The 59,600-nt window shown below is 36.1% G+C and overlaps 1 protein-coding gene across 1 annotated transcript; it reads left to right on the top strand.

Moving 5' to 3' along the window:
• Positions 1–20,656: 20,656 nt before the first annotated feature.
• APOB (apolipoprotein B) lies at positions 20,657–56,988 on the top strand. Its single transcript, XM_010707978.3, has 29 exons — positions 20,657–20,814; positions 22,386–22,424; positions 25,212–25,327; positions 26,163–26,308; positions 27,379–27,532; positions 27,717–27,872; positions 28,822–28,946; positions 29,129–29,214; positions 29,932–30,151; positions 31,128–31,355; positions 31,545–31,662; positions 31,766–31,912; positions 32,874–33,085; positions 33,350–33,587; positions 34,139–34,315; positions 34,604–34,795; positions 35,422–35,589; positions 36,763–36,974; positions 37,525–37,707; positions 37,937–38,058; positions 38,830–39,040; positions 40,332–40,507; positions 40,662–40,849; positions 41,110–41,255; positions 42,288–42,664; positions 43,613–51,193; positions 51,974–52,088; positions 53,685–53,868; positions 54,984–56,988. The coding sequence occupies exons 1-29, from the start codon at positions 20,757–20,759 to the stop codon at positions 56,802–56,804; spliced, it is 13,896 nt and encodes a 4,631-aa protein (XP_010706280.2). The 5' UTR covers positions 20,657–20,756; the 3' UTR covers positions 56,805–56,988.
• Positions 56,989–59,600: the final 2,612 nt, after the last annotated feature.

Genomic DNA, 59,600 nt, shown 5'->3' with positions numbered 1-59,600 from the left:
ATGTGTTCCTAAAGTGGAATTCCCCTCACTCTGCTTTGATTCTCATTGTGAAGATGTCTTGATGTGCACAAACTGGATTCATTTCAAACAGATTGAAATCAGAGATACATCTTAAACTGTTTAATCCCAGCTTGTATTCAGTTTGTGGGACCAGGTTAAGGAAAAAAAAAAAAAAAAAAGGAAAAAAAAAGAAATGTTTAGTTGAAACTTAAAATACATGAGCCACGCATATTTCTGTAATCAAAGTACCCTGTAGCTTAGAAAAATAGAGCTAGAATAATCTCAAACACACAGATCTTTGAACTGTGAATTGTCTGAAAAGGTTACAACATGCAGCTTTAAGCAGCAGTAAATGTGAAGATAGATCATAAGAACCAAATGCTGTTACATTTTGGAAGTCTTTAACCAGTTAGAAAACCAAAATTTTATTAAAATTAAAAGTAAGTATTTGAGCTCAACTTTCAATTCAGACATAAGCTCAACTTACTCTGGTTCAGTATATTCTCAAATAATTAAAGAACTTATTTCATGTCAGCTAAGCTGATGAATTTGTCAGCATATATAAGATGTACTATAAGGAAATGGAACTTAACCTGATGTTAGGTTTCATTTGTTGCAAGCTAAGGGTGAGCACATGGAGAACTACCTCAGTAACTTGGCTGCTTGTCTAAACTTTTGTTCTGTTCCAAGTGAATAGGCATTCAACCATGAGAAAAAAAATATAGCTGCTTACCTTGCAAATTATTATTTCTTCTCTTCGAAGTAATGGGGATTGATATGTTTCATAATTCACTACAGAGCAGTGGGAATAGTTCATGGCTTAAATTATACTGGGCTGCAAAACCCAATGTTTTGAACTGTGAAATCTAGTAACTTATGTAATTTATCTTTAACAAACAGTATTTCCTTGCACTTTGAAGATGAATATTATGACACGTACTGCATTCAGAGAAAGAAATGGTTAATGGTGAGAACAGCAAAACAATCATTGTAGAAACAGTGGCCACCAAATAAATGTTTAACTAAAATAAATTTGCCCTAGATTTCTTTGGTAGAATAACCAGGGCACTGAAATGTACACAGAGATCTTCCCAGCACTTTTTAGATTTTTTTTTTTTTTTAAATAATGGCTCAAAATTAAAGAAAAGGAGCTTGATTCTCTAAACGTTTTGTTTCCTATTAGAATTTGTCCATGATAAATTATTCTTAGATGTGTGGGGAGTTTACTTCTAAAATTTTTGTCTTTTTTAAAGACTAAAGAGCTCACGAAATATGTGATGAATTTTGGTCTCGAAGATCCAATTTCAGTGTTTTTCTTTAATAGTACATCCTTATCTATGAATACTTGGAGCTTCCATGTACTGTTGGAAGGAGTAGAAGTGCAAACACATTAATGGGAAGGTCCATGGTAACATGGCATAAAACTGCTTTTAGCAAGAGAGATCTGGTAGAGCTGTGAGCCCGACAGATCCTGAATTTGGAACAAAACCTTTATATTTCAGTTACCTTTACCTGTGTCTGCCTCTTCTGTGAGTCATTTGAGAGTCTGAGTTCTGTGCACCAGCCCAATTTAGAGATCTATGCGCATGCTGACAATATAAAGCCAGACCAAATCTTTTTTTTTTTTCTTTTCCTTTAGCTTAATCTTTTCCCTTAGCAATTTTTTTTTAATTTATTATTATTTTTTTTAATGGATGAATTCTGAAGGTGAGAAAGATCTTACTCAGTCTGAGGGTGACAAAGCACCGGATCAAGCTACCCAGAGAGGTTGTGGAGTCTCTTTCTCTGGAGCAACTCAGAGCCCGCCCAGATGCTTTCCTGTGCAACCTACTGTAGGAACTTGCTTTAGCAGGGGATTGGACTAGGCGATATCCAGAGATCCTTTCCAGCCAGTATGATTCTGTGATTCTATAATGAAGGCTTGCAGAACAGAAAGATTTTTGAAGAGCTTCAAAATGTGCCTCTGTGAAAATAAAAACTCAAAAGGATGAAATCCTGGTGCTCTTGTAGGAAATGGCAAAACTCCCACTGACTTCAATGAGGATAGGATTTCTTCCAAAATGCACAGTTTTCTCAAGTCCAAATGTAAGCACACTAACTTATTAATAAATGCACGATAATACGGCAAGCCAAAGGCAGTATAAATACTTAAACAGAGCGTGATTCAGTTTAAATGCCAATAGCAGACTTACTTTTGGAGTCTGTGGAGGAACCAGATGCCACAGCTAGGATTTTTCACTTTCAAACATCTGGGTTCACAGATTGCTATTCAAAAGGAAATAATTAATAAAGAAGAAGTGGCAGTGATCCTATACATTTAATAACCCAGGACTATTACATATAACCTGAAGTGATTATGAGCTATTCTTTAATGCATAAGTAAGTGAGAGATAAATTCTTTTTTTACAGTCCTTATTTCACCTTTTTCCAAGACAAAGCAAAAAATAACAACTGGACTTAACATACTGCAGATGAAAGTATCAGGAATTTTCGAAATTATAATTTAAAAACATGAGGGAACATTTAGATTTTAATGAACTTCCTCTCGCTTTTATAGCTCTCTCTAAAAATCAGTAGGCATTTGTGTGTATGTTTAAGTTAGATATGAGTGTCACATAATCAACTGTTTTTTACATAGCAATGAATATGTGTTTTGAGGTTTGATTTAGCATTGAGACATCTTTTCAGTAGGCACCGTAGCTAGCTGTGTGCAGTGGTCTGTTCATTTTGTCTGTAATGTAAAGGAGAACTAATAATTAACTCAATGAAGATGAGAAGATTCTCTTATGTAATAGTTGAGTTTGAGTCCTACTCTTAACTGTCTCTTTCCAGAGGAGTCTAGAAATCGTTCTTCATGCCTGTAAGGGACACAGAAAAGAGACTTCCTATCTCAAAATAGTCAAAGAGGAGAAGAGAGAGAAAGGTCTTTTATGTAAGCAGTTTCTTTTTCTTTTTCTTTTTTTTTTTTTTTTTCCTATCCTATCTTTGGAGGACCGGTGACCCTAACCGGAGGTTGCAGCAACAACCTTATACCAGAGGTCTGATAAGCCTGTGAAGTAATCACCTTTTGTATAATCATTTCCAATGATCGTTTCAGCATGCCTCATGCTGAAAGCTTTTACAAGTTAAGGGGTGAAGTACTCAGTAAAAATATTTATTTAAATTCATTAATATATGACTTTCAGGGCAAGGAAGTTATTTTTCCCAGTTTGTACAATGCTAAAGATGTATCATATATGTAAGATTGCCTCTGCAGAAAAATGCCACTTGAAATTCACGTCTACTCATGACACTGTACTTGGAGTAATGCTCTTTTCTGCAGGATAGATTCAAATACAAGCAAGTGCTGGCATCCTCTCATTCACAGTTTATGTTAAGAGGTGGAAGCTTTACACATAAAATGAATGTTTCTTTCCAGTGAATTCTTTATTATTGATACAAGTGCAATTTCCCTTAAACTGCTTTCTTTAAGGCATGGGTAAAGGATTCTGTTTCAGATTATAAAGGGCAAGTTTTACACGTGTTTGTGTATTATTCAATCTCCTAAGTAGTAAATGTTTTACTATTGGTTTAAAAAGAACTGAATTGTGATATAAACACAGAAAGCATATATAAAAACAACTGAGGTACCTATGGAACAGCACTTTAAACTCATCTTCCTTTCTTACAAGGAAGCAGAGTGATAAAACATGAGAACATTTAACACCTAGATGGTGAAATTCAGCTCAACTTACGTAACCGTAATGACATAATCAGAGGAGTCAATTTTAAATGACTTGTCAAAGTTAGGCAGGGATAGATGCACAAAGTTGGATTCAATAATTTGTAGGTAATTAAGGCATTTATAATCTTGTTTAACTTCACGAAGACTTAAGACTTCTAGAGGACATACTGTAAAAATTCTTAGAGCCTAAAATGAGAAAATAAGCACCTTCAGAGATTTTATAAAATCTTTTTGGAATTGAATTCTTTGGAATTTAGGAACATTCATCTAATAGATATTTAGTTTTTGGCATTAAAATCTGAACCAGCTGTCTAAGCTATCTTTATATTCAGTGAGAAATATCTTGTTTAACCCAACTCACTTCCTCAGCTTTGGATTTATCTGTAGGAGGAGATGAACACATCACAGAATCACAGAATCACAGAATTGTAGGGGTTGGAAGGGACCTCTAGAGATCATCGAGACCAACCCCCCTGCCAAAGCAGGTTCCCTACACCAAGTCGCACAGGTAGGCGTCCAGGCGAGACTTGAATATCTCCAGAGAAGGAGACTCCTCAACCTCCCTGGGCAGCCTGTTCCAGTGCTCCGTCACCCTCACCGTGAAGAAGTTCTTACACACATTCGTGCGAAACTTCCTGTGCTGCAGCTTATGTCCGTTTCCCCTCGTCCTGTCTCCACGTACCACTGAAAAGAGACTGGCCTCACCGCTATGGCCGCCACACCTCAGATATTTATCAACCTGGATCAGGTCCCCTCTCAGTCGTCTTTTCTCAAGGCTAAACAGACCCAGTTCACTTAGCCTTTCTTCACAGGGGAGATGCTCCAGGCCCTTCACCATCTTTGTGGCCCTCCGCTGGACTCTTTCCAAGAGATCCCTGTCTTTTTTGAACTGGGGAGCCCAGAACTGGACACAGTACTCCAGATGAGGCCTTACCAGGGCAGAGTAGAGGGGGAGGATCACCTCGACCTGCTGGGCACGCTCTTCTTAATGCACCCCATCTCCCGGAGATGTGTTTTTCTCCCACTGGGTATTGGAGGAACCCATTATTAGAGATTATTAGAGATGTTTGGTCAACTGAATCTACATAGCCAGTTTAAGATTATAGATACCCAAAGTTATGTAAAATTAATCCCACTTTAAGTCCATAACTGCAGGTGACAGTCATTAAAATGTCGCCTGAGGAGGTAAATCAAGAGAAGAAATTCTTCATTTGCACATTTTGTTTCTATTTGTTCTATTCTGTGTGCTCATCTCAAGGGAGTTAATTGAAAATGGAGATCTTTGTTTTCTTCTGTATAAACTTCTAATAATTCAGCATTTTTGATGGGCATAAGGTGCATAATGGGACTTCTGTGCTAGTAACTGGTTTTTTGTGGTTGAACTCTGACTATATTTGGTACTTTGGGGAGATATATTTTTACTCCAACCAGAAATCTGTGAGGACACACGACATAGGGGAAACTCAAAATGTTAAAACTGAGAGAAGAATTACTTGTAATTAAAAAAAAAAAGAAAAGAAAATTTGATGTAATGTAACTTACAAGTCTTACCCTTATAGAAGAGACTTGCTAAGAAAACCTTCCATGGGATTTACTGAAGTGAATAAGTAAGAATTCTTTGTCTCCTTGCCAAGTTATTTCACTGTGGGCCCAGTGCAGCCCTCTGAGTCACACTTAGTTCTGAAAAAAAGAGTGTAATCTTGAGGGAATTTTTGTTTTGTTTTGTTTTGTTTGTTTGTTTTTGTTTACCTATCTTTGTTTTTCAATATGCAACTATTTGCTCATTCCTCAGCTCTGGAAACAAATCCATATGCTTCCTTCAGCTGGGCTCCCAACCATAGAATCATCATGAAAGCAGCAGTCACATTTGTGGACTTTGTTTTGTCCATGTCCACAGCTTATGCTTTTGTCTAATGACAGCTCTGTAATTCAGAAGGACAACAGTGTCCAGAGATTTAAGTAATTCTTGCAGTGCATGTGTACAGTGACAGAAATGTTTATAAAATGAACCATAATAAGACATTTAATTAACCATTCTTTTTGAGATCACAAAGCATCCTTATCTGCTTTAATGAAAAGCACTGGTCCTGCTGTAAAATGCAGGAGGTAATTGAGTCCGTGATACCTGTAGTAGAGACTGTTGTGATATCACTTGAATTTTTTCCATCAAATCTGGCTCTCTTTTATCTAGTAAAATAGATTCTGTTAAGCACCTTGTTCTGGCAAACTCCCTCATGTCAAAGTATTACTTGGTTTATTCTTTTTTGATACCTTCTTTATCTGTTAGGTTAACAGGTTTATGCTAAGTTTCTTTGCTTTGATCTTTCTTCTTTTTATCCCAGGCACTTTGCTCTTTGACCCCCTTCCTAAGTTGCAATGATTTTAACTTGGCATATATCTATATATTAAGGATTGCAGAGCAACTCTGAACTTGGTAACAGGGATTCTGCTTTCAAGCAGAGCTTTCTGCAGTCTCACTGACCAACTGTTCATCTAGTTTCTTTAGGGGTTTGCTGCTTTCTGTCAGTTTTTTTTCATGACTGTACAAACTAGTTGCCAGCTTCACCTTGTTTATTATTGTATATTGTATCTGTAGGCACAACTTTGAATGGGAATAATTCATCTCATAACAAAGCTAAAATTACCTTTCTTTTTACCTACCATTAAAAAGCAAAATTGGTACAGTTATAAAAAGTTGCTACAAATTTATTATTTTAAGCACTTCACTGATGCAGAAATGATTGATGGAGTATATTTTCTTAATGTCTCTAATTGCAGAAATATATTGTACTAAAATAAATGTATCCTTCAAGACCAAGTATTTATGATGGTACTGATTACTTTCTTGGTATTCCATGGTAGCAGCTACCGTTCTACCCCAGAAACTGTTGTTCTAAGCCTGTGCCTCTCCAGGGTTTCACATGAATTCCCAGTCGTGCTGAAGTCTGCTATGTAGTTGTATCCCAAGTATTACCTTTAAACAACTTCAGATACTTGAATAAATTTTGATAATGTGGCCAAGAACTCTGAGAACTAGTTTACAGAGAAGTTTTTTAAATATAAGAGTGAACACAAATATGAGTGAACGCAAAGCATGTCATTAATGCCTTTAAAAAGGAAAAAAAATATTAAAAGAATAAATGTATCATTGAGTTTATAATTTGGCAGTAAGTTAGTAGTCTAAGAAAGCCAAACGATTTTAAAAATTTAGGCTCCCAAGTTTGTATTTAATATCTGAAACAAGTAGCTTGATTTTATAGCAACTAACTATTTAGTGAACTTCTTAAACATTAATGGAGACTAGTAGATTTTGAAAAAAAAAATTACCTTGATGTTCATTTTAATTGGTTTAATATGCAGTCATAATTAGCATAGTTAGCAACTCCATTTTAATTACCGTCATATTCAAAATTTGACACAGACCTTTCTTTTTCATCATTAACTTTTATTACTTTATATCAAACAACAATAAATATGTAACTAGGAACCTCTCTCATTTAACTGTGTCCATGGCATCACGAGCTTTTCACTTGAATTTATGCTTGTGGTAGGAAACACAAGGTACATATGGTCTATCTGCATCACTTGGAAATCGCTCCTTGCCTGCTATAAGTAGGTAGCTGTAAAACAATGAAAATAAATCTTGAAATTATTTGGAAGAATTGTCATGGCTGTTTATGCAGTTTCCTGGATTCCCCTCACAAATATGAAAACAGTTGATACTTTCTACTAATAAGGAAAATTGGTTTACAAAGTAACAGCTTTATGAAGGTCTTTGCATGGCCATCACTTTGCCAAAGTTGTAACAGTAAATTAAAATTCTAGAAGAGCTTGATGTGTTCTACTCAGTCAGCAGTTTATTGAAATGCTTCCTATTCTTAGTAATTCTTTTCTTGTCACAGAATGGCAAATGTTCTATTAAATGATCTAAAATTTGCATATTTTTAATAAATAGCTCCAAGCATTTGGGGAGAAAAACCTATGCTGTGCAAAGTGAGACCTGACAGGAGGGTGTAGTGTAAATGTGTCTGTCCTTAGTGCTAAATTAAGTTGGAATGATCCACATATGGCTTCTTGTGGTGTTACAGTCTATTTCCATGGAAAAGACAGCCCTTAAAGCCAATCCACCACTCCAGACCTTATTGCATAGTTTAGAGAAATTATTTTAAACTTAATTTCTCTGCATTAGTTAATACTACATGTTTTTTTAATAAAATTCGTGTTTTATGTCGACAGAGTTCTTGGAATCAGGCTGAGTAGCTTCTGTATAAGATAGGCCAGAAGAATAACTTTCACACTGAACTAGCCTCATTGAAAACCAGTGACTTCAACCAGTCATACAGGTAATACTTAATGTTTGATTGCTTATTTCATTATATCTATTTTTCAAATACAGGTTTCTTTGTTTTTTTTTTTATCTGAAGTGCAGCAAGGTCAACTTCTTAATTAGGCCAACATTTGACTCTAAAGACTCACAGGGAAAGACTATCTGAAGGTGGGAAGGCATGAGTCAGCAATGTGCCCACGCCTCTAAGAAGACTATCAGTATTCTTGGCTGCATTAGATCATGGGAGTGCTCTACTCAGCACTGATTTGGCCACACCTGGAGTACTGTGTACAGTATGAGAGAGACATCGACCGTGTCCAATAAAGTGCCATGAAGATGATTAAGGGCCTGGTGCTCCTTTCCTATGAGGAAAGGCTACGACAGCTGGGATTAGGCTTACAGAAGAGATCTCATCAGTGTCTATCAGTGCCTCAAAGGAGGGTGGAAAGAAAACAGAGCCAGGCTCTCTCTATTCAGTATTGCCAAACAGCAGGACTGGAGGCAGTGACACAAACTGGAACACAGTAGTTTTCCTTTGACCATCAGGAAGCACTTCTGTGCTGTGCACATGACAGAGCACTGTCACAGGTGGCCCAGAGAGGTTGTATGGGGTCTCCTTTCCTGCAGATCTTCAAAAATCACACGGAGACAGTCTTTGGCTGCTTGAGCAGAGGAGTGGGTTGGTCCAAATGGCCTCCAGAGGTCCCTTCCTGCTTCAACCATTCTATCATGCAGTGAAGGACACACCTAGTCGTACAGCAGTTGTTCTGGCAGAACTCATAGTTTATTACTATGATTGCATCCAATTTTGAGTATACTGATGAATTTATATATGTTATTAATTACAGAAATTATGGAATAATATCCCTTACACCTAATTTATATTGATGAGCTCTTCTTGGTGCCTTTCAAAAGTCTTGCTTTTGTCTTCCTCTCTGTTTATACATTCTCTGACATATTCACATTTAATAAGAAAACATTAAAAAGTGCAATACTGCACCTGACTATTTTAGTATCATAACATTTTAATAGTCTATATTTTTCTGTGAAGTTGTCAGCCTTTGACACTAGACACAGTTCTTTTCTTATAAAAAACATTCCTGAAATTTTAAGGTGTTTTTTTAGTGGAAGGTTTTGTCTTTGTGCTTTTAAAAAACCCATTAGTGTTTGAGGAAAAATACCATCTGATGTTGCAACGAGGGGCTTCACCTTTCAGGGTAATGTTTAACTTGAGGTGTAAATGTCCACAGTCAGAAAGGTCTTTCTGTAAGAGCTCTGCAGATTTAGGCTACTGATCTTGTCCAAGAAATAACCACTGTATATTTTCATCATTCTCTTAATTCATTTTTGCTTAGTCAATTTCTGCATAGCTGCCCAAACTTCTGGAGCATGAAACTGGAAAGAGCTATTGAAGTCTGTAGGACCACAGTCCTGCCTGCTATCACAAGGAACTGTGTTTTGTTAGCCTAGTCATAAATGTATTAAACTAGGCTCTAAATGTGTTTGCTTTCAGCCGGTAGGATATTACTGTTCCTCTGCAAATGCTTGTATTCTGATACATAATTTCCAGTCTTCAGCCTAGATGTGCCTTTGACAGCTTTGTTTTTGGGCCTATGACAACACCAACCAGCTTAACTGACTCTTCTCTCTTCCAAAAGATTTACACACATCATTCATATCCCTTTCAAATTTATTTGAGATACACCAGTGTATGTCCCAAACTTTGTTACTGGTCGATGTCAATTCAGTTTTAAAACTTAAGTTTAACAATGTCTACCAATTCCTTTCTTTCTAGCTTTTCTTTGTTTTCTTTCTTTTACAGCAGTCATACTTTCCCTCTGCACATCCAACAGTTCTCCTGTAACACATATAAATAAGATCTAAAAGTTTTGCTGATCTACTCTATTCTTTTTTTATTCATCTTTAATGCTCTGCTTATTTTATTAGTATTTTCTGACATGATTATTAATTGAGTTAGGCTTGCAGTTCTCCCTTCCAGTTTTGTTCCACTTGTTTAATATGGAAGTTTCAAAGTGTTATTTCAGTAATAAATTGCATTCTTCCTCCACATACTTGAGATCATTCTCTTCAGTTGATTTTTTTCCCCAAGAGCAGTTCTCTTTTCATAGATTCTTGTCACTAGCTGAATATTTCTCATTTTCCTAGAAATATTAATTAACAATCTATCTACTTTCCTTCCCTTGATAAATATTTATCTTTCTCCTTTGGAGAAAAAAAATCTGAAATTCCTCTATGGAAATAAGTACCTTTTCTTGAATGTTTTCCCCAGGGTGACATAATCTAGACCTGTTCTAATATGAAGCCAGCAGAATTGGTTTCCAAGCATACCTAACAATGAATAGAGTTTTTTTAGAATTCCTCAAGCTGACATCTCATAGCCTTACTTTTGGCAAATATCACATTCTGGTGTTCTCTGGATACAATTTGATGACAAAATGCAATGTCTTTGATGGCTTATGAAGTATTACTTAGTAAGACTCTTACCAGGCATTTAGACCTGATCTCTTCTGGTTTTGAGAAGAATCCCAGAGCTTTTACTTCCTACTTTTCTTCTGTCCTTGGGATATGGCATACCTTGTAATCATGCAGTTCTTTGTTATCTTCATGTCTCCTTGGACTCTACTCTCTGAGGCTACACCTACACTACTAAGCCATAGAAAACCATGGCAATTGGACCTTACATTTTCTTACAGCTAAGAAGCACAGTACATGACCCATTTTTACCCCAGCCACTTTCCCAAGCATTACTTCAGTCAATAGCCATTGCGAATATGTGTATTACATGTGAGTACCTGGTTTGGTGATGGGAGAGTGTTTAATTTAATGGATGTGAACTGTACTATGCCCCTTTGCCTCAAAACCAGAAAGTGTTCTTTTGTCCATTTCATTTTTTTTTATATAAACAAATAAGGTTTTCTCATCACCCCTTTCTCCTGGAGCTAGTTTCCTTCCATTTTTATAAGGGGTATCTTTTGCTCTCTCTTCATGGTGGTTGTTATCTGCAGTTCCGGGCATCTTGTTTAGGTGTGTAAATACTTGAGCAGGCCAATCACTTTCTTAACTTGTCAGTTCCATCCCAATCTCCTCTACACCTTTCCTTTCCTTAGATATATATTTTCCCCTGTACATACATACATACATATATATATATATATATATATATTTTTTTTTTTCAGTTAAGTTATGCCTTCATTCTGGGATCTTCCAAAGACTATGCATTCTAGCTATTTGGACTTACTCTCTTCTAATCATCATCTTCTTCCTCTGGACACTAATCTTAAAGAAATAGGGAAAACATCCTAACCAAAATAGCTAATTTGCAGTCTATTTGACCACTAACTATTTGTTGCTTCAATCTAAATCTATCTCTGTTTCAAACTCTACCACCCATCACCAAGGAACACAAATCCACAAACTGTATCCTTCCTTACTCTGCATTCTACACTTTCACCTGGGTACATCAGAAGTCATTTCACTTAAGATACTGGAAAACAAATGTGTTAATGCTAAAAGTCTAGTGAGGGCAAATGTTATGTGAGAACATAATCGAATCATTGAAGTTCATTTTCTAACTCCAGTACAGTCATGCCTCATCAACTCATATTCAGAAGATGGATAATATAAAGTAGGCACACAGAAACAGCTACAAGCTTTCTCCATCCATGCAAGGTGATTTACTTGAAATGCTATAATCTATCAGAAGGATTCTTAGCTTCTATCCTTTAATATGAAAATTTGGATCATTTCAAAACTATGCTTTAGGTATCTGCACATAATCTGAATGTCTGAGTTCCCATTACAATCAGTGGAGAGCTACATGTTTAATCAGATCTTAATCACAGGCACGTGGTGTGGTTTTCAGTTTCCTTATGCTACTGAAGTAATGACATCAATGCTGCAGTATCTACAAGAAGTTCTTGCCCTCTTGGAGAAGCAGGTGAAGACCAAACAAGCTAGTGTAGATAATGAGAAGAGGGGTGGCCAGCAGGGACAGGGAGGTGATTGTCCCCATCTACTCTGCTCTTGTGAGGCCCTATCTGGAGTACTGTGTCCAGGTCTGGAGCCCCCAGTACAAGAAAGACAAAGAGCTGTTGGAGAGGGTCCAGAGGAGAGCTACAAATATAATCAGGGGACTGGAGCACCTCTCCTATGAAGACAGGCTGAGGGAGCTGGCCTTGTTCAGCCTGGAGAAAAGAAGGCTGTGGAGTGACCTCATTGCAGCCTTTCAGTACCTAAAGGGAGCCTACAAACAGGAGGGAAATCAACTCTTTGAAAGGGTAGATAACTGCAGGACAAGGGGAAATGGTTTTAAGTTGAGGGAAGGAAGATTTAGGTTGGATCTCAGGGGGAAGTTCTTTACAGAGAGGGTGGTGAGGTGCTGGAACAGCTGCCCAGAGAGGCTGTGGATGCCCCGTCCATCCCTGGAGGTGCTCAAGGCCAGGTTGGATGGGGCCCTGGGCAGGCTGGTCTGGTATTAAATGTGGAGGTTGGTGGCCCTGCATGTGGCAGGTGGGTTGGAGCTTCATGATCCTTGAGGTCCCTTCCAACCCTGGCCATTCTGTGATTATGTGATATGAATTAAGATGTCTAATTCATAAATTACATTCTCATACTATTTTATTTGCAATCTTCAGTCTCTCTTGTTTGTATTAAGATCAGCAGATATAAGAAATATTATTGTTTGCAGTTGTAAAACACTACTGTGATATGATCCTAGTACAGCTAGAATATGGTGTGCAGGATGTATGCTAAAGCAGGAGATACATAAATGAACAGACTTAAAACAGAAGTTTTTTTTAATTTATTCATTTTAGGTTTTAAGCAAGATTAAATAGATGTAGATATCTAGTAGGTTGAAAATCTCTTGTAAGATCCTATCTCCAAGCTCCATGCAAATATTCTCGATAGGCTAAAATTAAAATTTGATGGCTTTAGCAACTGATTCCACACATGTGCATGCCTCAAATGTTTTCTTGCACTACAAGAAGAGGACATAGTGCTTTTCCTCTTTCTTTATATTTCTAATTGTTTTGTGTGCCTTTATCTTATCTCTTTTTATCTCTTCTTTAAAGCAAACAATGACAGTCTCCTCAGACTCTCCCGTGTTGGAATATTTTCCAAGGCTCTGACCTGCCTATCTGATCCTTCTCAGTTTCCACTATGTGCTCTTTAAACTGGAACCATAGGAGCTGAATAATAACTGTTTTCTTCTATCATTTTTGTTCCTGTTGAGAACATACCATTGCTTGTATTACTCTAATATTATTACAACATTTGGGCACCATTCTCCACTCTCCTCTTCCATTACATTACAGATTTACTTTTTTATTCACCTCTGTACATTGGCTACAGTCCCAAAGTGTTTACGCCTTCATGGATATTATTTCCCACCCCCAAATCTTTACCATTTCAGTCTAACATACCTCATTCGAACTCACCATCTCAACTCTGCAGTCGTAACTTCTACACTGAATCTCAAAATGATTCTAGAATAGAAAACAGTGTAAATATCTGCAGGGTGTAATGCCATTGCACAAGCATTGCACCATGAGCTTGAGAAATGGGCAGTGTGTCAGTGCAGAAAGACATGCAGTAAACTACTCTGAGATTAATGCAGCAGAAGTGGCTTTTTTGATGAGCAGAAGTAGCGTGTGATGAGAATTTGCCAGACTGTTCTTGCGGAGGAATTCTGGATAGCATTGTGGATTACAAAGGCTTAGTGAACAGGAAGATAAAGAGATTTCTGTGATCTAACATCAAAGCAAGGCTTAGCAAATTGCTAACTATGAGGAAATAAAAAGGTAATACTGCGATAGTGTGGGGAATAAATGATGTGCTGAAACAGATAAAAATAATAGGAATTTAAAATGGAAGAGTAACACTGGTAAATTAATTTAAACTTAATTGTAGGAATGAAAAATGAATTGGAGAAACCAGATAGGAGGAGAAACATGGTGAAAAGTCAAGGAATAGAAGGACAAATTATGCAGGAGTCAGTAAAGCAGTTGCTGCAGAGACCATCAAAGAAGAACACCCAAAAAGACTTCTTCAAGATTGAGCCAAATTCTCAGATAGAGTAACCTCCATTATTGTCACCCAACTCCTTCCTGCACATAACGTGATTCTTAGGGCTGCATTTCCGTAAGAAACCTGACTGTTTTCATTACATCATAAATGTTATGTTGAGATGATGATTTTCATAAAAGCATAAAAAATATTTAATTCGGAAATTCATTCTTGACAGTTAGATATTTAAATGTTTTAATTAATTTGATTACATATATTTTCAAAGTGCTTAAAAGAACCAACTTCTGGAAGCTTTCCTCCTGTTACTAAATAACATCGGAACTAACTAACATTGAAACAACAGGATGTTCTCTTTTCTGAAATCCAGCTTCTATTGAAAGATGAAGTTTCACACATTTTTGCAGCTTATACCTTGTTAAACAAAGGCCGGTCTCACGTGAGTGATCAGTGTAAAGAATCACAACATTGTTGACAGAAGAGAGAACTGGTAACATCATGCACATAAAGAGCTGCATCTTCACCCAACCCCTAATGTGAAGGAGTTTTATACAGCAGGTTGCTGTTTTACACAGCAACCAATTGTAACTCATCATTATCCAGAAAGAGACAAGTTTGTCAAAGATGTCATGGACTGATTTTCAGACCATCAAACCTCAATACGGATGCTGGATAAGGAAGGTAATCTATATTCAATGAAGGAATCTGACCACATCCTTTGATGCTTAACACTGGAATTATGATATGATGTCACTATAAACCTTGGGACATCCTTTGTGTAGGCAGAGCCAATAAGGAATAACATGCTGATTTCCATTGTCATTCTTTCTAGCTGTATGGTGGAGCTAATGAAAAGGGCAAGATTTTACTAAAAAAAATGTACAAAATAGGTTTTCACCAAGAATTTTGTTTATCACAAATAGAACTGTGCAGTTAAGCAGCAAAATATCAGGTGTATGGTTAATCTTAAACCATTGCAACGATACACCACACATATGCAAAGCCCCTTCTGAAATCTCTGTAACCCGTGATCTATCCTAGAATTTAAAATCACAATCACTACAATAATGTTTCTAATTTTTAAAACATTTTTGTCCTATGAAAGAAACAGAACCCACTTCTCATTGAGACTGTATTTATGAAGGTGATCAGAATGTGAAAAGCCTTTGATGTCAGTCCCAATAACCTGAGTGACATGTCTCCTTCCTTTCTAACTTTTCAGAGCCTCAAGACTAACAGGTGTAGTTCATCATTCAGGAATGAAATTTATAACTGAGTCCGTGTATGGATTAAAGTTCAGTTCCCACCTGACAGCTATATCTTCTATCACTCTTGTGGCTTTGTATATTTCGCTATCATTTGTGGCAATGTCATGCAAAAGGTACTGACTAATTTTTTTTCTTCCTTGTATGGTGTTAGCACTTCAGTAAAAAGGAAAAAAAAAAAAAAAAAAAAAAAAAGATGCTCTTTCTCCTTCTCAGATGAGACATTAGGCAAACCTGAATGTTCCCTTCACTATCACATGCAAGCTTAGTAGCTTAGTCCACAGAGCATCAAAGGATGCATACTCTGCAGTATTAGCTTATCTAACCTTGGCAGGGAGGTTAGATGTGAGGGCTTCCTACACTATGTAGGGAGTGTTAGTGTGTTCCTTTGTACTTCTGATCTCCCATTTCCCATCCCTGGAGGCATTCAAGGCCAGACTGGATGTGGCTCTGGGCAGCCTGGTCTAGTGATTGGTGACCCTGCACATAGCAGGGGGGGTTGATCATTACGGTCCTTTTCAACCCAGGCCATTCTGTGATTCTGTGATTCTATAGATAATGTGAAGACAGATTTTTTCCTTACCTGAGGAGAACTGTGACTTGAAAATGCTCTGAAATGATCTAGTAAAATCACACGAGATGCTCTGTAGCAATTCGTGTTTTACAATGCCACTCAGTTAAAATTACTGAATTGATGGATCAGTTCTGACACTGAGAGAAGCCAATCTGTCAGACTCTTTGACTTCAACATATTATTGAATAGCAAAAAGAAAAACGATCTGCTCAGAGTGGCGGAAAAATGAACTATCAAAACAACTGGAAAAGATTTAAACATTACTCCTTGGTGTATTTTGTGAGCACCAGAAGCCAGAAAGAAAGAAAAACAGTGGGAAAAACAGTAGTTCTGTAGCTGATAATTCTTACATTCAAAGCTTTCACTTAAATGAAGTGCAGAAGACTAAGTGTTGAACCATAGTGTGTATCTTTAAGGAACATGGTATTCTCTAGAAAATTAGCACACATGTTGGCTAAATATTTGAAAAGAAAGAATAAAAAAAGGAAAAAAAAGATGTTTCTAAGTTAATGAACTCAGCTTGTATGTCTGGAAAACAAATAGACTCTCTGAGAAGTGCCCAGCTACAGAGGTGAGGAACAGCTTTATTGAAAGCACAGAGGTGGTGTGAATTAACTGTGGAAAAGTGAAATTTTGTAAGCAGAGGTGGCATCTTATGTATGGGAATGTCTATGGAGACAGATAGCATGAGCTCTGACAGTGTGAACACGATGGAAGGTTGAAGTGGTGGGAGAGCTAAAGGAAGAAATTGCAGAGAACTTTGAGCTGCAGTTCTCAGAAAACCACGGTTCACTGAACCACTCATGTCATGCTGCTCTGGTGGAATATAATCTTTTGGTGGGACTGGTAACACTGGAACCTGGACAAAAGGATGAAAAAGCTGCCACTCGTTCACGAGCAGTTACTGAAACAGCAGTATGTAATTTTGCTACAGGAAATCCCTGGATTATCATTATGAAAGTAAATGTGTCTTAACTTTTTTGCAGATACACTGAACAAGTTGTAACAGTAACACTTTTATTACTGCTAAAAGAGATGGTAGGTGATCAAGCATCCGATGGTGAGCTTAAAAGGGAACATCTGAGTGGAAAGTGTAGATAGCGGAAATTGGGGAAAAAAAATGAAAGGAAGAAGTGGCAAAACTGCTATTTTAGAAATATATTCAGCACTTCACCATGTCCCTATGCTGGTGAGAGAGAATAAAGTCAAGGTTTGCAGACAAACCTTTTGGCAAAATTCAAAACTGAACTTGGAGAGCCCAACTTACCACAATTCAAAAATACATTTCTTTGCCTTGGTACCAAACAAAATGAAGGAACCAAGGGGGTTTAATACTTTGAAAGGAAAGTGTGAACAAAAGCTTCAACAAAATTGGTACATTTTCTTGTTAGTGCAGAAAAAAAGGCAGACCCTTTGCCCAGAAATATACTCAAAATAACTAAATAAATATGTAAAAAGGAAACATTTTCCACTACCTACAAGGAGAGAAATTCTGGAGCAGATGACTTATGCCAAATATTTTTCTACTCTTGATGCCTCAGCAGGCTTCTGGCATCTGTTCTTAGACAAACAGAGTGTATGTTTATGCACCTCCAACACCTCCTTTGGGAGACACGGTTTCCTCCTAGTGCCACTGGGTTATAGTTAGCACCATAGGTGTTTCGCCAGAAAATACAACCATTTTTCTCTGATGAAGAACATGCTAAGACCTAAACAGATGACACTGATCTGGGAAACACAGTAGAAGAATAAGAACAATGTTTCCAAAGAGCTCCCAAAGAACCTGAAGTGCTGGCCTTGACTGGAATGAATAACAATAAAGAAATGTGAACACCATCTAGTGGGTATGTTTGCTAGAAAAGAGAGAAGGAAAAAGAAGGAAAAAGGGAAGAAAAAATGGAGAAAGGATGCAAAAAAAGAGAAGGGAAGGGAGAGGGGGAGGAAAAGGAATGTGCACAAGAATTCTTTGGAAATACGAAACATAGTACCTTGGTACAATTGTTCCTATCAGCTGTCCGCATTTCTGCCTTGGAAGAATCAGTGAGTGAAAATAAGATTTAAAACTTCATAAAGAATCTATGTGAGTTGACTGAAGAGGCCCCTGTCCTATAACAGTGCAGTGATAAGCACGAGATGAAATTGATAGTGGATGTATCCAGTCAGTGTATTACCACATCCCTCTCTGTCAAAGAATCTCTGTCACCAATCTGTGACAGAAAAAGTAAATGTCAGTATCATCAAGCAGATTAAAGGGCTGTGGTCATTATCTGTCTGTTCATTATCCGTGTATTAAAAGCACTGTCATACTTCTACAATTCATAAGACCATCAGCTATATACACAGTGAGGCTGATGAATGTATGAACGTATGTCCTGATTCATCCACATCCATGTGATTTGTTCAGTCTATCAGATGTTCTTTACATTCATAAACTTTTTTGTTATTTCATCAGCATTAATAAATGCCCTACATTTTCTTAAATTAACCATAAAATTTCATCTATTTCAAAATTTCAATTGATCATTAATTAGCAGACACTGATATTTTTTTAACCTCATTTCAGCACTTCTCCTTTTGCTAGGGTCTCCTAGGAAAAATGACATGAAAAAGAAAGAATTAGTTTCTTTCTAAATATAATTTCATCCATTTTTAATCATTTTTAATTTTAGTATTATTTTTTTTTGAAAGGAATGCTAAACAAACTTGCTGGTCTCTGGCATTACCTTGAACTTCAGCAACACAGCCTCACCATGGTGACCTCCAAGGCCAAAACTGCCTCTTTCTAAGTAACATAAAATAACGTAAAAATAATAATTCTTAAGGGAAAACAACCAGTGAACACAGCATTCACCGCAGACGGCTTGATCCAAAGACAGTTGGAGAAAGACCATTGAGGTAATTGTCTTTTAGATTAGAGGTGTACAACATATACCAAAGATTGGAGCTACTCCCAGTCTGTAACAGTTGGGAATAAATAATTTCACAGAAGTGGCTGAAATAAGTTTGTGTTTACTTCCACTTGAATACTGACTTCTTCCAATGATGTTTCCTTGGTGACTAGAAGCATTGTGTGACATTTTGTGCTATCAGCTGTGAAAAAAACCACTGCTCCTTGCCTAGGTAATACAGCAATATAAACCTGTCACGGTAGAATGGGGTTACTTACACATTTATCATGCTTATGAGATGAGTCATGACTTCTGTAATCTATTTATGTCCATCCAGTGTCTTGATAATTCAATCAGTCAGCCTCAGTTTGAGCCCAAAGAAATGCTTGAAGGCGGTGAGGAGGCACAGGAAAATACAGATACAGCTAACAAACCTGAATACCGGGCATTGCAGAGCTCTATCAGTTTGCAGTGCTGAAGTGAATAAATAAACAGATTTGAAATAGTAGTGAATATCTCTTAATATTTGAATGCAGAAAAGGGATCAAATGATAGAATCATGTTACAAAGTAAAATCACTGTCGTATATCACAACACATACTGAGACATTTGTGGGCATGAAAGTAAACAAAAAACCTCTGTTGCTAGTGTTCACAGACAAAATTTTAATTATGTCTCCTTTATTGAATAGGATGCCTCATGCTTACCATTTGGTTGAACTGATGCTAGGACCTATATGCTTATAGTGCATCTTAGGAAAGGTCATGATTAGGAAAGGTTAACCATGAAGGCCAAGAGAGAAAGGGTATGAAGAAATAAGAAGCTTTGAAGATAATTGCTGTGATGGTAACATTTCAAGGGAAAAGAAATTACTAAACTTTAATTGTTGATTCAGTAAGCTAAGAGGAAATATTTTGATTTGGGAATGTCAAAACATTTCATTTTCATAAGATATCTGAAAATTAAATTTACTGAATAAAATGACCTCAACTATTTCCATAATCAAGGGTTTTGTTTGTTTGCTTTATTGCAGTTAGCTTCAATAGATATGAATTGAGAGAGAATTCAAACTAGTGGGATTTCTCATGACACAAAACCAAACTTTTTACCAGCGTGTATATTCATAAACAATTGTTTCATTTGTTTTCATTTCTTTGTCTGAATTTAGTTCTTCTTCTGAGTTTTATCTTCTTCATTCAAATGAATGTTATCAACTCATTTTCATATCTTCGCTACATTAACGAATGAAAGAAATGGAATCTAAAAACAAGAAAAGAAAAGAGTTATACAGAGCTCAGTTTCAACATTCTGATTGTCAGAATACTGCAAGGAAATTTAACTTTGTTTTTAGAAAAGCATATAAAAATTATGTAGAAAAAGGAAAAAAAAATTGTAGAAAAAAGAAGCTTTTCATTCTTCTGCCTGTAAAGGGAAGATGCCTAAATCATACAATAATCTCTGATGTTCTGAAGTACTCTCAACATTTATGCCGAAAACATGCTGCGGGGATCATCATTTCTTCCAGCTCTGATTTATGCATTTTAAGCCTTCCCGTGTAAACATGGGAAATGTCTTTGAAAATGCTGTGAGATGCTGCAGCTTTTGATGTTGTTTTCAAAACTCCGTGAAAAAAAACAACCCAACAACTGGGATAGTAACTTATTTCTAGTGTATGCTCAGTCTTCTGCCTTCGGGAACTCCCAGCAACCAATGCAGAGCAGTGTTTGGAGCGCAGTGAGGATCTAGATCTCTCACCTTTGGACCTTTGGCAATTTGCTCTGAGCTTTCTAAACCGTTTGCCTCAGCTGCTTGCTACAGATTATATAAATGAAGGTCCAAGTCGGAAGGCTCATTCTCCCTCTGAGGTGGTGGTGAAGAGGTGAAGAAGGGAGGGAAGGAAAAGAAAGAGGACCAAGAGCATCCAGGGCTCGCCATGGGCCCTGTGCAGCTCTTGCTGCTCTTGCTGCTGCTCAGCAGTGGTGTTTTCACACGTAAGTACCATCTTTTATGTCAGCATTTTTTGCTGCTTTATTTGTGAACTTGTTAAAATAAGAAGTGAAAATCAGCGGGACTTACGTGGCTTATAGAAGTAGAGATGGAAAGAATGATAAAGAGATCGTCTCTTCCCCTTCTTGGACTGGGCAACAAGAGGATCCCAATGCAGAAAAAGTTGCAAATGTTGGCTTTTGACTTTTTTTTTATCTATGTTTTTTTGCAATTAATGAGAAATTCATACAGTTTAATTTGTCCTGATTGTTTTTCTGTAATGTCGTTCTGTATTCACCTCCATGGAAGCGCTGTCACTTACAGTACAGACTTACTCCAGCTATTGCTAGCCCTTTTTTTGTGTGTGTGTGAAAGAAATGGGAGTGATAAAGTACAATGTATTTGGCAGGTAGCACTTACATTTGAAATACAATTTTCTGTTAAAGGAACACAGCCATCAGTAGTAGGAATAAGAGAACTAGGCTAGTGAAATTTTCTTTCTAAATCAGGGAAGGCAGCTTGGGTCAATATGATGCTGCATATTGTGAGCAATCTCTTTGCTTCCCATGAAATGGCTTTTTAGAATATGACTATGTAGTATTGAGATTTCATGAATCTTAAGGAAGAAGGTGACTCTGGCACCAGGGTTTATATGCAGATACAATTCATCATCACATTCTGATGCTGACTGGAGTTTTGAAGGTTGCTTATTATTAATGTTATTACTATAACTACTATACTACTGTAGAGCAATCAACCTTCCATTATGGAATCTTGGAAAGTCCACAGAGACTATTCTGAAAAGTTCTGGCATTCATGTGTGAAAGTCCAAAGAATGATGTATCAACACAGGAGTGCAGCAAGCTTACTACAATATACGTTATTCCATTTAAAATAGAGTAATATGGGATGTATCTAAGATATATTGGAGAAAATAATCCTTCTTAAATTGAACAGACTTCCAGTCAGCGTTCTTTTCCTCCAAATTATGAACATTGAATATTCGCCTATATTTTCTACACACACACACACAAATTGTTGGAAAAGTTTTGATTACAGAGAATTACGGTATTACATATCAAAGTTGTCATTTTTTGAGTGTACAGAATGCAAATTACAGCCATTGATCCATTCTGCAGTATATCTGTACTCCAAGTAGACTAAAATTTTACAGTAAGTGAGTTGCATTGCATGTGTTGCATTTCATCTGTCTGCCTATAAACTTTGTACCCACTTTTAAAAAAATTCAAATAACACAGAACCTTTAAAAATACTGGTCAACCTAGAAGATGGTCCTGAGGTTTAAATCAAAGCAATTTAATTTAGTGAACTGAAGATCCTACTTTCAGCTCATCTTTCACAATATCAGGACAATTCATGTAATGCTCTCTAAACTTGACTGTGTCATCAATGTTAAGTATATTTGTTATTTATTTCAGTGCAAAACTACAACAATTTTGATAATCATTAGAAAGATCTTGCAATGAAAACTATTTCCATTTTGTTTGCATAAGCCTTGCTTTAAGGCTAGAAAACTGCTTGTGCACTTTTAATTCTTGTTTTTTACTATTTACAGAGGAAGAAGCACCTGAAAATGGAAACCCAGGATGTTCAAGTAACTAATTTATTGCATCTGCTTTTGCTATCTTATATTGCTATATTAGCTGAATACAATCTTCAGTTTTTCCTATTCTGTAAATTTCTTCCTCTGAAATAACTAAAACAAAACTGATGACGATATTCCAAAGTATTTATTGTCATTTATTTTAGATATTTAATTATCCATAAAGCTAAGCCCTAAGAATATCAAAAGTTTCATGAGATCAGAGAAGATGAGGGTGAAGATGGTGTTTCTAAACTGTTTTAAACTTCCCTTTTAAGAAACTTTACTTCGTTCATTGTTTTGTTGATTTCTTAATTCTCACATGCAAATTCCTTAATCTGGAAATCTGTTTTTATCAAATCTTAAGCTTTATTAATGAGGTTATGTACGTTACAATTACATGGACTGAATCTCACTTCTTACATTCCCATCACATTGTCTGCTTATCCCACAGAATTGCAGTTGGATATCTAACTAAATACCTGTAGAATAAATCATCAACTCCATCAGCAGGAACAGCAATTCCTAAAAACAAGTCCAGACTCAGGAAATGCTGACTTTATGCTCTATCTTTATAATGAACTCTGACTGGCCCTGACTGCCTGGTTAGACACGTAATGTTCCATCGTAGGGTCAAAGTACCAAACGGGTTGTTTTCTTCGTTGTCCCTTTTAATCTTCAGGCTATTTTTCTCCACTTGGATACTTCAGCACCATCTCCAGGCAACTGAGGTTTTTTTTCAGATGCCCCAAACGAAGACTTTTCTGGGCTTCATCGCCAATTTCTTGTGTATTTTTTATGCAATAAATTCTTTGTTGTTTCCATTTCTAATCTTGTCATTTCCACATTCCTTTTCCATTTGTTGCTTTTTAAAAGCAGGAAATGAAGCAATAATTATCCTTTTGGCTTTAGCGTAGTACATACTGACATTGCGAAAATTTCTGAGCATGCACAGCTAAGCAGTGGTGAAGTCCAGGACAGCAGAGAGTAACAGGGATAGTGGTAAATTTAAGGATAATTAGATTTTTAATTGACTTTTCAAATGTTTGCAAGATGCTGAGTGCTATATGATACTTATTTTTAATTACATTAATTCTTCATAGCAATTTCATTAAATTCAGTTAAAACACTATTGATGTATGTAAAGCTTATAAAAATGATAGCCCAAGGAGGAAATACAAAGTGTCATAGTAATATACTATTCTCTTTTCTAAGTATGCGAATCTGTGACATACATAGCAAAATCACATTGCTATTGCCACATGACATAATAAATATTTTATAACAGAGGAGGACTATGCTACATTCATGGCAGGTGCTGGAAAGCAAAGCCATAGGGATTTGATGGTGGGTGTGTGGGTTTACAGCAAGATGATTTTAACTTTTGCTTCTGTAAAAGTAGATCAAATACGTTTTGATAGTCACAAATGACCACACAGGAGCAATTTAGGAAACTGCTTTTCACTCACCATCACAGTAACATCACAACCCTATGAGATGCTCAGTCCAAACTGAGGGAATGGTAACTTCTGGTTCAGGTACAACTAAACTGCTTTAACACTGTCACCTAACAGGCCCAATCATATGGTTAGTTTAAAATGATAGCTGTAAATATAGTGGGAATTAACTGTACCTGAGGACATTATGTGGCCTACTTTACACATTCCAAATATTGAAAGAAGATTATATCCCTGAATTTGACAGTGAACAAAAATTGTTTTTTAGTGTCTGTTACAATATTCATAGAATCATAAAATCACCAAGATTGGAAAAAACCTCTAAGGTCATCCAGTCCAACCATACAATTATCACCAATATTTCCCACTAAACCATGTCCCTCCATACAACATCTAAATGTTGGTGCCTCCAGCACCTCCCTGGCAGCCCATTCCAGTGCCTGACCACTCTCTCTGGGAGGTATTTCCTAACATCAATCATTCCTGCCTGTAGGATTCAAAACTATAGACAAATTGCTTCTGAAAACAACAGGCACATATTTAATGCTGGTTAAATCCATTCCTTTGAGGAAGCACATTATATTTTGCGGTTTCCTTTGGTATTAAGAGAAACACCTTCATAAATCCTTCCTCCTGCCTTATCCTCATTCAAAAACTTGGTCGTTTCGTCATGCACTGGATGCTCTTTGCATAGCTAAAATCTAATTACAGGAAAAAGAGTCTGCTCTAAGGAAATTCCTTGACTTAATATGTGACTTGATTACAGTAGATCAGTGGTTTTAGGAAGATGTTCTGTAGATTCTGATGAAATAGTAATGAGGAATGTTAGATTTGGTGTCCTGTTCTTCTCCGTGTTTATTTACTTTCAGTCCTTTTCATGTTATATGGAGCTTCTTGCATCTTCTTTGAACTATTATGTGGAAATCTTAGGTGAAATTAATCAATTTATCAGCAATTTTAAAACTTCCATTTTATTAGTTTTTTTTAAAAAAAAAACAAATTGAGTCATTTTTAAAACAGTTCCACACCTTAAGTTTTCTTCTGGTTCTGTCATTATCTTTAATGGCCAGGTGGGGTCATATTATCAGCACTCATAATATAAAGCTGTGGAACCAAAAACTTAAAACTTCCAACTAAAAAATTTGTCTAAGCTATAGTTTCTTTAGAATTTATCCAGCTGTTCTTTGTCTATGAACTCCTCTATAGCAAATGCAGAAGAAAATAGTGGGACAGTTTGCATGCTTCCTTTATGAGTGCTGTACATTTTAGTTACACATTGATATGGATCTAGATAGGCATATCCTACCAAGTGATGCAAACACTTTTGTTTTCCTAATTGCAGAAGATGCAGCCCGATTTAAAAACCTTAGAAAATATGTTTACTTATATGAAGCGGAAACATCAAGCGGGATCATGGGAACAACAGATTCTCGAAGCGGTTCAAAGATCACCTGTAAAGTAAGAAAACAGGAGTAAATACAACTCACTGGGACTGTATATCGACTAACATACTACTTGGCAACTGGGTAAAATTGTTATTTTGAAAGGCACTCATTGAGAGTCCTGAAGAGTAAGCCTCCCTATTCTAGACAGAATATTCCTTTATACCACTTTATCAGAGCTTTTTTGTCCTGATCAGGCTGTATTTTTAAGGGAGAGGAAGAAGACCTGGAAATTGAGCTTTCCTTGGCTACCAGGTTGAGTGTACATCAAATAATTCTAGAAATCAAACTAAAACAACTCAGTGATGCCATGAAAACCACTAGATAGCCAATTGGTGGTAACCATCAAGCCAGGATCCATATTGTAGAGATAAAAGGCCCCCTGGGCATTAAACTAATGTCTGTCCCAAACCCCCTTCTAGCTTCTCCAAAACATTCCTTTCATTAGTTTTGTTTTGGTTTGTTTTGTTTTGTTTCCTGCAATTAAATAATTAATTTTTATTTTTGGCTTACAGTATTCTGACGTGCAACAGTAATCATTACAATGACACAAGTTTTCAAACAATTGTTCTAGCACTGTACATTTTCAACACCTAAAGTTGCTTTTTTAATATGTGTATAGGACACTTCACGCCATTAGCCAAACCAATACTTGTTTTCATGTCTTCTTCCTCAAGCTACCTTAAGCTGTTGAGAGCACTTTGGAATCTTTCCCAAGAGCAGCTGTCAGCATGATTCTGACACTTTGCCCAACCCAAGGAACACCATGTTTTCAAGACTGGAGCTAGATGACAGGGGAACATGGTAATGAAAAAACAAAACAGATAAATACATACAGTTTGTATTTTCAGGTTGAGCTGGAGGTACCACAGCTGTGCCAGTTCATCCTGAGGACAATGCATTGCTCCCTAAGGGAGACATTTGGTGTTGACAGTGAGAGAAAAGCCATGCTGAAGAAGTCAAAGACCTCTGAAGACTTTGCAAATGCCATGTCCAAGTAAGAAATATCAGTTATCAATAACTAATTCATCAATACCTGTAGTTTTAGCACTGAATGGATGGTAATGTAACAGCCCTGATTATACTTTTCCAGGTTTAGGACATGCTGATGATGATATGGCAGGTTTATATGCTGGTTCCATAGCAATTCTCTCCCCATTATGTTTGGGGCTAATGGTAGTTCTACTAGGGAAGCTTTTTTTTGTATCCAGAATTTTCACCTAGAATGTCTTTGTAATTTTTAATATCATTTACATCATGAAACCATTGGTTAGTTCCCTAAAAGATTATTGTAAATGCAATATTTGTTCTTCTACGCAAATTCTCACATGACTGTCTGCAGCTATTTTCCATTGCTGATACGGTACAAAGACTGTGCAACAGAAAGGCATTTGAGACTGAAGTCCGGGTTTCCTATCATGATCTTTAATGACCTATCCAACTTATCTTTTCCTTGCTTATCTACTTTTGAAGCTTACTATTACTCCCTCCGCCCAATTAGTCCCCAGTACCTGGTAGGGTATGCATTATTTGTACTTCTTTGTTTATTGCAGTGTCTCACAATACATTCCCTCTTGTTTCCCAACCCAAAGATCTTAAAATAACTTGGAAGAGTGTTAAAATATATTTTTGACAGTGGAGTTTTTATTTAAAAGCCATAAGTAGTGGCTTTTAGTCTTTCCCATCATTCTGTAAATAACTGCAGCAGTTAATAATTACCTCAGTCTAAAAATTTGCTCATCTACTATCTGAATTGTTGCAATTCCAACTTCCAGCCATTGCTCTGGATATTTACTTGTCCTTACATGACGTAGTCTGGTGATACCAGAATGTCCTTGGTTAGAATTTTGCTGGGAAGAATCTACTTTAGTAGTGATATTTTTTAATATTATATATATATAATTAGATATATATTACTATATTACTATATAGTAATTGTTATATATAGTAACAACAAATAATGATAGACCAAGATAAAACATGCTGCTTTAGCTATCAGTTTAAAACCATGCATTCCTGTGTGTTTTTAACATGATTTCATACTAATGTTGGGGATTTTTTTGGCAGACATGAGCTAAAATTCAGCACTCAGGATGGAACAAAAGTCAAACTATATCCAAAAAAGGAGGAACCTCTGAATGTCCTCAATCTCAAGAGAGGAATCATCTCAGCTCTCCTTGCACCAACAGAAACAGAGGAAAACATAAAAACAATTTCCATGGTAAGAATTTTGAAAAGCATTCACCTTATTTTCTTAATAAGTGGAATAAATCTGACCTAGTAGAGTTATTCTTGATTTAATTTTCAGAAGACCTGGAAATTCAGATGACAGTGTGTGCATTTCTGCCAGAATAGAAAATGGCTGATGACATCAATAAAGACACTGATTCCTTTCCTCCTTCTAGGATACTGTATACGGAAAGTGCAACAGTGAGGTTGAGTTCAAATCCAGAAGAGGAAGTGTTGCAGAAGATATTTCAATTAACAGGAACCTGAAAGCCTGTGACAACTTCAGTCCAATCAGAGATTATGTCAGCCCTGTTGCCATTGTAAAAGGACTAGTAAGTATACACTAAAAAGTCTGTAATATAACATTCTTCTACATCGCTTAAAAAGATAAGCAACTACTAATTTTGCATTGACCTTATAGAAGGTTTTCTGCACCCCTATGTAAGAGCAGCCTGTGGTTGTGTTGGCAGTTAGTAATGAAGAAAAGATGCAGAGAAAAAGAATGTAACTATCTTTAATGTTCCTCTCGTGAATTCTTGGAGGAAACCTTGTAATAGTTGGAGTTGGTACTGTTGACTGCACAATAACCTATCAGATTATATACAAAATTTTTATTTTGTGGGTCAATATTTTCAACATTCCCGCTTCATGTAAACCATATAATCCTCCAACACTCAGATATGTCTGTGATATGCAGGAGAGGGCTCTAAATCTCCTGAAATAAATGTTTTGACATGCTGTTCAGGCTACTCACGAATCCCCTACAATCAAATGCAGTTGCTTGCATGAATATTTGCAGATTTTTTCCTGATACCGTGGCATCTGTGCTATTCAGTGTTTTTCCTAAGGGGAAAAAAAAAGGGGGGAATTCGTATCATTCTGAAAAACACATTTTATAACTTCTGCTACTTTGTTGTAGAAAACTTCAAAATGTGTATAAGAGTGAAATTAGAAGGAACATCAGTTGTGGTGAGGGTCCTGAACTACTCTAAAAATTACAAGCTAGTTTAAATGAACTAGTCCTATATTCTAAGAATATCATGAAGTAACTACTATGCCAAACAGCACAGTGAGGCCTGAGGAAAAATATCTGTGGGATTTTTGCTTGTAGAGAGACTTACATTTGCTAGTGGCATAATTTCATTTTTGCATGAGAATGATTACAAATTATACACCATCCAATAGACTATAAGAGTTAAGGTTTCAGGAAAACTAGCAAACATTAAAACTGTTTCCTATACTACTCAATAAAATAACTCCCATATTTTTTTCATTTTACAGAACATCCCACTATCTACCCTTCTGAGTAGCACTCAATCCTGTCACTACAATATTGATGCAAAGAAAAAACACATAAGAGATGTTGTCTGCAGTGAAAAACACCTGTTTCTGCCTTCCTCATATAAGTATGTTGATCACTATTTATAATTACCATTTTAAAATAAATATTTGTTTTGGATGCTAATGTATCAAATTCTGCCCTGACTTTATCCCTAAATCTGCACTTTGCAAGGATGCAAGAAGTGCAGGAAGATCCCTCAAAGAATTTTGACTCAACTAAAGCACTGAATTTTTGTTTGTTTACTAGAAATCAGTATGGTATGATGACAGAAGTCAACCAGACACTGAAGCTTGAAGATAATCAGAGGATGAGTAGCAGAAATTTTGATGGAGGTACAGCTGCAATTCTAAATAAACATCAAATGGATGAATCAATTTTATTTTTTTTTTTTCAAACAGTGAATTTGTTGAAGATGTATTTAAGAACACTAAACCAAATCATAATTGTGAATGAATCTCCATTGACTTAGACAGAAAAAGATCTGGGGAGAAATGCGGGAAAAAAAAAAAGAGAAGTTTAAATATACCTTGTAATTCTAAACAATCTTTGTCTTTTTAATTTTGAAATTCATCTTTATAATTAAAACATTCTATGTAATCTAAATAACGGAAAGTAATTCTAATCTTTTTGAAAATGAGTTTAACAAGACTTTTTTAAGTTAACCATAATTTCTTTTGTAACTTCAATTGCAAAAATTCTTCATTAATATATATTCGGTTCTGAAATGCCCTTCTTTACTATGCAATTGTTATTGCATTTTCAGAACTTGTTTTTTCCTAAGATATACTCACTCATTAAAAGTTAGAAAGGTGAACTCTGCTAGTATACAATGTGCCAAGGAAATGTCTTAATGAAATTTTCAAATGCTTTATGCAAATAAGTATCATTGATCTACTTTGCATTTAAATTCCATTTATTTTTACAAAATGTTCAGTTGTTGAATTTCAAGAATAGCAGTATAAGGCAATCTAAGCAGTTGATATTAATTTTATTCAGTGTAGAGAGCTCCTTGATCAAGTAATGAAGAGTGTCATTGGTTTAATTTCTAGATGAACTGGAAGAGAAAGGACTTGCACTGGAAAGCACAGATGCTAAATTTTCCAGGCAGGATGATGCTGTTTTGAAAATTCTTCAGGAACTGCAGAAACTTACCGTCTCCCAGCAGAACCAGCAGAGAGCAAAACTCTTTTACAGATTTGTTTCTGGACTTAGAAGTTTACACAACAGCACTCTTGGCTCTCTTGTACCAAAGATGATGGAAACTTCAAGGTATGTTCCAGCAGTTCCAGCTTGTGTCGATGCCGTAGCAAAATAATTCCAAAGTTGATGATTCACTGCATGTTCTCTCAAAATGTAGTTTAAATAGATGTCAAGATTGTCCTTCAGAAAGATAGGTTTCATATTAATAATCTAGAGAGAGAAATAAGAGAGTAAAACCTATGAATATTTTTCCATCAGAAGTGCTCAGATGGTAATAACTTGAATATTAAATAAATGAAAACAGTTTAAGAATTTAAATAGATCTGAAAGTTCCAGACATCTATGAAGTACTAATATTGCTTGCATCATTACCTGATCAAATCTTCTCATTTAATGAAGAAACTGAACTATAAATTAAATTTATTTGAATATAACAGTGTAGGGTTTTCCTCCCCACAACCAAGCCAAGTTTATATGCCTGATGCAATCCAGTAAACATGTTATTATGGCCAAATATCTTTGATCTAGTTTTGCTCAAGGACAATGTAATTCCAGATTCCAAGAACACAGCTTTGAAAGTGAGATTTTTAGAGGCATGTAAGGGCACAAACCTTTGGTTTGACTGACATTGACCTCCACTCGTAAATCCTACTATTCCTGTCTTGGCTGGATTTCAGACACTTTATGCATAGTATATGTCCTCAGTCTCTAGAGAGAGAGAGCCTCAGTCTGATTCAATGTATTATAATACTGAAAGTATGGAAAATCTCAAAGTCATGGAAAAAAATAGATGTGTCTGTGTAATTGTAGTACTGTTAATATTTTTCATCTTGTTCTTATCTAATCATGTATTACCATAATTTGTAAAATTAAGCATCTTCTTCCTGATTAGCAATTGTGTGCTTTAGTTCTGACCATACATTTACCACACATTTATATTAACCGACCTAAGCAAACATGCTAAATGTTTCTTTCAAACATGAAGCATACAGGAATAACTGCAAACAAGAAATTCATTAATTAAAGCCATCACTTTTCCTTTCAGTTCCATCACGATTCAGGCCCTGATTCAGTGTGGGACTCCAGAGTGTTACAGTGCAGTCCTTCAGATACTGAGAACTGGGAACGTGAATCCACTTGTGGTTGATCTGGTCACATATACCCTGGGACTCTTGCCTTCTCCTACTCCAAAGAGAATCCGGGAAATGCTTAACATGGCCCAGTATCAGCCAAGTAGAGCTTCCTTTTATGGCTTGAGTCATGCTGTTACCAAGTAAGTAATGGCAGCATGTGATTTTACAAAATAACATCAAGAGAACATTACAGTGTGTAAACTATAAGACTAGTCCTCCTGGAGGGTTTTTTTTTGCTATTCTCTTGAATTTGTTCTACTGAAATAAAAGAATAAATAGACATTTCCCATTTTAACCATTTGTTTCTAATGCATTTTTTTTTGCTTCAGGTTTTATAATGAGAAGATGATTGTGACAGAGGAAATAACAGATGTTGCTGACTTCATGGTATCATTGCTTGGCACTGAGTGTTCTGGAGATGCTGAACTCACATATCTCACACTTCGGGTATTTTTATTTGCTTCTCTCCTTATCATAGCACATATATTACTTTGCTTCTGTTAGCGGAGAAAGAAATTAATCATCTTTCTTTGTTTTTCATCATTGGCAGGCTATTGGAAACATGGGTGCAGTAATGGAGAAAGCTAAACCCAGTCTGAAGTCTTCTCTTAAAACATGTATCAGAAATCAAGCTGCATCACTTTCGGTTCAAAAAGCAGCCATACAGGCATTCCGGAAAATGACCATTACAGAAGAGGTAATACACAAGAACTAGCATAACCTGTGTTCACTCCACCTTCACTGTTCACATAAATAATTGAATAAAATAGGACACTCCTATCAATTCATAATTTTGCTACCTTCCTTTTAGCTGCCTCCTGCTCTAATAGAATTTCTTTAGTTAGTTTACTTTCTATCCACGTGTCTGAGAAATTCTTCTGATTCAGTGAATGTTACTTCTTTGAGGAGAAGCTGCTTTACATGGATGCTTTGAGTTTAAATGGGAAATTTCCTGTAAGTGACTTAAATGGAATTCTGCTTATTTGAAGCTGGGTTTAAATAAGGAATGAATCCAAATCTAAATGAATTTACTAAGAAAAATCAGGTTGCTATTTTATACTGGCACATTGTTGTCATTGTTATTCATAGTATTGCTTAGATTTGTGTTTACATTACAATGGCATGACAATTTCAACATCAATAAGTTCATCTCACCTAAAAGGTGAGATCTTGTTTCCAGGCAAAGCTTAAGGAGTCTGGGAGCCCAGAATCATGTGGAGCCCACATCCTCAGGCTTACTTCCGTTTAAGGCATTCAATTTTTTATTTCTGTTACTATTTATTTTCAACCTATGTTTTAGTTTTCCTACAGCGAGGCATTTTGATCACCTCCTTTCCCTAAACTGAATGATAAAAATTTTAAGTTTTTTGTGCAGACCAGAACACTTCAGATTCCCCTGCAAGAAAGTCATTTTTAGAAAAAAACAAATTAATCTGTGAGATACAGAGTAAGAAAATCTATTTTAATAAAAATGTAATTTCTGTGGGAAGATCTAAGAAAATAAACTATATCAGAGTATTATCAATGACAAGACTTCAACCAGTTTTAGAAAAAAAGGATACTTTGTAATTATGCAGTCTTGAAGAAATTACATACTTGAAATTATCTCATGCTGTCTATTCCCAAAGGAGTATGACAACCTTGTTATGTTTATGTAGGATCGTTCAGCACTTCTGAGAGAATTCCAGGAAGGAGATGCACCTACAGATAAACGTCTAGCAACCTATCTGCTACTGATGAAGAATCCTTCCCCAGGTGATCTCACAAAGATTATGAGAATCCTCACAAGGGAGAAGAACGAGCAAGTGAAAAGCTTTGTCGCTTCACACATTGCCAACATTCTAGATTCTGATGAAGTAGGCATTGAAGAGTAAGTAAAATTTTGTTACATACTGGTCTCCTAAGAAGAACGAAGTTTTTCCATAACTGCGATGAATGTGATTTTAGTAGTGTGAGTTTTGTATGGTTTTTTTCATTTGATTGATTGTTTGTTTGTTTGTTTGCTGGTGTGATTGCTATACAATCACCTCAGTTGTATGAATGTCTGCAAGTGACTCAAGAATTCTCTCACTTAGGGATAAAGATTTTTTGCACTTCATACTAATCATATTTGCATTGCTGTCCTTTTTCCTAGTCTAAAAAGCCATGTTGAAGAAGCACTGAAAGGAAACGAGGTTCCAACAGCCAAAGATTTCAGAAAATTCTCACAGAATTATCAAGTGTCCAAAAGAGTTTCTGTACCTGGCCTCGATCCCATCTCTGCCAAAGTAGAAGGGAATGTGATATTTGATCCAAACAGATATGTTCCTAAAGAAACTATGCTGAAAACCACCCTGAATGTGTATGGTTTTGGCCCAAGTGATATCTTTGAGGTACAATTATCAAAAGCCTTTGCTAGCATTCATCTGTTTTCTTTCTCTCTTCTGTTTGCTTATAACAACTTTCCATGAATAATGTATTGTTTTTACAAGCTTTGGGAGAAATCTAAAGATCACTGTGCTTACAAGGAGACTTTCATTTGATCTCAATGGGCTTTAGAGCAAGCCATCCGTTATGTGATGTCACTTGCCATTGCCTGGATGGACGACCCTGTTGGAGTTATTAAAGGCCACAGCTAGGGTAAAATGAACCCATCTGTAACAAATGGACTTCACGCTAATGAGTCATTACTGGCACACTGAAGTACTCATAGTAGATTCTAAGTGAGATACAGCCTATATGTAGGTTTTATGTTGGACGTCGCCGACGAGAGAAAATTAATCATAAGATCGAGTACTCTCTTATCTTGCATATTTTCCCTTAAGAATCATAGACTTGTAGGATATTCAGTAAATGCATTTTTTGTTCCCCAGAAAGTCTGTTTGTTGTAAAGGTACAAAGTGGAGAACCTCTCTCAGTTATGACATTGTTCTGTTCGTTTCAGCTTGGCTTGGATGGAAAGGGATTTGAACCAACACTGGAAGCTTTGTTTGGAGAGAAGGGATTTTTCCCAGATACTGCAAGCAAGGCCCTGTACTGGGTTGATGGCAAAGTGCCAGAGCAGGTTTCCAAGGCTCTCTTTGACTACTTTGGTTACTCCCATGATGGCAAGCAGGATCAGGTATAGTTTGAAAGCATTCTCTGTGCAGCACAGCAATCCTATATTTACATAGTAATTACAGAGCTTATGTGTTTATCGTATATGAACTTTCTCCTTTTCTAGTACGCTAAAATGGAAGTCTTTAATGCTGTTCAACAGTGTTCTTTCTTCATGGCATGTGGGATGTGCCTTTGTCTGGAGGAAGGATGAATGGCAACATTAACTGATATTCAGTGTGTCATTATTCTAGATACATGACCTTACGGAGTTTTCTAAATCTATTTTACTACTTTCTGACTGAATTTTCAGGAGATCACTAAAGCAATAATTCTTAACCTTGAAAAACTGATAAAAGAATTGAGCAAGAAGGAAGCCCCTGAAGGAAGAGCATTTCTGCGAATCCTGGGAGAAGAGCTTGGGTACATGAAACTCAATGATTTCAAACTGCTGGGAAGCGTGGTTCTAGAGTGTGTTAAAACTCTTCAGAGAATTCCTGAAATGGTATGCTTCTGATTTTTCAGCATGCATTATTCACCACTATTTCTTTTTCTACCAATTGTTTATAAAGTTCTGATTTTATTGATATATTATATGAAGAATGTATATTTGATGCCTACTCTGGTCACGTAAAATAAAAATACTTAAAAAGAAATATCTAAATTTAGTCTGAAGAACTCTAAGGAACCCATAAAGACCTATCAATAACTAAGTAGAGTGCTTCTTGTAGATGGGTGAAGGAAAGGAAAAAAAGGAGGGTTCCGATATTGTTGCATAATTGTGATATATTGTGGAACAATTCATGAAATTTCAGTGCTAGCCAGTATGGTATATTACTGATTTTTTTATTATGAGATATCTATATCAATATTAATTGATATATATCATATATCAATATGATATATTAATCATATATCATATTAAAAAGAAAATAGAATGTAGTACAGTTCAGAAATACATAGTAAAACACTGCTTTTGATGAAGTCAAAAAGACATTTTGCTATTGACTTTGGGGAAGTCAGAACGTTACATGTTATCAATTCATATTCAATTACGTATATCAAGGCATGTGATAAAATCTAGTATCCAGCATTGATTAGTTAATATTAGTTTCCTTGTTTGATTCACAGATTGCACAAGCCATCTCAAGAGGTGTTGACAAGGACTTATTTGTCCACTATATGTTTATGGACAATGAGTTTGAACTCCCAACTGGAGCAGGTTTGCAACTGAAGTTTGCCTTGTCTGGAATAGTGACGCCTGGAGCCAAAGTAGCTGTGAAACTTCATCAAAAAAGTGTAAGTCTCAGCAGCTCTCTTTATTTGTCTTCTCTTAATACTCAGCAACCTCATTTAGGGATTAAACTGTTTACACCGAAAGAATTTTTAAAACTATAAAATACTCTTGAAATAAAGAAGAACTTACTCATTAGAGGCCTTCAGTTAATTCATGGATAAAGTTTACAGTCAAATGAGAAGTAATGCATATAATAAGTCAAGTAAGTGATATAATGATATTTATGAATTAAATGTATTTTAATAATCCATTACAGCCAATTCTTCTGCCTGTGCATTTCTCTCTCCATGATCTCAAATGAGAATGGTGCAAAAAAGCTGCAGCATGTGAATTTGGTTCAAACCAAAAAGTTAATAAAAAATTTTGATGTAACTAAATTAAAGTGAAATTTTTGCTTTCCAGTTAAAAGAAGTATTGGAAAATGAGCTAAGCGAAACTTTTCTGTAAGAATTAAAACATTTTACAATTTTAAAAATTACAGTGAATGTATACATACAAATACAAAATACATTCTCCAGTTAAATTTTTAAATGAAATATTTGGAAACTTTTTTTTCAGTTTTTGTAATTATTTTGTTCTATTTTAGTCAATATTTTATATAAAGTCTTCAGTAGTTTCAGTTCACTGAACTTTTAATTTGAGAATGTGTACAGTACTTAAGTAAATTTTTTTAAAGGCCTTTAAAGTTGTTCTTGGCTGCCATTACATTACTTGTGGAATCTTTTCCAGAATTTTGCATCCTGTCCCCTCTTGCTGTAATGGTGAAACCAAAAGCTTGAAAAGAAGCTGTTTTTTGTTTAGAGAAATTGAAATCTTTGATCCAAAGTTTTCAAACACTCTACTCATTATTTTGGAGAATTGCTATATTTTCTCTACAGTGGAAAACTGGTTCTGGTTTTCAGATTTAAAGATACATGCAAGTAACTTCCTGTACAATATCTTTCTGCAGAACGAGTACATCTGTGTAAGGTTTCCCAGTGCTATCATCTTGCTGTATTTGCTGCATGACAACTGTCACTAACTTGCTCCCTCAGCTGATTTGATTTGGCTATCAACTTTTTGAATAGCAAAATAAATTATACAAAATCTACCTCTAGATTATCAAGAATGAGGACATTGTGTTCTAAAAAGTATTTTGGGAAAATGAAATACATTATTTTGCTTTTATTAAATAGATGCAAGCAGAACTCATTGCTAAACCTTCAGTAGCAGTTGAGTTTGTAACACATCTGGGAATAAACATGCCTGAATTTGCTAGAAGTGGCGTGGAAATGAATTCCAATATATTCCATGAGTCTGGAATTGAAGCACATGTTAGTGTGAAAGCTGGACAGCTGAAATTCAGCATTCCTGCCCCGAAGACACCAACAAAGCTCCTCAGTATCAGGTAATGGGAAGTGAACAGAACTTTTGAGATGTGTTCTTCCCTTCTTTTCTTCATTTTTCACTATGACAGAATTGAGAGATTAGGGAAGACAGAGAGAAATTTTCAGTTTAGAAAAATCTCAGGCATTGTAAAACTGGGATAACTTTTCTTGTAAGATAAGTAAATAGTTTAGGAGCCAGGCCTTGCAGATTCTTTAATTTGTCACTATTTGCTGTAACTTCCAATGAGATACTTACCATTTCTATTGCTTTGATTTCTCTCACATGAAATTATTGTATTAGCAATGCCTGGTTTTAAATGGAATTTAAATGAACTGCTTACATTACTTGGAGGGGATATATGGCTCAATACATGAAATTATAATTATCACTAATAATACTTGTAATAATAGTAAAAATACACTACTTGATCATTTAACCACCAAATGTTACTTCGTTAAGCCCCTGCCTCAGTTATTTTTATTCAGAGTGTAACATTACTAATAGAGCAACTTACGTGCAAATATCTAAACTCCTGTTCTGGGGATAAATGAGTTGTTTTTCTTTTCCAGCAACACACTACATTTGGTGTCTCCAACCACAACTGAAGAGATTCCACCTCTGACTGAGAACCGAGAATTCTCAACTTCGTGCAAGCCTTTTATTTCTGGTCTAAATTTCTGCACTAAATTATTGTACTCTAATGCCAGTTCCATGGAGGCAGCTCCATATTATCCCTTGACTGGAGAAACCAGGTAAGTTAGGAAAGCTTTGACTATGTCTATTTTGGGTTAACTAACCTTCCCTCTTAGGGCTTATTATCGCTTATTATCCCTTTTACCTAAAACTTACCTTTAAAAATATTGAAATGCAGACAAGCATAAGCAGCTCAGGAAGAGAGCTTTTGAGAACTGTCTGATTCCTCCTGTTTGTGATCATAGCAAAATCAGTTATTTACAAGATATTTGTTTACTTCTCCTTTAGATTTGAAGTTGAAATAGTGTCCACAGGGGAAGTGAAAGAATACTCTGCAAGTGCAAACTATGATCTGCAGAGAGAGGGAAATGACCTGGTAGACACATTAAAGTTTGCAGTACAAGCAGAAGGTAAGAGTCTGAAAAAGAAATATGGTTTAGCTCTGTTTTGATCTGTATGTCACTGAACTGAAAAAAAGATTTTTATGAATAATAACAGTAGAGCTATTTACAGTATGAAATAATGCATTCTTTTGACACCCAATCACTCTCATTTTGTTTCATATTTGCAACCACATTACGTGTTCTTCATGATTTTGTATCTCTAAAAATTTCTTCATGAGATTTAAATTTTGATGTCAATGAGCAAAAGAATGGAAAAGGAGAAATTAATGATTTCTATATAAACAATAGGAAAATTACAGTTGTGATGAAATATGAAAGTATACAAATGGAGAAAAAATGCATAAAACACAAGATGTTTTTTTTTTTTTTTAATGAGAGACAACAAACCTTATGTGACAAAAATAGTGGCAGGATTAGTCCATGATGAGTTTCTTCTTAGGCACTGGAATGGCTGCCCAGGGAGGTGGTGGAGTCGCCGTCCCTGGCAGTGTTTAAGAGGCATCTTGATGAGGAGCTACCAGATGTGGTTTAGTAGCTTGTGGTAGTAATGGTAATGGGAGGATGGTTGGACTAGGTGATCTTGTAGGTCCTTTCCAACTTTGTGATTCTATGATTCTAAGATGAGGAAAAAAACACAGCCTGTTTCTGAGACCCATTTAGGCTTTCTTTAGATTTTCAGAGTGGTATAGTTTCCAACTGATTCTATTTTTTCTCCTTCTTAGAAAAGTCAAAAATGCTCCATGGTCGTGAATAACAAAGCTATATTATATTTTTCAGGTGTAAAGCAGCATGAAGCCACACTGACCTTTAAGTACAATAGAGACAGGAAGATTCTGACCAGTGACGTCTCCATTCCAGATTTTGATGTTGACTTTGGTACTAAGTTCAGAATCACTGATGAATCTGTTTCTGAGAAGAAAGCATATTCCTTTGTTATAGACTTTAATAACAAGAAGATTTCTGAAGTTACTCTTACTGGACAAATAAGGTAACTCAGAAGACCACTTTTTCAGACTTTTTCAGATATCTTTGTATACGATAACTGAAGTTTTTATTGAATGTAGAAATTTTTTGAAAAATAACATCCCAATTTGGATAGATTGCTCATATATATACATATAGACATATAAAATTGTCATTCAACTCCCCTTTGAAAATCCTTGAAATATTTTACTTGTTATCTCTCGCATATACATAAAATAAATACACCTAATATATACCAAGTGATCCTTTGTACCACTTGTTTGTGTGTAATTTGTATTGCAGGTTTTGAGTGGTGGTTCTTCCATGTTTGCAAACATAACTATAAGGATGACATTTTTCTAGAGTTGTTGCAGGTGTGATGGTCCAAGGATATAAGCAAGGCAAAGTTTGTACAGAGAGGTATTAGCTTTTACTAGGTATATTCAGCTCTAACGAAGTTATTGCATCTCCCCATGAAGGGCCCTACGAGAACTCAATAAGCAACAAAACCAAAAATAGCTGAGAGCTTCCTGTAAAAATTCCCACGCTTCATGATGAGAATATTTCCGGGAACATCTACAGGGGAGCTAACAAAAATGTTCAGCCTGCCAGGGTTTCTAAAATTGTCTGCCTCACAAGCCCATGGTGAAATGAGCTGATCACATTCTTTAATAAACCTCAATCTTCCATGGAATTCTGTGATCTTGATGGTGCCCCAGGGAGTCTTTGTCTTTGCTGTTCATGCAGAATTGCCTCTGATATCAGTGGGAGTTTTGGACAGATGTCAGAGACCTCAATTCCCTTTCATTTGCACTAACATAATATTAGAATTTTGCTCAAGTCAACAAAGTTACAAGATATAAAATAAATGTGGGCAAAGGAAAATGAAGCCCAGTGGCATAATATATTTTGTCAACTGTTTTGTTTCTATCTTATTCATGGTCACATTCAGTATCCTTAGCAGAGAATTCAGCTTGAATAAGGAGTTCAGAATTTGGTTCAAATAGAATATTACCAGACAGGTAGGTATTTCCATCAGTTTCAGTATTATGGAATTATACTGAACATATTAAGGAATTAATATTTTGTATATTCACACAGTCATATTTTAACAATTTTCCTTAAATTCCCAAAGTAACCAATGGGAGCTGAAGACAGTCACTGACTCAAAGAACTTTACAAGTTTGATTAGTTCTGTGTCTATAACACCTATTCTGCTTTTTACACTCTTTTTAAATGCTGAAATTGCTCCTGAAACATAAGTAAAACAGTAGAATGAAATGTTGCATATTCACATTTACATTTCACTTTCATAGATATGCTGGAATGGAAGAAGCAATGCTAAGAGGCACAGTTTCTATTCCTCGTCTGCAAACTGAACTTAGAACTGAAGCACTGGTTAATTATTCACCCACCAAAGGATACCTTCAGATGAGCTCAGCTGTAGAAACTCATGGGAATACAATTTCAAAAAGAGTTCTTCTCAGATATGGTATGGGCAAAAACATAATTCGTGTGTACAGCCTTTAAATGTAAACATCTTGTTACCTTTCTTTATATTATATCCCTAAATAGAACATAAATATTACCAGTTTTACCTTTTTTTTTTTTTATCCATTTTTTTTTTTTTTATCCATTGTTTTCAGATTCTGAAACAGCTGAGCTAGAGTGGAATTCAGGTGCCACTGCTGCTGTGGGCAGAATGTCTTCTGGCTTCCAAGTTGACTTTTCAGACTACTCAAAGACTTTAGAGAAGTATGCCAACGAACTGCTGGATCGGAAAGTCGCTCTTACAGATATGACAATGCGACATATTGTATCACAATTTATTGTGGTATGTTTCAATCTACAGTTACAATTACAATATCAGCATGTAGTCCTGATTAATTTTTGTCTCCCCAAGGAAACGAAAACTGGGACAGTTTTGTAAAAGCATTCAATTTGAATAAGTTTTAGTTTTTCAACTTTGGTCAAGCCAACCAATTTACCAAATGCCTAGTGCTATATGAATAGTTACACTGGATTTCAAATAATTTATATAACTTGTAAAAGGTTATGAAATACTAAAACATGCCATTTACTTTGCACCAACAGGCAACCAACACCTGGTTGCAAAAGTCATCAAAAGATGTCCCCTATGCCCAGACTCTACAAGCCAAACTAAGTGGACTCCAAGAATTGAACATTCAGAAGATTAAACTACCTGTTATCACTGTTCCTGAGGAACTTTTCCTGAAAAGGTAGCTACAGAAATTATGATAAGCAATGAGCAACAAAAAGAGAGAGTGACAGACAGACAAATAGAGTATTTCTTCTGTCGCTACAAAATTAAACCATAAACCAGCCAACACAATCTAGATATTAAAATGCTCACATACAGTTGATTTCATTGCAGTTTCTAGCATATATTGTTCTTGCCAATTAGTGTTCATATCACATTGCTTCAATTCCTATGCATAAGGATTCAAGGAATAGTTTTGCTTGGAAATATCTAAATTGGTACACCCACAACTACTGCTGAGATAAACTGAAGCATAGTTGTACAGCTTGCTCATGAACCAGGGAAATATTGATGGAAAAAATGAATGTAAAGTTTAAGATTGCATTATAAAAACAGATGGGAAGCAGCATTGCTTGTTATCTGTCTTTGTACTGCTTTTCCATGTACTCTCACAGTGGTAATATGAAATGTTATATCTCTATTGCTTTCATTGTGTTCATAAGCCAAGTATTAAAAAGGAAAATATTCTTTCTCCTAAATTCTCATCAGCAGTGCACATTAGAAATTTTCTGACTGTCATCAATTTTTGTTCAAATTCCTTTGTTTTGAGGATCGTTTTCATCCTAGTGCATCTTTTCATGAATGTGCATAAGGCAGATTTAGATTTGGATTCTTAGAGTAGAAAATCAAATGCAAGATTGATAGCAGTTTCATATTTGACCGCTTGAATGACACTCTCTACCTGTGAGCTTAGGTTAGTTAATCTCTGAACAAAGACCCAGGAATGCTTGAATTCTAATCCTAGGTCTTATGGAAATAATGTAATTCTGGACTATTTGATCTCTCAGTTTTATTTTATCTCTCTGATAAAATAAAGGGGAAAACATTGACAGAATTCATGTCAAAAATGCTTTGAAGATAAGTGCTGTAAAAATGCTGATAGATTGTCATTACACTTCTCTCTAAACCTAAAGTAAGGATACAGTAGAAATCATTTCTGTGTATGTCATGGAGTTGCATAATTTTTAACGGAATCACTTTTACTTTCTAGTGAAGGCCGGATCAAATACAGCTTCAATAAAAACAGTTTTCTAATTAATATTCCATTACCATTTGGTGGAAGATCATCCCATGAAATAAGAGTGCCACAGACTGTTAAAACACCTCGTCTGGTAATAGAGTCTATGGGAATAAACATACCATCACAGGAATACAGAATGCCAGCATTTACTGTTCCAGAATCCTATCCTCTTCTTGTGCCTTTATTTGGTGCTTTAGAAGTCTCCGCTAGTGTGCACAGCAACTATTACAACTGGACAGCAGCGTACACTTTGACAAATAGCAGCACAGAGAAAACATCCAGAATAGGAACTACTTACACTGTGAATGCTGATTCCATTTTTGAGCTACTATCCTATAACATGAAAGGTAAGAATATGTTCCGATTCTGTAACACTGGCTAAACTCTTTTGATGATATGTACCTTTTTTTTTTTAATGTATCACGTATCACACCTTCATTTTCACATTGCTTATTTAAAGAAAGAGATTCTGTAACCTCTTTGTTTCTAAAGATGTTATGTGAATTCGTTATTTAGGAACTAAAGGTGAAGTCAAATAATCCATTGATAATGGATTAATAATAATCCATCTTAAGGTGTATATTTTCCAATCTATTTCATACTGAAGTATGGTTCTTCACAACTGGAGGCTCGATCAGATAAATAGTTGTATATTTGACTAGTTAAGTTTTCTCAAAATCAGGCAGGCGTGTAATTGCCAGTTTCTTCTCTCTGTGTATAGATATGTATATAAATATATTTTTTATAATTTGTATAAGTCCACATACTGACATTACCACATAGAGTTAGTCCAGATCCAGACTAGTCAAGAGTTAAAATAAGGGTTTTTTTTTTTTAAGATATTTCTTCTCAAATTGCAATTTGTGTTCTCAAAATGCAAAAGGACTGGCTAACTTTAGTCTCTTCTAAATTGTTCATCATATACAAAGTATGATAAAGGCAACATTAAATAAAAGAGAATGTCAGCTATGCTCTAGTTTCAGCTATTCCCAAGAATCCATCTAGTTAATTTTAAATAATAACATAACTTTGCATCATCTTGTGATTATATTTAATAAAGTAATGTAGACATTTAATTTATTTATAGTTTAAATTTTTAGCCTGAATATCAAAATAGAAAGAATTTTTTTAGAAAAATTGTATACCAACATTTTTGCCTTTAAAGAGAATTATTATAACATTAACTACAGTTCAAGCAGTCATATGAAAGCTTAATGGCACTGGAGAAAATGGCATCTTAAAGTAAAAAAGGATACATTACATTGTTATCTTTTGTCTCCTTTTTCCTATTTCAGGTTCTGGAGAAGCATCTTATAGTAGAAATGGATTCACTTGTGCATATGAAAATCATCTGAAGCACAGACTCTTAACTTCGGATTTTAAAATGTCAAGGACAAAGAGTTATGAACCTACATCAGTTTCAAACTGTACCGTATTTCTAATGGCATCCAGTGCTCTGGGTCCTCAGCTTTCATTTTCCAGTGATATTGTTTCTGAAAAGACTAATAACATGAATATTAATAATGTCAAGATAGAGGGGCAATTGGAAGTGGCTTCTGTGTTTGCAAGAAGCATTTACACTATGTCAAGCTCATACAATGAAAAGAGACGAGTTTTAGAAGGGAAGTCAAATCTGAGGTTGGATTCTTCTTACCTTCAAGCTACCAATCATCTATCTGGTAGATACACTGATGGTGTATTTTCCATTACTTCAGCTTCTGATGTACAAAATGGACTATTAAAGAACACAGCTTCACTGAAGTATGAAAATAGCCAGCTGAAAATAACATCTGAAACAAATGGAAGGTATCTACATCTTGCAGCTGTCAATAAACTCGAATTCCTTTTGTCAAAGAAGATGGCAGCACTTCGCTCTGAGTACCAAGCCACTTACAAGCAAATCCAATATTATGCCTTGTTCGCAGGTTCTCTCAGTTCCCAGGATCTTGTTTTCAACACTGATTTCTCTCTGACTGATCAAAGGAATCGAGCTGCTCATAAGTCATCACTCAACATTAATCAGTATGGTTTAGCCAGCAGTGCAACTACAAATGTGCAGTTTAGTCCATTGACAATGCAGAGTGAAATGAATGCCAAACTTGATACTTCTGGAGGCTCTATGTCACTGTCATCATCCGGGCGCTATGGAAAAAACAATGCAAAATTCAATCTAGGTGGAAGAGTGAGTTTAACAGAAATAACGCTGGGAAGTGAATATCAGAGTACAGTTCTGGGTATGGACAATAAACATGTCTTAAACTTCAGAATTAATAGAGAAGGACTCAAATTTTCAAATAATTTGCAAGGGTCATTCAAAGAGATTAAGCTGGAGTACACAAATGACTTGAATATTCCTGGCTTATCCCTAACATTTGTTTCAAAGTTAGACAACAGCTTCAGCTTTGACAAGTTCCACAAGCATGTTTTTGACCTTCAGCTACAGCCCAGATCACTTACAGCTAAGCTGAACAATAATATTAAATACACCAAGACTGAAGTTTCCAACAAAGCAGAACTGCTCCTTGAGCCTCTGAAGCTGAACTTGGGTGGCAATATGAGAGCAGCCTATGGAACAGATGAAGTAAGACATACCTACACCATTACATATGCTGATCTAACTGCAAACTTTAAAACAGACACAGTTGCAAATGTCCAAGGTGCAGCAGTGAGTCACAGAGTTAATCTGAATGTGGCAGGACTGGCTTCCTCCATTACTATGAACACAAACTGTGATTCCAAATCTCTCCGTTTCAGCAATGCTCTGCGTTCCACTATGGCTCCATTCACTATCACTGCTGATGTCCACACCAACGGTAATGGAAAGCTGATTGCTCTGGGTGAACACACAGGAGACCTTTATAGCAAAATGCTGTTCAAAGCAGAGCCTCTTGCTTTCACCTTCTCCCATGATTACAGAGGATCTACCAGTCATAGCTTCAAATCTATGAGAAGATACGCTACGCAGCTTGATAACAAATTTCATATGCTTTTTACTCCATCAGAGCAGTCGAGTGCTTGGAAATTGAAAAGTCAGCTAAACAATAACATGTATTCACAAGATATCAATGCTTACAATGATGCAGAAAAGATTGGTGTGGAACTTAGTGGAAGAGCTTTAGCAGATCTCTCTGTGATGGATACAGCAATCCAACTACCATTCACATCTGAAGAAGTTAATGTAATTGATGTATTAGGCCTCAGGGACAGCATGTCAGAGCCTCAAGAATTCAGCATCTCTGGCTCTGTGAAGTATGACAAAAATAAAGATATGCATGTTATTAACTTACCATTCCTGGAACACTTGCCAGTCTACTTCGAACAAATCAGAGGTGCCATTCTATCCATGCTGCAGGCTGTACAGAATTACCTGAAAAACATTGACATAGATCAATATATGAACAAATACAAGGCAACTTTAGATGAATTCCCACAGAACCTTAATGATTACATGGACAAATTAGATCTGAAAGGCAGAGTTAGCACCATAAAAACTAATTTGATTGCTTTCACAAAGGACTATAAAATAACATCTGATGATCTTGAAATTGTTCTGGAAAAAGCCCTGGATAATCTTCAAGAAGTACTGCTCCAGTTTCAAGTCTACCTGGTACAAATAGAGCAGTACATCAAAGAGAATTATGATCAGTTTGACATTAATGCACTTATTGCACAACTTCTTGACAAAATAGTTGAAAAAATGACAGCTCTAGATGAAAAATATAAGATAAGAACGACTGTAGTTGATACTATTCAGAAGTTACAATTTTTTTTTAATCAATATTACCCCAGCAACATTGGAAGCAGCACTATGGCTTGGATTAAAAATGTAGATGATGAGTACAGGATCACAAGTAGGATACAGGAGAACCTAGAACAGCTCAAGATTCAGATTCAGAACATTGATATCAGAAGCTTTGCAGAAAATTTGAAACGGAAGATTAAAGTGATTGATGTTAAACAGGTATTAGAAAAATTGAAGCGTTCATTACCAATTAAAAAAATGAAAGAAGTTCTTCAACAAATCAAAGACTTTATTCTGAGTTGGATGGAGGAGTATGAAGTGCCTGAGAAGATCAGTGCTTTCCGAGGTCACATGCATAAACTGATTGTAAAATATGAACTTGATAAGCACATGTATTTTTTATTGGACAGAATGATAGAACTGCTTAACCAATACAGAATAAAAGAAACTGTCCGGAAAATGATGACCTACCTAAGAAAAATTGATGTGAAGACATGCTTTGATAAAATTGTGGCTTTTATTGATGATGGTGTCAAGAAAGTGCAAACCTTTGATTATGAAATGATGATAAAGAAACTCAACAAATTCCTAGACATGATTATAAAAAAACTCAAATCTTTTGACTATAACCAGTTTGTTGATGACACAAATAACAAAATCCAAGAAATGACACAGAAAATAAATGAGGAACTCAGAAATCTAGAACTTCCACAGAAAGCAGAAGCATTGAAACAGTATATAAGAGATTTTAGTACTGTAGTTTCAAAATACATAGAACAAATAAGGGACACCAAGCTTGTTGCTATAATTAACTGGCTCAAGGAGCTCATCGACTCGACAACATTTATTAATCTGAAAGCCAAAGTAAATGAGCATCTGGAAGATCTGCGAGAGAGGATTTCTGACATGGATATCTCCAAGGAATTTGAATGGTATCTTCAAAAGATAAGCCAGTTCTACAATTCAGTTGTCATATACATTTCTGAACAATGGAACATAGCTTTTAAAAAAATTGTTACTTTGGCTGAAAAGTACGATCTAAAAAATTGGGCTGAAAATTTAAACCAGTTTATTGAAACAGGATTCAAAGTCCCTGAAATAAGAACAGTTATAGTCACTATACCTGCCTTTGAATTCAGTCTTCGAAGTCTTCGGGAAGCAACTTTCCAAACACCGGACTTCATTGTTCCACTGACTGATCTGAAAATCCCCTCCTATGAGATAAATATTAAGAGACTAAAGGACATAAAAATCCCAGCAAAATTTACTACCCCAGAATTTACCGTTCTGAATACCTTTAAAGTTCCTTCTTATACAATTGACCTAAATGAGATTAAATTTCAGATTGTGAGAATGATAGACAAACTCATGTCTGGTGAATTTCAGCTGCCAGCAATTGATTTATATTTTAAAGATCTGAAGATGAGAGATATGCCTTTTTCTGAGATTTCTTTTCCAGAATTACAAATGCCTCAGTTGGAAATCCCAGAATTATTAATTCCAAAACTAAATCTAAATGAGTTCCAGATTCCTGACTTGAAGATACCAGACTTCCAGCTTCCACGTATCCCACATACAGTGACTGCTCCTACATTTGGCAAATTGTCTGGTGCTTTTACGGTTGCATCTCCATTCTTTACACTTTCTACTCAAGCTGAAGTTCATAATACTACAACATCTGCAAACAGTCCAGAATTTGTGACTTCTCTTTCAGCTCAAGCAACATCCAAATTAGATTTCTTAGTTTTCAGTGTTATTGCAGATTCACATATCTTGGCTCCTGAAATGAAACAGCTGAAGCTTAAAAATTCCATGAAGGTCAGCCACAAGTTCCTTAAAGTGGACCATACCAATGAAGTAGTATTTTTAGGGACTTCTGTGTCAGGTGAAGCTGAAACTAGAGCAAAATTCTCTGCAACAAAAAATTCAATAGAACTTCAAAATAATTTAATGGTCAACCTGCAAAGAAAAATTCAGATGCAGAGTGGAACAGCATATTCTCACAGACTGAATATTCCACAAGCTGACTTTTCCAGCCAGGCTGATCTGGTCAATAACATGACAACAGAGATAGAGGCAGGACGCATATCATTTACCTCCAATGGCAAAGGAAACTGGAAGTGGACTTCTCCTAACTTCTCCGATGAAGGCACTCACAATTCACATGCCACCTTCAGGATTGACGGCCCTATTCTTATATTTTTTGCTGATTACAGAATAAACGACAGGTACCTGAAAGTCAGCCAATCTATGAGATATGAATGTGGTTTCCTAAGTTATGCAACACTTCAGGTTCAGTCTGAAATTGAGTCACAGCGTGTGGGACGTAGCATTCTTAATGTAAAAGGCACAGGACAGCTTGGAGGAATGAAAGTAGAATTAACGGGCTCTCACAATGCTCGTCTCAATGGACGGATTACTGGAACTGTAAATAATGAATTTTTCTTCTTGGCACAGCCTTTTGAAATTCGCCTATTAACCAACAATGACGGAAATGTGAAAATCAGCTTCCCGATGAAACTGACTGGCAAGATTGACTTCCTGAATAATTATGGTCTTTCACTCAGTTCTTCCATTCAGCAGGTCAGCTGGCAAGCTACTGGCAGGTTCAATCAGTACAGGTATGCCCATAACATGTCTGCTGGCAATAATGATGACAGAATTGAAGCTCATGTCGAAATGAGTGGAGATGCTAATTTAGACTTCCTAAATATTCCTCTAACAATTCCTCAGCTTCACATTCCCTATACTGGAATTCAGACACCCCAGCTAAAAGATTATTCACTGTGGGAACAGGCAGGCCTGAGGGATTTATTGAAGACTACAAGACAATCTTTTGATTTAAATTTGAATGCTCAGTATGAGAAAAACAAAGATATGCATGCAATCCCACTTCCTTTAGCCACAGTGCATGAAGCGCTTAACAAATACATAATTTTCTTCAACAAATATTTTGAGAGAGGAAGAAACACAGCTTTAGATTTTCTCACAAAGTCATATAATGAAGCCAAAACAAAATTTGACAAATACAAAATACAGACATCACTGAACAAACTGCCACGGACCTTCAGGATTCCAGGATACACTATTCCAATTGTGAATATTGAGGTTTCTCCTTTTACTGCTGAGATGCCAGCCTTTGGTTACATGCTCCCAAAAGAAATAAGCACAACAGGATTCACAGTTCCATTTATTGGCTTTTCAGTACCATCTTACACACTAGTATTACCTTCTCTGGAACTTCCAGTTCTTCATGTTCCACAGGACCTACGCACTCTAAAGCTTCCTAGATTCAGAATTAACAGCCCATCAAACCAGATCTTAATTCCTACCATGGGAAACTTTACTTATGACTTCTCATTTAAATCCAGTGTGATCACTTTGACTGCAAATGCTGGGCTGTTTAATCAGTCAGATATTGCTGGGCACCTTAGTGTCTCATCTTCATCTGCCATTGATGCACTACAATTTAAGCTGGATGGCTCAACCAGTTTGACAAGAAAAAGAGGATTGAAGCTGGCCACAGCACTGTCCCTGAATAATAACAAATTTCTAGAAGGAAGTCATGACCACAGTATTAGTCTTACAAAGAGGAACCTGGAAGCTTCAATGATCACAAATGCAAAAATAAAAACACCAGTTTTTAAAATGAATTTCAGCCAAGAGCTTTCTGGAAATACTAAATCTAAACCCACTATTTCTTCAGGGCTAAAAGTAACATATGACTTTACTACTCCTAAGAATGGCATCAGTTCTAAGGGAGGAGTTGCTCACAAACTTGCTATAGAGACTCTTACATCTTACCTGTCAGTAGAAACATCAACAAAGGGGAATATCGATGGAGCAGTTTACACTGGATATTCATTTTCGGGAGCTCTAGATCATGAAGCAAACACCTATCTGCATGCTAATGGAGTTCGGTCATCTGTCAAGCTTGCGGCCAACTCCAAAGTAGATGGACTCTGGAACAGTGAAATGAAAGAAATACTTGCAGTTGAAGCATCTACCAGTCGTGTTTATGCAGTCTGGGAGCACAGTGGGAAAAACTATGCACGATACACACCTCTCTTCACAACGACAGGATCTCAGAAATGCAAAGCAACCTTCGAGCTGGCTTCTTGGACAGTGTCAGCAGATCTTCAGATTCAAGCCACTCAGCCAAATTCCTTCCTGGACACAGCCTCAGTTAATCAGGTTGTCTTAATGAAAATCAGTCCTACAGATCAGAAAGTTGGCTGGAAGGGTGAAGGCCAAATTCAGTCGATATCTCTGAGACATGATATGCAATTATCAAATGAAAAGTCAAATGCAAAGTTTGATATTTCTGGATCTTTGGAAGGATACATGGACTTCCTGAAAAGAATTAATTGTCCTATTTCTAAGAAGAGCTTGTGGGATATCTTGAAGTTGGATGTCACTACCCTTGCTGACAGGAAGCAGTACTTAAATGCTTCAGCATCCTTTATATACACAAAGAGTGACAACGGTTACTTTTTCCCTGTGCCTGTGATTAGGTTGAGTGATGGCTTCACATTCAGCATTCCAGAGTTACACCTAAAGGCTCCAAGTCCTGTTCTCAGCACTCCAGAGTTCAGAGTTCCATTCTCTACTCTCCAGGTCCCAGCGTACACCATTGACTTGCGTAACATAAAAATTCCACAGACACTAAACATAATGCCATTTGATGTAAATTTACCCACACTTCCAAAACTAAGATTCCCCAGAGTGGATGTAGGAGCCAATTATATTACATTAAAAGAATACAAAATACCATATTTTGAGGTGACAGTACCAGAATACCAAATAACTGTGTCTCAATTCACTCTTCCAAAGAGTATTTCTCTTGGCAGCTTCCATGTGGATCTGGATGAAGTAGCTAATAAGATTGCAGATTTTGATCTGCCTACCATTACGATTCCTGAACAGAAAATTGAGATCCCCCCTCTCAAGCTGTCATTGCCTGCTGGAATTTACATTCCATCATTTGGTGCCTTGACTGGATCTTTGAAAGTTGCCTCGCCTCTGTATAACGTTACCTGGAGAACAGATTTAACAAATAAAAAGGAATCCTTTGAAGTGTCCATCGACTCGACCTGCAGCTCAACATTACAATTCCTGGAGTATGACCTGAATGGTAAGGCATTAAAATTCAGTATGCCACAATTCTGGGAGAAATGCTATATGTTTTTCACATTTATTTTCTGTGACTTTGCTTATGAATTGGTTGCTATCTGTTTAACAGTTCTCTTTTCATCCCCGTCAGATTAGTCAGAGATCCTGAAGACTGATGACAAAATGTGTGGATAACTAATAGCATGCTCTGCTATTAAAAAAAAAGAAAATGGAAAAGATCTCTTTATTATATAGTTGCTTCTTACTTTAAATTGCAGACATCGTGACATTCCTCCATTACTTATAATAATACATGTAAAAGAGAGAAAGTAGGCTGACTTTCTATGTGGTTCAGTTCACATAAAGAAATATTTACCCCGTTCCTTATGAACTGACTATATTTGATTTTGAAAATTACTCCAACTCAGAAAGCTCAGATGTCCCATATTGCTTTTAGTTCTGGATTCTAGAATAATAATAATAAATACATCAGAATAAAACTATAAACTCTCAAGAAATTAGAATCCCTATTTATGGCCTGCATAAATGCAAAATGTTATACCTCTGTCATTGTAAGCATAGGGTAAAGTGGAATTTTTATATACTCTGATTGAACAAGCATTTTTATGTCTTTTTATTTGAGGCATAATTGAAGTTCAGGGTTGTTTTTTTTTTAATGCATAATTTTAATACTATGAAAACACTTGACAACTGGCCTTCTAGTGGATAGCTTGACATATATTTTGTGTTGTTTGCTGATAAATTGTAATGGTAATGCACACATCTGAAATGTGTTTCACAGTTGTTTCAAACTACAAATATGAAGAAGACAAGTTTGTAATGAAGACCACAGGCAGCTTTGCTCATCGTGACTTGAGTGCAAACTACATGGAAGATCTCGCTGTTCTGGGATTTGGGTAAAGATTTATTCTGATAATATAATTTATTATAGACAAAAGTGCCAATTATGTACATGTTGCTTTGAAAACCAATGCCCAAGGGTGCCTTGCTATAATTAGTAGAATCTATGTAACTATTCTGTTATTAGTGGTGGTAACACTTTCAATCTTGAGATAGCTGGAATGCTATTCTCCCTGGGCATATCCATCACACTTTTTCTGAGTAGTCCTATTTCATATCATTGCTGAGCTATAAACACAGCATTTTATAATCAGAGCAGTTCTAGATCTGGCCAACAGCACATTTTTTCACTGAAGGCCTCTGTAAACACAAACCATTAAAGAGTAATTTTTATTCACAAGTACCAGTACTGCAGATTACAGGGATGACCTTCTAACTGCCTCTTTTTATCTGCAAGTGTTGTGTTTCACAGAATCGCAGAAACACCAAGGTAGGTTAGAAAAGACCTTCAAGATCATCCAGTTCAACCATCCACCTTCACCAATAGTACTCACTAAGCCATGTCCCTCAACACAAAATCCAAACGTTCCTTGAACACCTCCAGGGCCAGTGACTCCACCACCTCCCTGGGCAGCCCATTCCAGTGCCTGACCACTCTTTCAGAAAAGTAGCATTTCCTAACCTCCAGCCTAAATCTCCCCTGGTGCAGCTTGAAGCCATTCCCTCTAGTTCTATCAATAGTCACATGAGAGAAGAGGCCGAACCCCAGCTCACTACAACCTCCTTTCAGGTAGTTATAGGGAGCAGTAAGATCTCCTCCCCTGAGCCTCCTCTTCTCCAGACTGAACAATCCCAGCTCCTTCAGCTGCTCCTCATAAGCCCTGTGCTCCAGACCCCTCACCAGCTTTGTCCTTCTTTGAACCCACTCCAGGGCCTCAATGTCTTTCTTGCAGTGAGAGGCCCAAAACTGGACACAGTACTTGAGGTGCAGCCTCACCAGAGCTGAGTACAGGGGGACAGTCACTTCCCTGTTCTTGCTGGCAACACACTGTTTCTGATGCAAGCCAGGATGCCATTGGCCTTCTTGGCCACCCAGGCACACTGCTGGCTCATTTCAGCCGAGCATCAGTCAATACCCCCGGGTCCATTTCACACAATCCACATACATACGGTCTTCCAGCCATTCCGCCCCAAGCCTATAGCATTGCCTGGGGTTGTTGTGGCCAAACAACATATATCCCAGGGACCAAAAGGCAAGTGAAGGCAAGTAAAAAAGCAGACACAAAATACTTTCTATACTTTGAATTGGTGGAAAAACTGAAATCAGCTTTTAGAGGCCTAGAAAGCTTATAATGGTGTAGCTGAATGTTTTGATTTGTTCTCATGATTTAATGAAAATTCTCAATACAGCTCAAAATATTATCTAAAAAAAAAAGGAAAAATTGAAATAGCATGAACTTTTGAATGTGTTAGACTAAATCCTAAGAAACATGGATAATAAAACCGTCTTCTTGTTACAAATTTATTGCTTATGTAGATAGATATAATACAGTAGGTTGTATTATATTTAGGCAAATTGCATTGTGTACTTCCTCAGGGCCTGTGCTATCTTATTGTATTTCTTCATATCTATGAATTCATTGTTGTTACAGAGCTGTGGAGAATACTGCATCACTAGACATCATCAGCCCAACGTTTGCTGACATTCACGTGCGTTATCAAATGACTGACAGCATGATATCCTACTCAGGATCCTCTCCTTCTGCTGGGATCTTGGGCTTTCTTGTTCAAATAGAAGCTGACACCCTCAAAGAGAAATTTTACTACAGAACTCTGGTAAGCTTGATATGACAAATAAAAAGAAAAAAAAGCTGAGCATTGTCAGATAAAAAAAAACCTTTTTAAGTTTGTATGTATTGGTGCTAAAATATAAATTAACCATTCTTTGTCGGAACAAAAAGTGTATTATCAGTAACTACAGTTTTTGTTGCCTATACTGGTCTTGCAAATTCTAAAAGTAGCATTTATGAGAAGAGACCATTTCAGCTTCGTACAATTAATTTTGCCGTCTCCTATGATCAAGAAAACATACCTGCTGAAAATGATGAAATTATTGAACTAGTTTTTTTATAAGCCACTGATTGGGTTTGGCATATACCCATTAGGCTATTTACACTTACCTCAGAAGTGGTCTTTATTATGATCACTACAATGAAAGACATTAGATCATCCACAGAGTATCTTCTTTTTGAATCCATTAACATGTGACCATATGAAAAGTAAAAACCTTATCAGATTTGCTAACAAAATGTGCTACTATGATTGACATACTGCAATATTTAAACTATACATTCCAAGATGATACACTATATTAAGAATCATAATTAACACATAATTCACTACTTACTACTGAAAACTGGATTTTTTTAAATGTAAATAGATTCTTTTATGAGGATCCTCAATTTCTCTGAGTAGCTTTCATTCTAAATTGTACCATAGATTTAAATGATTGCAAAATTAAATTCTCTTATGTTTTCATGTTAATGAGAAGCAGTTTGAATTAACTTTAAATAGTTTCAAGAACTACTGGAAGACTCATTTTCTTAAATAATTCACATGCTTTATGAGAAATCATGGGAATTTAGTAGAAAGGAAGGAAAAATCCTACTTAGAGTCAGATTTAAACAAACAAACAAAAAACAGATTAAATTATGCCATAGTACTCCTGTAAAAAGAAGCACAGAGTAGTCTGGTACAATAATTTGTTCCAAACTAACCTCTCAAGATGACAGCAAGCATACAGTAGATAAAAATGTGTAGTGTTTGTGTCCTAATATATAATAAAATTGAAAAGATGCAGAATGGGAATATTGAAATACGTTCATTATAAATAGCATTGGATTCATCTTGTTTACAAAATCCCTTACACTTATCTTGTTTTATGCTTTCAGTCTGCTCCTCAGAAGGACATTGACATATTAAAAAGTGAAATATCCTTCAGAAATTCTGACGTGATTCAAATAAAATTGAACTGGAAAGAGGATGCTGCCAAAGACTTGCTGTTGGGTTTCAAAGAAAAAGTACCTAAAATGACAAGTGCTGTCTATAAGTGTGTTAATCGGTACTATAAGGAGCATATGGGACTGGATATAAGTGATGCCACTGTCATAATGAAGAATATGATGCAGAATAATGCTGACAAAGCTTACATGTTTGCTGTAAGACAAATAGATCAACTGGATGTTCAGCTTCGCACAGCTGCCAATGAAGCCTCTGACAAATATCAGGAGATGAAGGTGAAAGCTAGACAGCTATATAAAAGAGCAGCAGATCAAGCTCAACAGATTGACTACCAAAGAATAAAAGCAAGGCTTTTGGATGCTACAGTTGACCTAATGGAAGAATATCACAAGAAAATAAAACACCTAATTGACTCAGTCATTGAATTCCTGAAGACCACAAAATTCCAGGTTCCTGGACTGTCTGAAAAGTATACGGGTGAAGAATTATACCTTATGACTACAGAGAAGGCTGCAAAAACTGCAGATATATGCCTTTCAAAACTTCAGGAGTACTTTGATGCCTTGATTGTAGCTATCAATGAATTGGAAGTCAGAGTTCCTGCTTCTGAAACCATCCTCAGAGGTCGTAATGTACTTGATCAAATTAGAGAAATGCTGAAACATTTGCAGGAGAAAATCAGGCAGACCTTTGTTACTCTCCGAGAAGCTGACTTCGCAGGAAAGCTTAACCTACTGAAGCAAGTGGTGCAAAAAACTTTTCAGAAGGCAGGAAGTATGGTTAGAAGCTTGCAGTCCAAAAATTTTGAGGACATCAAAGGCCAAATGCAACAGCTGTACAAAGATGCAATGGCTTCAGACTATGCAGAGCAACTTAGATCCTTGGCAGAAAATGTTCAAAAGTACATTTCTCAAATGAAAAATTTTAGCCAGAAGACATTACAGAAGCTTTCAGAAAAACTGCACCAGCTGCTCCTCTATATAAAGTCATTGCGGGAAGAATACTTTGATCCTACTACACTTGGATGGTCAGTGAAATACTATGAAGTAGAAGAGAAGGTACTAGGATTGCTGAAGAATCTAATAGATACAGTAGTCGTTTGGTACAATGAATATGTTAAAGATCTTTCTGACTTGGTTACACGGCTCACAGACCAAGTAAGAGAACTGGTGGAAAACTACAGCCAGGAATATTATGACCTTATAACTGATGTTGAAGGAAAAGGAAGACAGAAGGTTATGGAGCTCTCGTCCGCTGCTCAAGAAAAAGTCCGATATTGGTCTGCAGTCGCTAAAAGGAAAATCAATGAGCTTAACAGGCAAGTTAAAACAAAACTCCAGGAGATCAATGGGCAGCTTAGTGATTCTCAAGAAAAGCTAATCAATGTGGCCAAAATGTTAATTGATCTAACTGTAGAAAAGTACTCTACATTCATGAAGTACATCTTTGAGCTTCTTCGTTGGTTTGAGCAAGCAACAGCTGACAGCATAAAACCATACATAGCTATTCGTGAAGGAGAGCTTAGAATAGATGTGCCGTTTGATTGGGAGTACATTAACCAAATGCCCCAGAAAAGCAGAGAGGCACTCAGAAATAAAGTGGAACTAACACGCGCGCTAATTCAGCAAGGCGTTGAACAAGGCACCAGGAAATGGGAAGAAATGCAAACATTCATTGATGAACAACTTGCCACTGAGCAGCTGAGCCTTCAGCAGATTGTGGAAAACATACAGAAGCGCATGAAGACCTGAATGAACATGCAGAAGAGGAGAAATAATAAGTTTGTACCACAATGTATTTAAAAGTAACAGCAATTAACATACTGGAACTTCAGATAGATACTGTTTGAATCTGAATTTATAACTGAAAACTAAATAATCTACAGTAGGTTATTTTAATAAGCTTAGTAACCCAATAAATGAGTTCTTTATTACATTTTTGTGTCGTTCATTGAAGCTAGTTTTACTTGGGCCATAGGGCTGAATCCAACAATTTTCAAGGTCAATGGAAGTCTTTGCATTGTTTTCCATGTATGTTGGATCAAGCAAGTAATGTGCAATACTTGTAAATATTCACGAAAACTATGAAATACATAGAAAAAGTGGATTTTAAAATAAAGGTCACATTTGTAAGCCAGATGAAAAATAACTTGGAAGTACATTTATTTCCTAGCGCAGAAATACCTTCATAGATAAGTTTGGGAGAAAAAGAAGAGAAGAGCACATACAAAAAAAAAAAAAAAAAAAAAAAAAGATAACGGAAAAGTTTTATTAAGAAAAAATAAATCTATCATGTATCAGTTTTCAAAAAGATGTGCCAAGAATTTTTTTCTCAGTGGCTAATTTATGATTCAGAAATACTTTTTTTCTTATCTGTTTCCCCGTGATATCTCTTGCTTGACATCACATTGTCTAACTTCTACTTTTCATGAGTTTGTTTGACTGTGAATGTTTCACTGATATCACTGAATAGAATGGAAGTCAAAATGTTTTCCCCTCCATCCTCTAGGCTGACCTCATTTAAATAATACTGAAGAATTCATTCACAATACAGGACTGCTTTTGAGTGGAAAATGGGACCTGTTGTGGTTTCTTTTCATCTTTTAGAATACTATATACAGTTCTTGAAAAAGGATTGCTTAGGCTGAAAAAATATTGTCTCTTTGAGAATAAACTCTTTAACAAACAAGACTAGAAATTTTGTATGAGTGTTTGTTTTGATACCATCAGTCTGCTCTGTAATATGATTTTTGTGGTTTCATTAATGGGAAACCAGAGATTGTCTCATCCATCTGTTTGTAGCCATGACCTTTCAGAGTCTGGTTTCATCTCATGGCATGACAGGTTACATACAGGAAGAAATGGAGCACCAGTTTACCCTGTTTTCACTCTGAAGAGTTACAATCTGTGTATGTCTCTCTTCCCAGGGGAACCAGAGATATAAAACTCTGTTTGTGTGTTCTACGAAGTATCATACTAAATAAAGACACTGGCTGCAGAGCCTTTTCACCTTCATTCACAAGGAAACTGAAGCTTGATGTCAGATTACACAACTCATTTCCCTGAATTTCACAAATGTTTAAGCACAACCAGATTTCTCAGACACTGCCTGATTCTCATTTCCCTCCATTATGACAAATAGCCACTGTGAAACAAACGACAGTAGAAAGAATTGTAAAAGTTATGGGAGGGGAAAGATTTAAAGTTTAGTCTTCATGGCTATTTACTGCTGTTCATCATCCATAGTTCTTGAGAGGGTTATAAATTCTGAAGAAGGATTTACTTATAAAGAATGGGTTAACTGAATAATAAATATGCCAAACAGCATAAATACTGGTTCTCTTTGGCAAGAGTGAAGCTTCCCAAGAGCAAACACAATAGTTTGCACACTGAACTGTGGTTAGAGGTTAGAGGAGATTTCCAAGTCTCAAAGCAGTGCTGCCGCCAATTGGATTAGAACTCTCCATCCTGTCATCAATCTGACAGTCATCTTCCAGTCATTCCGCAGTTGTTTTGGGGAAGGCCTGGAAGCAGAATATCAATCTCAAAAATCAGATCTTGGTGGAAGTTAGCTGCAGTACAAATTTGTATCCACATAATACAGATGATACCTTAAGCACCTCTTCAAAACTCTTGACATGTTTTAACATAGAAAGGAGTGTGTGTTTGCACGTATGCACAGGTATGACCCATAAGCATGTACAACCACACGTAACCTTAATTTCTATTCCTGCTTGGTTTTCTTCGTTGTTTTGTTGTTGTTGTTGTTGTTGTTGTTGTTGTTGTTTCTTTCTTTCAGGTTCTAGGAGATTTCGGCCTTTTTTCTCCACATAAAGTTACAGAAACATAGACAAAACCACAAGTGTTAAAATAATAGTACAATCAACTCCACTTACAAAACTTCCATGATATAATAATATGAAATGTTTTTAGTTCCATTTTGGCCTCTTTTTCAGCCTAGTTTATATAGTAAGAAATAATATATTTCATTCAATTGAATTGTGTGGGAGATAACGTGGAACGAACAACTATCTGGGGCTCACTGACATTGTTTCTTTTTTTCCTATAGTCTTCATCGTCTGAGTTCTCATAAATGCCAGAGGGGCTTTTCTTTATAATTTACAGCAAGTATCAGACATAGAGCAGAACTGGTTGTAAAAATTTAATTAAGTGAAACATTTTAACAAGAAATTCAGAGAACAATATGCCCTGCTCTAACTAAGTGATTGTAGAAATAGCATTGACAAGAAACGTGTGTGTTCCTAAATGAAAAACTTTTGCAGATGTAGGACAGCAAAAATGTTCCAGAATTTTAGATTATGCAACTCATTGGAGTTGGTCTTTTATTAAATGATTTAAAAATACGTGTATGCATTTGCTATATATACAAAGATTCTATGCTCATACCACATCCATGCTTACCGTGCTGTGCATTATTCAGCTCCAGCTTTATTCTATGATAAAGATATTTGCAGAGCAACTGTCATTATGGCCTATCAATACTTTAAAAAAAAATTTAAACTGAAATATTTAGTTGCTCAGTGACAC

This window comes from Meleagris gallopavo, chromosome 2 (assembly GCF_905368555.1).
Source record: "Meleagris gallopavo chromosome 2, MGAL_WU_HG_1.1, whole genome shotgun sequence".
In the NCBI taxonomy this organism is placed as follows: Eukaryota; Metazoa; Chordata; class Aves; order Galliformes; family Phasianidae; genus Meleagris; species Meleagris gallopavo.
Note: the sequence above shows the minus strand (reverse complement) of the source record. Positions and strands in the feature narration are given on the sequence as shown.

Bases quoted from the DNA above. Each gene is read 5' to 3' on its own strand.
- APOB (XM_010707978.3), top strand. From the start codon at position 20,757: ATGGGCCCTGTGCAGCTCTTGCTGCTCTTGCTGCTGCTCAGCAGTGGT. The intron at 26,309-27,378 runs GTAAGAAATATC...TTTTTTTGGCAG, and splicing joins TTTGCAAATGCCATGTCCAA to ACATGAGCTAAAATTCAGCA. The intron at 51,194-51,973 runs GTAAGGCATTAA...TGTGTTTCACAG, and splicing joins CCTGGAGTATGACCTGAATG to TTGTTTCAAACTACAAATAT.